Genomic DNA, 72,089 nt, shown 5'->3' with positions numbered 1-72,089 from the left:
ACCTATACAAGGGTTGGGTGTGTTCACATTAGCACATTTTTCCATTGCTTTGTACCTTATTTGAAATCTTACAAGAGTGAAATCCTTGGGAAATATCCATGAGGATCCTCTGGTCCTTCATTCTGGGGACAACAATTTTACTAAGAATACTGTCAAGTATCAGAGGGGTAGCCGTGTTAGTCTGGATCTGTAAAAAGGTGCCACAAGACTCTTTACTAAGAATACTATGCATTTATTTCCTATGGTGTCTTGTCAGGGAATTTCAAAGTGCTTTGTAAACATTAACCCCAACCCACAAAACTGGCATGAGGTCGTATACAACGGGGGGGGGGGGGGGGGGGACACACGGACACACATGGAGGATAGGGCCCAAGTTTTCCAAAGCAGCCACTAATTTTGGTTGCCTCAGTTTTTGAATACCCAACTTTACAGACCTAGCTGGATGCTTTGGAAAATTCAGGCCTAAGTGAGTTGGCCATAGTGTCAGAGCAATGAAAAGAAGGAAGGACTTCTGAATTGCAGTTGCCTGCTGTTTACTGGACCACACTATCTTTCACATTAATCTTGTCATCACAAATAGGTGTGGGTGTGGTGATCTTTCAGAGCTGGATGAGACAATAGAGTGAAATCCCTGCAAGCGGTGTGGAAACTTTTTAAAGACACCATAATAGAGGCTCAACTTAAATGTATACTCCAAATTAAAAAACATAGTAAGAGAACCAAAAAAGAGCCACTGTGGTTAAACAACAAAGTAAAAGAAACAGTGATAGGCAAAAAGGCATCCTTAAAAAGTGGAAGTTAAATCCTAGTGAGGAAAATAGAAAGGAGCATAAATACTCACAAATGGAGTGTAAAAATACAATTAGGAAGACCAAAAAGAATCTGAGGAACAATTAGCCAAAGCCTCAAAAAGTAATAGCAATTTTTTTTCAAGTACATCAGAAGCAGGAAGCCTGCTAAACAACCAGTGGGGCCACTGGACGATCAAGGTGCTAAAGGAGCACTCAAGGACGATAAGGCCATTGCAGAGAAACTAAATGAATTCTCTGCATCGGCCTTCACGACTGAGGATGTGAGGGAAATTCCCAAACCTGAGCCATTCTTTTTTAGGTGGCAGATCTGAGGAACTGTCCCAGGTTGAGGTATCATTCGAGGAGGTTTTGGAACAAATTGATAAATTAAACAGCAGTAAGTCACCAGGACCAGATGGTATTCACCCAAGAGTTCTGAAGGAACTCAAATGTGAAATTGCAGAACTACTGACTGTAGTCTGTAACTTATCATTTAAATCAGCTTCTGTACCAGATGACTGGAGGATAGCTAATGTGATGCCATTTTTTAATAAGGGCTCCAGAGATGATCCCAGCAATTAAAAGCCTGTAAGCCTGACTTCAGTACCGGGCAAACTGGTTGAAACTGTAATAAAGAATATTGTCAGACACATAGATGAACATAATTTGTTGAGGAAGAATCAACATGGTTTTAGTAAAGGGAAATCACGCCTCGCCAATCTACTAGAATTCTTTGAGGGGGTCAACGAGCAAGGGGATCCAGTAGATATAGTGTACTTAGATTTGAAGAAAGCCTTTGACAAGGTCCCTCACCAAAGGCTCTTATGCAAAGTAAGCTGCCATGGGATAAGAGGGAAGGTGCTCTCATTGACTGGTAACCGGTTAAAAGATAGGAAACAAAGGATAGGTATAAATGGTCAGTTTTCAGAATGGAGAGATGTAAATAGGTGTCCCCCAGGGGTCTGTACTGGGACCAGTCCTATTCAACATATTCATAAATGATCTGGAAAAAGGAGTAAACAGTGAGGTGGCAAAATTTGCAGATGATACAAATTTACTAAAGATAGTTAAGACCCAGGCAGACTGCGAAGAGCTACAAAAGGATCTCTCAAAACTGGGTGACTGGGCAACAAAATGGCCGATGAAATTTAACGTTGATAGATGCAAAGTAATGCACACTGGAAAGCATAATCCCAATTATATATATAAAAAGATGGGGTCTAAATTAGCTGTTACCACTCAAGAAAGATCCTGGAATCATTGTGGATAGTTCTCTGAAAACATCCACTCAATGTGCAGCGGCAGTCCAAAAAGCAAACAGAATGCTGGGAATAATTAAGAAAGGGCTAGATAATAGGACAGAAAATATCATGTTGCCTCTATATAAATCGCTGGTATGCCCACATCTTGAATACTGTGTGCAGATGTGGTCGCCCCCATCTCAAAAGAGATATATTGGAATTGGAAAAGTTTCAGAAAAGGGCAACAAAAATGATTAGGGGTATGGAACGGCTTCCATATGAGGAGAGATTAATAAGGCTGGGACTTTTCAGCTTGGAAAAGAGACGGCTAAGGGGAGATATGACTGAGGTCTATAAAATCATGACTGGTATAGAGAAAGTAGATAAGGAAGTGTTGTTTCCTACTTCTCATAACACAAGAACTAGGGGACACCAAATGAAATTAATAGGCAGCAGGTTTAAAACAAATAAAAGGAAGTATTTCTTCACACAACGCACCGTCAACCTGTGGAACTCCTTGCCAGAGGATGTTGTGCCGGCCAAGACCATAACAGGGTTCAAAAAAGAATTAGATACATATATGGAGGATAGATGTCCATCAATGGCTATTAGCCAGGATGGGCAGGAATGGTGTCCCTAGCCTCTGTTTGCCAGAAGCTGGGTATGAGAGACAGGGGACGGATCACTTGATGATCACCTGTTCTGTTCATTACCTCTGGGGCACCTGGCATTGGCCACTGTTGGAAGACAAGATACTGTGCTAGATGGACTCTTGGCTTGACCTAGTAGGGCCGTTCTTATGAGAAGCAGAACTTTTCTCTCATTCCTGGTCAGCCAGGTTGCCTCCTTTTAACTCCCCTCTCCATGCCTGACATCTGCTGCAGGGGTGGCAGGACAGAGCCAATTGGGTTCACAGGTTCTTCTTAACCCTCTCCTCACCAGTGTGGGGGTTTGTCTGTCCCATCACAGGCATTCTCTGATTATTAGCACTAATTCTGCTTTTTAGATCCGGAGTTCTGAGGGTTGTGTATTGCAAGTGCTCACTCCTCTCTCGGCCTAAGTGTAAGCAGGGGAATGGTCCCGCTATTGTGGGGAACTTTCCTGGCTTCTGCATTACCCCGGTGAAATGGGCTAGCGGGAGGATCTGAGCCCTCACTCCCACTTGAGGATGCCCCTTCCACTCTCCTGTCTGGCAGAGTCCTCGTAACCCCAACAAGGCTGGGCTCAGGATTCCGGGGGGCTCGACCCCCAACCCTGCTGTGGTCACCTAGGACAGGGGCTAGGGTGTCCCCACTCTGGGGTACTCTCTCTGCACTGGACACTTCCCTGACCCACTGATCATTACATACAATTTGCCTGGGTCAGACAGAGTGGGGCCGAGTTAAGGAGAGAGCAGGGGCCCAAGCTGAGCTGGGGAACCGAGCTGTGCCAGCCAGAGGGGCCAGAAAAGCAGCCCAGAGCTGGGAGCAGAGTCACAGAAGCAGCCTAGAGAGTAGACCCTGTGCTGGGAGCAGAGCTGCAGCCACAGAGCTAGAGACACAGCCCTAACTACAAAGTGTTATTTTAAAAACGAAATGCATGTTTTGACATCACAGAGCTGCATGACAGCTTTGACCCATCCACAAGGGCACCAAGGTCTTAAATCACACATTCTCTCTCTCTCTCTCTGTCTCTGCCTCTGTCTCTCAGAATTTAAAACTTCCTCTGCTCTTATATTATTTGTTGACATAATAGCCAGCTGCAAGGTCTTATGTGACTGAGTGCTAGCTGCAGACATGAGAACTGGAACCTCTTCGTGCTCGAGCAGAGTGGATTCCAGAGGCTATCATCCCTGTCTATTGGCTATTGGATCCTGCTCACCAATAGGTTCTACCTATCCCACAGTTCCATGCAAACTTTCAAAGGTTGAAAGGAACTAAAAGAACAAAAGAAATATGATCTGGAATGGCTATGAGAATATTAATAGTGATAGATAGGAATTTAGCTGAAACACTGAAATCTTCATGCATCATTCCTCTTAAAAATATTCTCTTTTAAGAAGCAGATTTCATCTTCACTGTGGAGCTGGTTCCTTTGCTCTTAAGCAAAATAAGCAGTCATGGATAAGTGGGAAGGTCGTGTCATGGATCAATAACTAATTAAACTGGTAACTGGTTCAAAGAAACAAAGGGTAGGAATAAATGGTCAGTTTTCACAGTGGAGAGAAGTAAATAGTGGGGTCCCCCAAAGATCTGTACTGGTTCGTGTGCTGTTCAACATATTCATAATGATCTGAAAAAAAGGGGTAAGCAGTGAGGTGGCAAAGATTGTGGATGATAACGATCTTGAGTAATTTTGTAAGTCCAAATCTGACCACAAAGAGATGTCACAAAACTGGGTGACTGGGCAACAAAATAGCAGATGAAATTCAATATGATAAATGCAAAGTAATGCATGTTGGCAAATATAATCCCAACTACACATATCAAATGATGGGGTCTAAATTAGCTGTTACCACTCAAGAAAGAGATCTTGGCGTCATCATGGATAGTTCTCTGAAAATATCTGCTCATGTGCAGCAGCAGTCAAAAAAGCCAACAGAATGTTAGGAATCATTAGGAAAGGAATAAATACTGAAAATATCAGAAAGCCACTATATAAATCTATGGGACACCCACACTTTGAAAACTGTGTGCAGTTTTGGTCACCCGGTCTCAAAAAAGATATTAGAATTGAAAAAAGTAAAGAGAAGGACCAGAAAAATGATTAAGGGTACAGAACAACTTCTGTATGAGGAGAGATTAAAAACACTGTTCATTTTAGAAAAGAGATGACTAAAGGTGAATATGATAGAGGTCTGTAAAATCATGAATGGCATGGAGAAAGGGAATAAGGAAATGTTATTTACCCCTTCACATAACACACAACCAGGGCTCACCCAATGAAATTAATAGACATCAGGTTTAAAACAAACACGAGGAAGTATTTCTTTACACAATACACAGACAACTTGTGAAACTCATTGCCATGAGATGTTGTGAAGGCCAAAAATAAAATTTGATTTAATAAAAGAACTAGATAAGTTCATGGAGGACAAAGTCTATCGAAGTTTGCGAATGATACCAAGCTGTTAGGGGTTGCAAGTGTTTTGGAGGAGAGGATTGAATTTCAAAATGATCTGGACAAATTGGAGAAATGGTCTGAAGTAAATAGGGTGAAATTCAATCAGGACAAATGCAAAGCACTCCACTTAGGAAGGAACAATCAGTTGCACACATACAAAATGGGAAATGACTGCCTAGGAAGGAGTACTGCGGAACGGTATCTGGGGTCATAGTGGATCACAAGGTAAATATGAGTCAACAGTGTAACGCTGTTGCAAAAAAACCCAAACATCATTCTGGGATGTATTAGCAGGAGTATTGTAAGCAACACATGAGAAGTAATTCTTCCGCTCTACTCTGCACTGATTAGGCCTCAACTGGAGTGTTGTGTCCAGTTCTGGGCGCTACGTTTCAGGAAGGATGTGGACAAATTGGAGAAAGTCCAGAGAAGAGCAACAAAAATGATTAAAGGTCTAGAAAACATGACCTATGAGGGAATATTGAAAAAATTGGGTTTGTTTAGTCTGGAGAAGAGAAGACTGAGAAGGGACACAACAGTTTTCAAATACATAAAATGTTGTTACAAGGAGGAGGGAGAAAAATTGTTCTTCTTAACCTCTGAGGATAGGACAAGAAGCAATGGGCTTAAATTGCAGCAAGGGAGGTTTCTGTTGGAGATTAGGAAAAACTTCCTAACTGTCAGGGTGATTAAGCACTGGAATAAATTGCCTAGAGAGGTTGTGTAATCTCCATCATTGGGGATTTTTAAGAGCAGGTTGGACAAAACCTGTCAGGGATGGTCTAGATAATACTTAGTCCTGCCTTGAGTGCAGGGGACTGGACTAGATGACCTCTCGAGGTCCCTTCCAGTTCTATGATTCTATGATATTAGCCAAAATGGTCGGGGATGCAACCCCGTGCTCTGGGTGTCTCTGAACCTCTGATTGCTAGAAGCTGGGACTGGACAATAGGGGATGAATTACTCAATAACTGCCCTGTTTTGTTCATTCCTTCTGAAGTATCTGGCATCAGCCACTGTCAGAAACAGAATACTGGGCTAGATGTACCATTGTCTGACCCAGTAGGACTATTATGTTCTTATCTCACAAGGAGAACAAAGTGAAGTGTCCTTCAAAATCACCCTACAGTGCCCCAGTAACCTTTGTATTTACATTGCCAGGGCTTAGGGACAGCCCCATCCTTCTCTGCATATGCAGAAGGCCCTCTCACAGTGGATTTGGTGCTATTTCATTTGCACGAGTTTGAGGCAGAAATTGGGGAGCCCGTCCTGTGGTCAATGGCAAAACTCCTATTGACCTCAGTAGGGCCAGGACTTCAACCTTTGTGCCCCTGGAGTGAAATTCTCCCCTGTGCCAACACAAGGCTCATGCAGCACTCAAGTCTCTCTCAAGATCAGTTTTAAATTTCACCCCGATTAGGATGCTGTTGTTCCTCCTGTCTGACACACAGGAGCAGCACAGAGGTCATTCAGGCCTAGCGGCTCCTGCCATCCCTGTGGAATGGTGTTGAACACGCACAGAGTAAGAGACATGCCCTGTCCTTCAGAGCTTGTTCTGTCCAGTCTAATTTGAGAAGAGAAAGAACAAGTGAACTGGGCAACAAGAAAGGAAGTGGGTGAAAAGGAAGATCAAATCATGTGGTTACTGATACAGGGTCGGCTACTCACTGCTCAGGGTCAACTCCTTGTGGTTCATCTGGGGAATTAACTTGCCACTGTCCACAACCCATCCTGCATTTGCTCAGCCCATTGCCTCAGTGACCCCTCCCTCACTAGTCAGGAGCTGCAGCATCTCTCCTTCGCGGCTTAGACCTTCAGCCAAGTCACAAGCATTCTCCCCTTCTGGGAGATCAGAATCTCTTTCCACGAAGTCTAGGCAGACTGCCTATCCATATGCCACTCCTGTAGCAGCTGGTAGGGGAATGAGGCCTGCCCTCTATTATGGGTTCCAGCCAAGGGACCCTCAAACCAGCAGCTTAGGTCTATGCTCTCTCAGACTTTACTGCTCCTTCCCTGGACTGCTTCCTGCACTGCCCTTTTCAGTCTCCTACTCCCCATCCTGTATCAGGGAGTGCGTCTGCAGGCTCACCTCACTGGCACCCCCTCTAGCCTCAGCTCCTAGGCTCTGTAGAAGTGCCTCCCGTTTCTGCCTTCATTCTCAATGAGTGTCATCGCCCCTTAGCTCCCCAGCAGGTGCAGCCTATGGCTAACTGGCCTCTCTTTCCACCTTAACCCATTCAGTGCTGGTGTGGGGAAAACACCCCATCACAATGACATACACAGTTATTCACAACCAGGAGGCCCCTGATGGTTCCAAATCACCATAGACTTTAACTAACTAACTAAATAAAATTGGCTATCCCTGATTGACACAAACTGCAACCCTCACTGGCTGTCTGATTTCATATCAGCAGAGGCAGGTCTTGAGGAGAGGGCACTGGATTCATGAATGACTTCAGGGAGGGTGTCCCACAGCAAGGACACGATGTACAGAGGCAGCTGTGGGAGAAGCTGACAACACAGGCAGCTAAGCACGAATCAGGTACTCACTGACAGAGTGGAGGAGTCGGGGATGAAACCATAGAAGACAAGATTGGAGAAATAGGGAGAGGCAGCGTTTTGCAGCTTAATATTGATGCACAAAGGGCCTCCAAATTAAAGCACCCAGCTATCTGCTTTACTGCCTGTGAGAAAAATGTGACTGATGTAAAAATACCCACCTGGTGAAATGCCCTGATACATACTGTACACTGTGAAATAGCTTCACTTCGAAGGGGAGAGGGAAAGGAAGTTTCAGAAATGATTGCTTTTTGCAGCAAAAATTACAGTTACTACTTACTGGAAAAGTGATCACCAAATATTCCTTCAGTTCAATGGCAATGGGATAACCTTGTGATGTGGGAAATAACCTGCCAGAAAAGTGACAAAAATATGGACTATTCTGCTGTCCTGACAAGCCTTTAGCAACTGCACTAACCAAAACCATGAAGGCAACCAAACCAGCATGGTTTAGCATCATGTGCCTAGAATGATCAAGAATGGGATGGATAACAATAACCAGACAACAGTAATACTGTACCATGAAAGTTATTCAGTAGCTGTTACATTTGACTATTGAGTACTAGAAATGGGCCTGGGGTATGACACACTGGAGCTGGAAGGTGTTATTTCAAGCTCGAGGGGACATACAGGTGCAAGTTCTGATCAAACTAGTGCATTGAAAATAGAAGTGTAGCCACAGCAGTGTGACTCCAGCAGGACAGACTAGCAGTCAGAGTAAGATCTCCTCAGAAACCCTGCGTATGTACTTGGGCAGATATGAGCAGCGACACAGCCTGCTACACTACCACTGCTCATGTTACACTTCTATTTTTAGTGCACTAGCTCAATCAGAGCTAGCATGGGTACATCCACCCAAGCTGGAAATTACACCTCCAGCTCCACTATAGAGATATTCTAAGGCTACAAGAATGGGCGGTGAGGGTAATCTGAGCCTCACATAGGGGTAGGAATTATTTGCAACATTTTTGTACCCCAAACACATGCTTTTCAGTGTGTGTTTCTCCTGCTTTGCTGCAGAATAAAAACAGTTTCCCAGATGGGGATCAGGACCATCTGATTCTGCTGTGTTATAGGTTTTGCGAAGGGTTTGGGAGAACTAAGAGTGGAATTATCTGCATTTGAATAATCGATTCCAATTTACAGACTCAAGTCATCTTTCTGTGTGTCTTCCTCCGACATTCTTGTTGTGCACTTTGTAAACTGCAGCGTTTATCTGAACAAAGTGTAGCTTGGGCTGCATTTGCTGGCTTGCTCAAGGGTTGATCATCAGTCATGAATTGCTTTACTGCCTCCTAGGAAGACCACTGCTGCTCGTTGGGTGAGAGTCTGCCACCCTTGTGCTCTTTGTGGTGGTACCTTATTCCCTGACTAGCTGCACTAATTTCAAGTAGACTACTTATGAAGTAAGGTAATTCACAGGAAAGGGTGGCAGAATCTGGCCCTAAAAAACTCCATCTTTTTCCCCTTAAGCCAGTTAGGTTCTTGGCAGTGCCAGCTTCTAATACTTCTCCCATCGCTACATTGATTCAATGCATTCCAGAGTGCCTGCTATTGTGCCTGGGGGGAGATTTTTTAATTGTTCATCATTGTAGTAAAACACAAAGGCCTCCCCCTAACCCACATGAGTACAGTACGCAGCAAAAATTTGGAAGTGGAACTACTGTAGGGAGGATGGGAAATGCCTTCTGCAGGTGCTCCTGTGCTGAAGAATAAATGCTGTGAAATGTTTCAGTGCAGTTACTGAGCAGTCGTTATTCTGAGCAAAGAGCAGACAGAGATTTAGAACTTGGCTCTCCTCTCACGTATGTTGGTGTAAATTAGGAAGAGTTTCATTGGTTTCCAGGGAGCTACACTGGCATAAAGTGACACGCGACTCAGGCTCAGGTGTAGTTTAAAAATGGAGGGCCTGATTCTAATTTACATTCAGACCCTCAAAGGTTTTTAAGCATCCAGCTTCATGCAGCTTTGAGGTGGGTGTCAATATAAGTCACTCCCACTTTAAGGCCTTTTTGCACTGCCAGGGATCTTAGTGAAAATGAACAACAGGCCCCAAAAGGAAAAGGCCCCTTAGAAATGGATATTAATGAGCTCCATGCACTGAGGATGTCTGCAAACAAAATAATCCAACGGAAAGGATTTGGGAACATCCTAGGCTGTGTAAGATGGATGCAGGGTTTTAAAGCGGTTACAACTTTCTACTTGCTTTCAAACCCATCACAGGCATCAGTAGGACTGATCCTGCTCTTAGGTCCACCTGTGAAAGCCCACTGAATGTATTGCAGTGCTTAGATAATACAGTGCTGGGTACCAAGATAGACACATAACCTGACAGATGGATAATTGGAAGCAGAATTTGGGCCATACATCACTGGAGTCATAGTTCTTGCTCACTTCTGGGTGCACCCATTTTCTTGAAATGCTATCACCTGGTGAGCATGCTGACTGTTGGAGTAAGAAAAATGACAACACTGGAAACCAGAGGGATGAAATCCTGGCCCCACTGGAGTAAATGGGAGTTTTGCCATCCCAGTTGTTCTCCCCACAATCTCCTCCCCTTCTGGACTAACTGTACAGTGAGAGATGAGAAGAACTTGCAATGGTACTGTGTGAAATGGAAAGATGGCTTCGCCGCCATCTGAGTGAGTCTTCCAAGGAATGACAGACTCCCTCCCCCATCACCTACACAGGCTAGGATGGAACAGAACAGTCCAATCTGCTGCTGGAGCTCCACCCCCATTGGAGCTATGCCACTAATCCAACAGGCCCTTGCGTGATGCTCTAGCAGATGTTTTCATAAGATTTGCACTGTTTAATGTTTGGGTGCCAGATGCTAAATCAGATCTTGGTTATGGCAGTATCTTGTTCTGGACAGTATCTATGGCTCAAACCAAAATCCTACATCAAAATATGCAGTGTTTGAAATTAGAATTTGGGGGCTTAGGTCTGTCTCTAGTAGCTTATTTATTAAGTGACAGTGGTCATATAAAATACAGACATAGCATCAATCTGAGTTGTTTTCCCAGTTGCCATACTGGAAATCTTTAACAATCAATCACTGTTTTACTTGGAAACAATGATGACCAGAACTGTTAGCAGCTCACTAACCGAGAGGCATACTGCACTGAGAGCCTGACCACTGGACAGCAAGTAAAATCTTTGGGCACTTTGACATTTTGTCAAAACCAGAAAAATTTTAAATTGACCACAGCATGAAAACAAATTTACAGAAGCACCAGGTTAAGCAGTTGCATCCAAGTGGTTGGAGAGTATTATAGGCTTGACGGACTTCCAGAACAAAAAGCTGTACACAACAGCATTGGAAAGCACAAGAAAAGCAGATGTTCTCAACTCCTACTTTCTTGTTCTCATGTGTTGACCAAGTGCATCTCATGAAACAGACTATGTCGTAAACCAGGGTTAGGCAAAGTTCACTCCATGTGTCAAATATGGGCATGGAGTTCTACATGCAGCTGCTCTCATTTTTAACAAGGAGACTACAGCTTCAGACATCCAGTAACCCATGGAAAAGACCACTCGGATGAAGATGGAACACTGCAGGCTGGCAGGGACCTGTGCTCTATCTGGGATGAACCTCCTTATTAAACTGGGGAAGGCTGCTAGCTGATCCATTTTATATATATTAATTGCAGTCCTTAGACTCCTGGTAAGTTATCGTAACCGTTCTCAGCTGGGTTGAGTGTGAGAAGCCCTGTCATTCAGACTATACTAGAATGCAGAAGAGGCTGATGGAAATGCTAGTAGTCACAACAGTGAAGGACATGCCACAAAAAATATTAGTGGCCTGTTCTTGAGGGCAGATGATGATTTTTTTTCAGCATAAAATTGCTATCAGGTCAGAGATAAGGCTACCTCATCCAGGCATTCTCTCCTGTATCTGGTCAGTCAAATATCAGTGAAAAATACTGAAGAACAAAGAGGGCAAATAGGAGAGGCCACGCGGCCAAAGAGATGCAGGATGGGCTAATGATAGGATATGAGACTAGAGACCTGGGGTCTGTCTATTCTTGGCTCTGCCACTGACCAGCTGTGTGACCTTGGGCAAGTCACTTCACCTCTCTGTGCCTATGTTTGCCCTCCCACCTTTGTCTGTCCTGTCTGTTTGGATTGTCAGGTTCTCAGAGCACACACTGTGTCTCATTTTGTTTGTACAGGGCCTAGCACAATTGGCCCCCAACTTCAATTGGGACCTCTCTGCACTACTGTAATACAAACAAATAAACAAACAACAACAAATTCTGCTCATAGAAACCCTGACCACTGGATAGAAGTGCCTTCATGAAGGATACCCTTGAAAGGACCTACTCCTTCTAACCCATTAGGATTTAGAATCTTCTAATGAATTCACAATTTACAGCTACAAGATAAATTATACAATCAATAGGATGTAATATATTTCTTGTAACCTACAAGCTTTTAGTTATATATAGATTTTATTTCTTGTGACTGTTTTATTCCTTATACATCTTTTATATATTTTAATTAAAGATAAAAATTTCTTTAATTAAAAATATCTATAGATACAAAGCAAAATATTTTATTGGAAACTATCAGGTCAAATTTGCCCCCAGAATTAGGTTTGATAAAATTCAGTTTTTTACAAAATGAAGACCAATTTGAAAAGCTTCTATGATTATATAAAAATTTCTAATAGAAACAGGTTTTTTAAACCAATAAACCTCCTTCTGCAGTGAACATCACAACACTGTGCTAATGCATGAGAAAGGGAGTGGAAAGTTCTCTAATAAACTGACTATGAACAATAGTCAAACAATCTATTTGCATTGTCTAGGCTGAAATGCAAAAGTAAACGAACAACATCAATTATGAAAGTAAATTAGATTTTTAAAGTTTGTCCAGGTCTAATAATGACAAACCTTGTAGCTTTCTGTTTAAGACATAAGTGCCTGATCCTGCACCCTGGCATTCAAAGGGAGCTCCGCCACTGACTTCAGTGGGTACAGACTCAATCCCTTAATGAATGAAGACTCACAATACCCTGTTGCCAGATGGGAAGTCTGAAGTGCAGAAGAGCTGTGACTTACCCAAGGAAGTCTGTGGCAGAGACCAGATTTCCTGACTCCCATTCCTTTGCTTGAGCCCCCATGTCACATTAGATCAGGCAAAGAGTGGGAGAATATGGGCAGGTAAGGAGATCATGGACCAGGTTATGCCAGGATGTTACTGACGTGCACAGAGGAGGCCATGGCAGGGCACAAACAGCCGTTACGTCAGCCCTGCATGATAAGGGACAGGCATAATTGCAGCCCCAGTATTGAGCTGGTTAGAGGGATTGTTGCACAGCTCCCCAGGGTTACAGAGCACCTCAGAGGGGGTAGGGAAAGGCAATGGGGCTATGACCCTGCTGTGAGCACATCAGCCTGCAGCATGGGACTGGTGCAGTCAGGGAATTTAGTACGTGTAACCCACACCCATTCAGGTAGGGCACTGTCTCTTTCTATTGGTGGTTGGGCCATATATCAAGATTGATGAGGCTGCTTCAGCCTTGGCTAACAGAGCTGGGTATTTTAGCTTAAGCAGTAGATGCTTTAAGATCCAAGAAGAGTGATGCAGGGCATATTTCCTTCCACGTGCTAGGCAGCTTGCGAGGAATTTAGGCCTACTTGGGGCAGGATTCCTCCCCAAGCTCCCTCAGGGTTGGTGCAGCTCTGCTCTGTCCCTATATGCCGCCCTGACAGTGGGAGACTCTGGGAGAAGCTGTCCTCTCTGGTAATGATCTTGTTCTCTTCCTGACTCAGAGGAAGTCTCCAGCACAGATGGTGGTCCTGTGATAGAGTGAAGGAATATTGCTTAATGAGAACCTGCTGGGTTATTAGTCAGCTGCATGATATGGTTAGTCAATAGGCTAAAAACACTAGGAAGTTTAAAAAGGCATAATCATGACTGATCTTAACCTGGCTTAATAGGCAGTTAGATGTGTTTGAGCAATAGGGGATGTGAATGAGAGAGAAGTGAGGCTTCTAACTCCTTGCATAATATGAACTGTAAGATCCACATAAATGACTGTTTGTGATATTTTTAGCATCATTACGGATGCCAACAGTGTTTCCAGCTCAGTAGCCAACACCTTCCTTATGTGTTACTGTACACAATCTGTGTACACAAACAAGATGTGCATTCGCCATCTCAAAAGTTAAACAGGGATCTTGTGACAAGGTTGGGCATCTAGTGGTTACAGCACTGGGTCCTATCTCTTCCCCCATCTCTGGCATCCCTTGCCAGCAGTTGCTCTGACACTGTGGTGCTCCCTGTTTCGGTAGGTAGCAACTTGGCCCTGTGGCCAGGTCACCAACCAAGTCCATTCCTTACAGTGTAACAGAGTGCAATGCTATATATATAGTCCTACATCCCCACAAAAGAAAGGCTCTTCAGGCAATCTCCAGGCCCCTGTGGGTTGCCCACTCTTGCCTCGGGGCTTAGACTGTCTCTTACCCCCACACCCTTGTCTCAGGGAGGAGGAAACAGGAAAAAAGGATTTGTGCCTCCTTCATGAGAGGGTAGTTGGTAGGAGAACTCACGCCCTCCATCTCTAAGGGGCTCTGGCCCAGGGCTCCATCACAAGAGACAGAGATATCAAAGAGCCAGTGTTTTGGGTCTGCCTCCCTCGGCCACTTCCTACCACTTACCCCCCCGCCCCCACCCCAGGCTAGAGCATGGCTAAAAGCCTCACAAATAATCCACCAGAAGTTAGAGCCAAGAGTTCCCTCACACTAGGGCCTGGGGCAACTGGCACTTGCTGACCTTTCCCCTGCATCCAGGATTCCGGCTGTACCCTTATTTTGGCACTCCCAAGATAAATCTTCCCTCCTCGCCTATCTGCCCCCTTCTGAGCTGCCTGGCTGTCTTCTAAGTTGCTCCTCCAGCTCAAGGAGGCTTTGCAGGTCCAGCAGGGTGGATCCTCCTGAGCCCAGAACTGCTCCTTAACCTCTTCTGTCCCAGTGTGAGGTTTACACACCCCATAACAGATCTGTAAAGGAAAAAATAAAAAGTGGGCATCTGACCTTTAATGTTTCTTCATGGTGGTCCAAGAAGAACAGGGTTTCACACTTTGGAAATTCAGGTCATACGTACCCTTTTTTTTTTTTGAAAGATGCTGTGGAAGACTGGAGAGCTAAGAAATGTGTGATGCTGGATATGCTATGCAAAGCAGACTCTGTTATATGTTAACAGCTACTTAATTCCAATGCCTGTAAAATGTGTAGGAGAGAGAGAGATGCCTTTGTTAAAAATTCAACAACCTGGCCTCAGAAAGCTTCTATCTGAGGACTTATCTATATTGGGGAGATATGTACCATGTTACCTATATCAGTGCAACCTTCAGTGAAAGTGTGCTGCTCCATGTAATATGGAACTTGTGTATCCCACATGCCTCCTGGATGTGATGCTCTGTCCCATGTATTGGCACCGAGAACACTTATTGATTAATGAGTCTGTTACAGCCTTAGCTAATAGCCATGTGGCTTTTAGCTCATGCAGTGGAGGCTCCTACACTAAGCTCCAGAGGTCCCAGCTTCAATCATACCCACCGACTACTGGGGTCTGTTGGCATTACACTTGCACCAGTGTGGCTTATCTTGGTTTCAAACTAGAGTAAGCTGCACCAGTGCAGTACATCCACACTGGTGGTTTGCACTGGTGATACAACACTGGTGCAGCTATGCTGGTATAAATAACCTCCTATTATTCAAGGATTTTCAAGGAGTCTCCCAGCAATACCAGGGAAGACTAGATTTGAAATTCATGATACTTCTAAAGTAATAAATAAAAATACACCAAATGTCCTGCTTTTCCTCTTTCCTCTGCTACCACCACCATCACCACCACCTTTTAGGGTTTGTCTATGCAAGAATAAAAAAAGGGCACAAATGCCAATCCCCTATCACACACATGCCAACTGAGCATGGCTCCATGAGGAATGTTGGATGCCAAACAGACTCCCCTTTTTAGTGGAACCATGGAGCGTCAGCTCTGTCCAGGGCTTTTTAACTATGGTGATGAAGGCACTTGTCTCTTTAAATCTAATTTTCTAATTTCAGCAGATCAAGCTATTTACTTTAATTTATTCAGTGCATGCTGGGTAGTAACATGAGTGTACTCCATGCTTGTAAAACTAAATTGGCTCTTTATAAGAGAGCTATGTACAGATATGTTGCAACAGCAGCTAGCATTCTATTCATGTGCACACAGATAGCCTGCCTGATGGCTCCTCCAAATTCTTCCCTCCTGCAATCTGTGCTGCTTCTCAAGTTCCATGCAGGTTGCCATGCATGGGGGAAAGTGGTTTTGGAGAAATAAATTTTTGGGCATGTTAGTAGATAGCAAATTCAAACAAATATTCTGGTAACCAGTTATTTTGCATTCATTAATGTTCTAGTTACAGATGTCATAGTTTGCAGATGAGTGTGAAAGAACATTTCCTAGTTGCAACATATGGAAAGCAATAGGATATATATATATATATATATATATTAGGGCTATCAAGCGATTAAAAAAATTAATTGTGATTAATCGCACTGTTAAACAATAATAGAATACCATTTATTCAAATATTGTTGGCTGTTTTCTACATGTTCAAATATATTGATTTCAGTTACAACACAGAATACACAGTGTACAATGCTCAGTTTATATTTATTTTTGATTGCAAGTATTTGCACTGTAAAAAAACCAAAAGAAATAGTATTTTTCAATTCACCTAATACAAGTACTATAGTGCAATCTTTTTATCATGAAAGTTCACCTTACAAATGTAGACTTATGTACAAAAAACTGCATTCAAAAATAAAACAATGTATAATTTTAGAGCCTGCAAGTCCACTCAGTCCTATTTCTTGGTCAGCCAATCGCTCAGACAAACAAGTTTGTTTACATTTGCAGGAGATAATGCTGCCTGCTTCTTGTTTACAATGTCACCTGAAAGGGAGAACAGGCATTCACATGGCACTTTTGTAGCCAGCATTGCAAGGTATTTCCGTGCCAGATATGCTAAACATTCGTATGCCCCTTCATGCTTCAGCCACCATTCCAGAGGGCATGCGTCCATGCTGATGACAGGTTCTGTTTGATAACCAGCAGAAGGATGATTTTCTTTTTTGGTGGTTCAGATTCTGTAGCTTCCGCATCTGAGTGTTGCTCTTTTAAGACTTCTGATGGCATGTTTCACATGTTGTCCCTCTCAGATTTTGGAAGGTACTTGTGATTCTTAAACCGTGGGTCGAGTGCTGTAGCTATTTTTAGAAATCTCACATTGGTACCTTCTTTGCGTTTTGTCAAATCTGCAGTGAAAGTGTTCTTAAGATGAACAACATGTGCTGGGTCATTATACAAGACTGCTATAACATGAAATATGTGGCAGAATGTGAGTAAAACAGAGTAGGAGAATTCTCCCCCAAGGAGTTCAGTCACAAATTTAATTAATGCATTTTTTTTTAATGAGCATCATCAGCATAGAAGCCTGTCCTCTGGAATGGTGGCCGAAGCATGAAGGGTCATATGAATGTTTAGCATATCTGGCACATAAATACCTTGCAATGCTGACTACAAAAGTGCCATGTGAAAGTCTGTTCTCACTTTCTGGTGACACTGTAAATAAGAAGAGGGCAGCATTATCCCCTGTAAATGTAAACAAACTAGTTTGTCTGAGCAATTGGCCGAACAAGAAGTAGGACCGAGTGGACTTGTAGGCTCTAAAGTTTTACATTGTTTTGTTTTTGAGGCCAGTTATGTAACAAAAAAAAAAATCCACATTTAAAGTTGCACTTGTACAACAAAGAGATTGCACTACAGTACTTGTATGAAGTGAATTGAAAAATACTATTTCTTTTGTTTATCATTTTACAGTGCAAATATTAGTAATAAAAATAATATACACTTTGATTTCAATTACAACACAGAATACAATATATCTGAAAATATAGATAAACATCCAAAATATTTAATAAATTTGAATTGGTATTCTATTGTTTAACAATGCAATTAAAACTGCGATTAATCGTGATTAATTTTTTTAATCGCGATTAATTTTTTTGAGTTAATCGCGATTAATTGACAGCCCTATATATATATATATATATATATATATATATATATATATATAATCAATATACACAGAGAGAGAGAGAGAAAGAGAATGTAAATATGGTATTGAATAATAGGAATATTTGATCTGATTTTGAACAGTTAAAATAGGCATGACATTTTATGAAATATGACCCTGATAGGCAAAAGGAACACAGTAACTTCAGAAACACTTCTATATAAATCTTGCCACTAGCTTCAGTCTCTGACTTACATTTCTATAAAGAGCAGTACAAACACATACAGAACTGGAGGACAGAAACCCTTATAGATAGCTTTTACTACCTCTCATTTTATGAAGTCTTTTCAAAAATCTGTAGTTAGCAGTTAGAATCAACCTCACCCGCACCCTGTTCTCCAGTAGGTGTAAATGTGACTCACAAAAGGGGGCTGAAAGACGTCAGGTAGATGTAAGAAAAAGCCCACTCACATATGTTAAATTAAAGAGAATAAACATTCATAAGAAACAGCCATCCAGCCAAAAATGTCAAGAGCATGTGCTTTCATTATTGTCCAAAAGAGAATAATACATTCCCATTTAATGCAGTTCTGTATGTAATGATAAATCAGTGATCATGTTTCCTAAAATTAAGCTAAATGTGAGTGTGTGTATGTGTGTGTGTATATGTTTGTGTGTGTGTGTATTGGTAATGTCTTGATGCCAACCACGGCAGGACCCCATTGTGTGAGGTGCTGTACACATACAATTATTATGATTATTTGTATTACCATAGTGCCTAGAAAATTTATTCTAGGTACTGTACAAACACAGAACAAAAAGATGATCCCTGCCCCAAAGTGTTGACTCAAACTACTTGCTCCAGAGAGACAAGTGCTTAAAATGCAAGACATAACAGGCAAATGAGAGAAAACTAGTGGGTTGAGAGAGGGGAGATGGGTAACAAAAATATGTGCACAATTCTTAGCCAATCAGGAACAGCAATTATAACATAACATTTGTCAAGTATTATAATCCCCATTTCAAGGTCAGGGTAACTGAGACATGGAGAAGTTAAGTGACTCACCTAAGGTCACATCAAGAGTCTGTGTCAGACTTGAATCTAGAGTAGAATCCAGGTCCCCTAACTCTCCTCTACTTTAACGCCTAGACCACATTGTCTTCATGTTAGTTAAGGAACATTAACATCTGTAACTGGGTTGAACAGGAGGAGGAAAATGAATTTCTGAACAAAGCGAACCATTGGGCTTGTTAAATAGAGCCTACCACAGCAATGGACTGAAAGAGATGTCAAGAAATGTAGAGGAAATTCATCACTGGCAAATTACAACTTCTGCAATATTACTAGTGTGGTTAGATGTTTGGCTGCATGTATGTGTTTTGTTGTCTGCTGCCTCAGCTCTGCACAGACAGCCGGAACAGAAGACCTCAAGCAAACCACCCAATGACCACAAGATCCGTTAAGGTACAAAGGCACCTGGCCAGGTTTATTGTTGACAAAGCATGGTAATAGCACCTGGCAGACTCTACAAGGATATTAAGAGATGTATGCCCAGGGGCGGCTCTAGTAATTTCGCCGCCCCAAGCACGGCGGCACGCCGCGGGGGGCGCTCTGGCAGTCGCCGGTCCCGCAGCTCCAGTGGACCTCCTGCAGACGTGCCTGCGGAGGGTCCACTGCTCCCGCGGCTCCGGTGGAGCATCCGCAGGCATGCCTGCGGGAGGTCCACCAGAGCCACGGGACCAGTGGACCCTCCGCAGGCATGCCTGCGGGACGTCCACCGGAGCCGTGGACCAGCGGACCCTCTGCAGGCACGCCTGCGGGAGGTCCACCGGAGCCGCCTGTTGCCCTCCCGGTGACAGGCAGAGCACCCCCCGCGGCATGCCACCCCAAGCGCGTGCTTGGCGCGCTGGGGTCTGGAGCCAGCCCTGTGTATGCCTGTGACAAACCCAAGAAAGCCTCCTACTGCAAGACAAACCCAAGAAAGAAATCAACAGGACTCCACTGGCCATCACATACAGTCCCCAGCAAAAACCCCTCCAACGCATCATCAGGGATCTACAACCCATCCTGGACAATGATCCCACACTTTCACAGGCCTTGGGTGGCAGGCCAGTCCTCGCCCACAGACAACATGCCAATCTGAAGCATATTCTCACCAGTAACTGCACACCGCACCATAGTAACTCTAGCTCAGGAACCAATCCATGCAACAAACCTCGATGCCAATTCTGCCCACATATCTACACCAGCGACACCATCACACGACCTAACCAGATCAACCACACCATCACCGGTTCATTCACCTGCACGTCCACCAATGTAATATACGCCATCATATGCCAGCAATGCCCCTCTGCTATGTACATCGGCCAAACTGGACAGTCTCTAAGGAAAAGGATAAATGGACAGAAATCAGATATTAGGAATGGCAATATACAAAAACCTGTAGGAGAGCACTTCAACCTCCCTGGCCACACAATAGCAGATCTTAAGGTGGCCATCCTGCAGCAAAAAAACTTCAGGACCAGACTTCAAAGAGAAACTGCTGAGCTTCAGTTCATCTGCAAATTTGACACCATCAGCTCAGGATTAAACAAAGACTGTGAATGGCTTGCCAACTACAGAACCAGTTTCTCCTCCCTTGGTTTTCACACCTCAACTGCTAGAACAGGGCCTCATCCTCCCTGATTGAACTAACCTCGTTATCTCTAGCTTGCTTCTTGCTTGCTTATATATACCTGCCCCTGGAAATTTCCACTACTTGCATCCGACCAAGTGGGTATTCACCCACGAAAGCTCATGCTGCAAAATGTCTGTTAGTCTATAAGGTGCCACAGGATTGTTTGCTGCTGTGACAATGGATGCAGCTCAGTGAATGGCGGGACTTTCCGTTCCCCTTTCATCTGGACAAGATACTTTTGATATCAGAATGTGTTTGCATGAGTGCTCTGTGCTTAGCACTTCTTAGGAATATGTATTTCTGCAATAACAGCCCTGTTCTTGCCAGATTCTGTGAGCAGGTCCTGCCTCATACCAGGCCTCTGATACTAAGGCTTATGTCTCAGGCTCTCTTCATACTACTATTAGAAAAGTGGGGTCTGATTAGCCCGTTGTTTCATAAGTCAGATTAAAAAGTTTGAGTTCTAAAGAGGATATTGAGCATTATGACTGAATCCCACTTGCCTTCCTAGTAGGAGTAGCTCTGGCACAGCCCTGAGGCAGGAGGTGCATGGAACCACGCTGCCCCATCAGGAGACATTGTTCCTCAGGGAGGTATAGTGTCTTCTGGACCTCACTACTGTACAGTGGCACCTTCAGGGTGGTGTTATGCTCTCTCCTGTATTTCCGAGCAGCTCTGGTATAGGGCGACCAGACAGCAAATGTGAAAAATCGGGATGGGGTGGGGGGTAATAGGAGCCTATATAAGAAAAAGACCCAAAAATCGGGACTGTCCCTATGAAATCAGGACATCTGGTCACCCTACTCTGGTAGCTGGTAGAGACCACTTCCTCCAGGGCTGGTGGAACCAGGGGGCAGTAGGACTAGCACCCCACAATGGCAATATTATGGGCGTTGATCTATGTTTTTGTTGCTGTGCCTCATTCCCTGTAAACGGTCCGCACGTGCAGGGAAGCAGACGCGAGAGCCGGACTGAGACGGGCTGGAGCAGCCACCATGGTGCCCAGGAACGGGCCAGGGAACAGATAAGACACCCTCGTGGCTGCTGAATCTCAGTAGTGCTCCATGCAGAGCATCCACGCGAACCTTCCCTCCCTACCCTGCTGCTGCTGACTCCCCACTGCTCCCCATAGGGAGCACTCTGCTCCGCTCCCTCATTCAAAGTAAGCTTCCATCATCTCTGATATCCTACCCACATCTGACTAGTACCTACAAGAAGCACTAGATGGGAACTGTTCCTTGGCTTGGGGGAACGTAGGGGCTGTGGCTGCGAGTGGACACAGCTCGGAGGCACAAGAAGGTGGCTTGCTGTTTCTGCCATCCCAGGGGGCCACAATCAGGCCCACTGACTTTAATGAGATTATTCGCATGAGTGAGGGGAGCAGAAATTGGCCCTATGTCAAAAATTAGTCAGCTGTGATCTTCTTGAATGTCTCTGCGCTGTTCTCAGATGAAATGGAATATGTGAAAGGATGATTATTCTCTGATTGCTTGGTGCATGACTGAGTGCTTCTTGGAAATGATCCAGCGTGATTTACACCAGAATCTCTGCCTGTATCAAAAGAAAAAGAAGAGGAGGGAAAAGGTCGAGTTAAGTTTCCTGCAAAATGTACACAATGTATTGTATATTTGTCATTTGTAATTATTCCTTACTAGCTATGGGGAAAAAATGATTTGTATGGCTCCCCGATGTCTGAAGATTTGCATGTACTGTAATTGCACTCCATATGCTTCTTCTACTGTAGAATCCAGGACTACCCTTATAAATTCTATTTTCTGAACTGGGGAGAAGATTGACTGGTTCTTCTTGATCAACAGACCCAGAACACTGAGGAGGAATTGGATGCTGTATAGATTGACATATACTTGGAGTTTGGATCAATCTTATACCAACCAGTCACCCAGGTAAAGAAAGACTTGCACACCTGCTTTCCTTAGGAATGCAGCTTCCACCGCCCTGCATTTTGTAAATATTTGCAAGGCAGCAGACAAGCTGATAATGGATGTTGTTAACCAGACATCTTAGGACTTTCCCGTGGCTTTGACAGATAGCCACATGGAAATATGCATCCTTCAAATCAAAGGCAGCATATGAGTTACCGGGATCCAGGTAGGCTAGGGTGATCATGTGAAACATTATTTTCTTTTAATATTTGTTCAAATTTGGAAGTCCAAGATGGGTCTGAAACTCTTTTGCCTTTGGAATCAGGAATTAGTGTGAATAGAAACCCTTCCCTCAGTATAAAAGGGGAACCTCTTCCATAGCTCTCAAATGAAGAAGATATTACACTTCTTGGAGAACATCTTTGTGAGAGAGGTCTCTGAAGAGGGACAGGGAAGGGGATTTGAGAGGGGAGAATGGAAATAAATTGCATGGTATATCCCTGTTCCACATATTGATTTGAGGTAAAATGGGACCAGTAGGAAGTGGGATAACATATTGATGTTTTCTATCTTATTATCTATCCCTTTCTTGATGATTCCCAAAAGCTACTTGCTTTTTTGACTGCCGCTGCACATTGAGCGGATGTTCTCAGAGAACTATCCACAATGATTCCAAGATCTCTTTCTTCAGTGGTAACAGCTAATTTAGACCCATCATTTTATGTATATAGTTGGGGATTATGTTTTCCAATGTGCATTACTTTGAGTTTATCAACATTGAACTTCATCTGCCATTTTGTTGCCCAGTCACCCAGTTTTGTGAGATCCCTTTGTAACTCTTCGCAGTCTGCTTTGGACTTAACTATCCTGAGTAGTTTTGTATCATCTGCAGATTTTGCCACCTCACTGTTTACTCCCTTTTCCAGATCATTTATGAATATGTTGAATAGGACTGGTCCCAGTACAGTCCCTTGGGGGAAACCACTATTTACCTCTCTCCATTCTGAAAACTGACCATTTATTCCTACCCTGTTTTCTATCTTTTAACCAGTTACTGATCCATGAGAGGACCTTCCCTCTTGTCCTATGACAGCTTACTTTGCTTAACAGCCTTTGATGAAGGACCTTGTCAAAGGCTTTCTGAAAATCTAAGTATACTATGTCCACTAGATCACCCATACACTAATACAAAACATACACTAATCTAATCCTAATGAATAACACTAACTTAGCTATTTACAGAAAGGAAGATAATGTCCCTGTAAAGGGAGAAACTTGCAATAGCAAGCTGATGAACTCTGACTACCGATCCTGGGTGGTAAGAAGGAACTGAGGGGAGGTCTGGGGTGGCTCCACCTTTTATACCATTATGCAGCAGCATGAGGGGGCTGTGGGTGCATCCACCACCCCAATGGGTACCACTAAGGAAAAAATCTCCAACTCTGGTGCATTCGGGGCACACACAAGTGGAACGGACTTGTGCAATCACTCAAATAAGAACAGTCAATGCTCCTTAACCAGTCACTTTCCATCCCTCACCCCCATGTCCCTCCAAAACCAGAAATGCCTCCCAACACACAATCCTTCTCCATCCCAGTTCTTTTTCCCTCCCTTCAGGACCAACGGTACCATTAGTAAGCCCCCCTCATATTTCTCCAGGTACATGGTAGGGATAGTAGGCGAAATTGTCAGTGTTCAGGAAATTGAAGCCTAAAATGTGTGCAGAAAAAGAGTGGAGGAATGCAACAGCTCAACCACCTATTGTATAAAGGATATATGAGCCATGGGGTTATCACTAGGGCTGCGAGTTTGTCATGGAGGTCACGGAAGTCACGGAACTCCTCCCGTCCAGCAGCAGCAGGAATTCAGGTGGGGGGATCAGGGCTGGGGGTTGAGGCACGGGCGGGGTGAGGGCTCTGGGCAGTGTGTACCTTGGGGGGGGGCGGCTCCTAGGAAGCGGCGATATCCCTCAGCTCATAGGGGGAGGCACGGCCAGGGGGCTCTGCATGCTGCCTCTGCCTACAGGCACCACCCCTACAGCTCCCATTGGCCACAGTTCCTGGCCAATGGGAGCTGCAGAGCCAGAGCTTGGGGAAGAGGCAGCACGCAGAGCTGTGTGGCCATGCCTCTGCCAAGGAGCTGAGGGATGTTGCCACTTCTGGGGAGGTGTGGAGCTAGTTAGGGACCCTGCCTGCCCTGCCACCCCCAACACCAGTGCGGGACCTGGGCCGTGCATGGCTGCCTGCCTCCCCTAGCACCTGCACACCCCCATGGACCGCCCCCTGAGCATGCACCGCACCCCTGGGCCTCCCCCCTCCCCAAGATTTAGTCAGGGGTATATAGTTAGGGTGACCAGATATCCCAATTTTATAGGGAGATTCCCGATTTTGGGGGTCTTTTTCTTATATAGACTCCTATTATCCCCCTACCCCCGTCCTGATTTTTCACATTTGCTGTCTTGTCACCCTATATATAGTACAAGTCATAGACACGTCACAAGCCATTAATTTTTGTTTACTGCCTGTGACCTGTCCATGACTTTTACTAAAAATACCGGTGACTAAAATGTAGCCTTAGTTATCACTGATAGGCAAAAATCGTTGTTAAGGTAGAGTTAGGCTGTCACATATAAATATCAGAACAGCACGAAAAGTATCTTTGACTTCAGGCGTGATTCTATGCTGAAGAGCGACTCTGCGGGAATATCACTGTGGTGTTTTGTGCTCATTGTTTCTCGGTGACTTAAGATCAAATGTGCTCCTTTGACAAATAAAGAGATTTTTCCTCCCTAGGTGCCAGACCTGGAAACTCAACATGAGATCTAATAGTCAAGTTGGGTTCTTTCCTTCTCACACATCCCCACCGCTGACACCGGGCTCTACAGGCAATATCAGACCAGGTGCAACCCTTTGGGTGTTATTCTCATGACCCTGCTTTGCTCAGTCACTTATGCCAAGTCGGTGTCCTGTGCTAGCAGATCAGAATGATAGTGATTTACGCTCACCTTGAACTGGTTTAAATGACAACACAAGGTGGAAAGCAGCAGAGAATCAGACCCATTTCTTCAAATGATGTCCTAAGTGACGCCTGTGCTTTCCACTGCCTTAAACACACAGGAAACAGATCTGTTGCATAAGAAGGTGGCATTTTTACACACTCACTTTTCAGAGCAGTCTCACATTTTAGATTTACTTCAAATTTTACCCCAAAAGGTCTCCTCTGGTCTGAGACTAAAACACCTGAAATGTCAGTCTGAACATAGTTATTTCTCTCTTGCTTTTTGATCGAAGCTGGGACAGAGAAGTGGAAAGGAAGTTCAAAATCAGGTTTAGATGACGTATGTTTACACTTATTATGGAAATTGCGTCCATAATCAAGCTCCTTCTTTTGCTCTTCTACCTTTTTTTTTTTTTGGATGGGCCTCAAGCCATGCCAAAAAATACCATGCCAGCTCTGGTTTCTATGCTTTATTAGGTCTCAGTTGACATGACTAGACTGAGGTATATATGCAAAACTCTCATCTGCTCCTCTGGAGTGCCTCCTTAATCCCCTCCTCTCCTTTATAGACTCAAAACCATAAAGGAATAAGGGAGAATTATTTCTACTTTATATCTAGCCAAACAGAGACTGGGGTAAGAAAGCCAATACATGGGAGTGTCTGTATTAGAACAGTGGTTTTCATCCTGTGTTCCACGGACCCCTGGGGGGGGGTTGCAGACTATGTCTAAGATTTCCAAAGGGATCCACATCTCCGTTCAACATTTTTTAGGGGTCCAAAATTGAAAAAAGGTTGAAAACCACTGTATTAGAAAATTTGCGGTGGTGTAAATAAATCGATTCTTGGTGAAACAAAGGGTAACTAACTAAACTGATGTGTAGCCTCTGTGATGCATATAATTGTTCAAACTGATTAGAATTTTTAGAAAAAGATGTTAAATTATTGCACACAGGGCCAATATCTTACAGATAACTTTTCCAGTGGTTAATTACACTCACTGTTAAAAATCTGAATTTTATTTCCAGGTTGAATTTGCATAATAAAATTAATACCCAGCGCTCTTCATCAGTAGATCTCAAAGTGCTTTACAAAGGAGGTCATCATCACCCCCATTTTACAGACGGGGAAACTGAGGCACAGAGTAGTGAAGCAACTTGCTCAAGGTCCCCCAGCAAACAGGTGACCCAAATTAGCATAGACCCCAGGTCTACTGAGTCCCAGTCCAGCAGTCTGGTCACTAGGCTCCACCAGCACCAGTTTGTGTTAGTTCCCGTCGTTTCTATTCAAATGATTAAAGCATGAGACAGCGGCATGTGTCCCACCTTGCCATTCCCCACACCCCGTCTGCTTCTACGGCTAGCATATTCTTGGATAAGGAAAATCTAATAAATTAAAAAAAATATGGGCCTGCCTTTCTTCTTATTTACACCAGTGTCAATCAGGAGTAACTCCACTGAAGTTAAATCGACCAAAGCCTCAGTTGTTGTAGATCAGCAAAAGCTCTATTGACTTCAATTGAGTTATACTGCGGTAAAGTTGGTGTAAATGACAGAAGAGTCAGGCCCATGTACTTATTGCATTGTTGCAGGTTGATTTCCGGTAGACAACCACCTGAAGCCAGCCAGTCATTAAGTAGCTTACTGCCCGCTCAGAATCTGATGGAAATAAGAAATGTGTATTTTCTGTCTTTAATGAATGGAAGCCCTTTAATACAGGGCCACCCAGCTCTAGCTGAAAGCTTTAGGATGTGTCTGGCATATATCCTGAGACAATAGGAATTACTCAACTCCAGGTAGAATGGTTTTCTGTCACTTTATCAGTCTGAGTTGGTTTTTGAAGTCAGGCCCACAGGGGAAGAGATGAAATCCAAAATTCTGCATTGAGAGATGAAATCCAAAATCAAAGGGAAGACAAACATCTGTGTACGTTCTGCGGGGATGGGACTTGTGTGTGTACGTGCCATATGTGTGTCAGTGGGTGGGTAAGGTGGAGGTTTGAGATATGGCAAAGGGAGATGAATGCAGACTAAACTGTTCTTATTAGAACAACATAGTCAAGTGCTTTTCTTGGAATATTTAAAGTGTATTTTTGTTCTGAAAAATGAATGTAAAAATGGCATTTCTTTATTTCAGTGTTCTGCTCCCAGGGCATATTAGGAGATATACTAATCTCCTAGAACTGGAAGGGACCTTGAAAGGTCATCCAGTCCAGCCCCCTGCCTTCACCTAGCAGGACCAATTTTTGCCCAGATCCTTAAGTGGCCCCCTCAAACATTGAACTCACAGCCCTGGGTTTAGCAGGCCAATGCTCAAACCACTGAGCTATTTCCTCTCCCCAATATTCAGTTGGAGTTGCTGACTTTAGTAACACACATAAGTTTTAACTGATTTTTATTCCTACTAGTCCAGAAGCACAAAAGAGAGAGAGAGAGAGAGAGCTGGGTTCTATCCTATCTTTTGCATCATCAACAGAATTGTTTACTAAGTTGCAGTCATGGATACCGGTGTAAACTCATGAAGGAAAGGAAGTTGCAGAGGTGCAACTGAGGGCATGATCTGAAGACACTAGGATTGCATGGGTGTAACTAGATACCCAATTTGACAGGTATTTTGACAGGTGTTTTTGTTGCTCCTGGGGGTAGGATTGCCAACTTTCTAATTTCTGAAAACTGGATCCTGCCTTCCCTGCCTTTTCCCTCAAGACCTTGTCCCCTGCTCCTTCTCTTCCCCCAGGCTGTCCCTGCTCTGCCTCTTCCCTTGAGGCCTTGCCCCCTGCTCGCTCCTCTCCCCCTCCTCCCCCCAAACCTCTTCCTCCTCACTGGATCATCTCCATCTCCCTCCCCCCACCAAAGCTGGGCTCCCTCTGCTCCAAGGTTGTGATGGGCACTATACCTTCATGCAGAGCCTGCTGCCTGCCTGCCCACAAGATGCAGGTAAGAGGCGGCCCTGGCTGAGCAGAAGCTGGCAGGGGTTGATGACCTAGCACTGCCCACCCCCGGCCCATGGTAACCAGACTTTTGGTGTCCAGTCAGTACATCCGAGCGCACACTGCCAGGTATCCTTTTCGACTGGTTAAAAACCAGGCACCTGGCGACCGTACTCGCGGGTGGTGACTAGAAACCAGCTTGAATCTCCAATCCTGGTTAAGTTTGTAGGGTTGGTGAAAACAGAAATCCTTGAAAAACATTAACTGTGGAACCCCACAGTGTCACTTTTGCAGAGTCACTTTCAGGATAGAAGTGCAGGTGAAGATCCTTCTCTCCGAGTCTGCAATACAACTTTGACAGTTTACAAATTTAAAAGAAAAATCCTCTTCCCCACCCACTGTTGTCCTTCATTGGCATCCACATTATTTCACTATTTTCTTGGGTCTCAGCAGTGACCAGAGCTGCTTTGTTTTTTCTCCTCTGGTGCACTGTTGCTATGGTTCCACCATTTGATGATTAGCTGAATATGTGGACATCTGTGTGACCAGTCATGCTTAAGTAAGCTGTGGTGCATGGCATTCATTTCTTCTCTTCTGCATACATGGAGAGCTTTTGGTAGCTCAGAGCTGCTACAGAGAACTTCAGGTTGCTAAGTGCAAATAGAGGTTGTTTAAAATCTCATGGCTGTAGATTTGTGTTTTTAAATAAAAGATATTGAGGATGATATCCTGGCCCTGATGAAGTGTGTGGGAGTTTTGCCATTAACTCTGATATAGCACCTTTCATCAGTAGGCCTGAGAGTGCTTTTCAAAAGTGGTTGGTATCATTGTCCCCATTTTACAGAGAGTGGAACTGAGGCACAGAGCATGGCAATGGCTTGCCCAAGGTCACTTAGAATGGCAATGGCAGAGCCGGGAATCATACCCAGCTATCATGAATCCCAGTGCATATTCTGTCCACTGGGATTGCACCACCTTTCCATTGAAATCCTGACCCGCACTGAAGTCATCCTGAGGGTTCAATAAATCAGCCCCACTGGAATTTAATACAGGTAAAATGGGAGGTCTTGGTAGCTTGACATTATCTGTTTACATCTCTTCAGCAACGAAAAGAAGGAAATCACCAGCTTGAAAAGCTTGTTTCTTTAAATACTGCCCTCAGGAAAGGGAGACATTAATAACAGCAAATAGAGAGACATAGGGTTGGCAGGCACCTCACAGAATGCCCCTCATTACTGCCTTGTGGCACCCACACTATTGATGTCTTGTGTCTCTTGTGAGCCCAAGCCGAATACTTGTTTAGTGGGGATGATTCACCTAAACCTTAAGAAAAATAAAGCTCACCCGCAAAGACTTCTTTAAAATGCTTGTTGATTTGGAGGGTATACCCTACACAGAGCAGAGCATACAGTAATGCAGCGGAGCAGTCAGAAAGGTTTGTGCTCCAGGGGCAAATTTATCAGTGGTACAATCTCATGGAAGTTAAGGGAATTACAAGAGAGAGGAATTTGGCCTAAGGAACAGTCTATTTCCTCATTGGGGAGAACCGTGTTGCTTGTATCCTAATTTAATTTAGTTGCTGCAGATCCACTCTGAACAGAGGTAGTAGAAGGCAAAAGCACAGCAGATAACTCAGATGTCTAATACTGTTTCCAGAATTCTGGAAAGCAACTGAGTACAAACCACGCCTCAAACTATTTCTCAGTGATTGCTTTAGTGTGCTCTGTTGTAACTCCTGTCCAAACACATTAAACCCCTTTGCTGTAAGAGTGCACCTAGGCTGTTACTCAGAATCATGGCTCTCCGGTTTGGCAGGTCAGGTGTCAATCAATCAGGAGTCTCAGCTCAATGCCATTATGTCTGTTTTTCTCCCCTCTAGATAAGAGCGTGAGTGTGAGTTTATTTGCAACTCAAAAGGATGCTCATTCTAATGCCTTACATTTCAAAGAAGCATCTGCCTCTGAAACAATATGTGCTGTATACTTCCTAGTAGAGGAGAAAATCTGGCATCAGTTGTCTTAACCTTAGTTGCTGGCTGTTAACCCAATTTGTAAGGACATTGAGCTAGTCTGCAGTGGTTTATAAGCCCAAATGCTGCTTTCCAGGTCAGGTATTAATTTGAGCAAGTCACCACTTCCCTATCTTTACCACTGTTTGCCTCATTATTTAATTTCCATAAAGTCCATGGTCCTGGTTCACTTCTCATTTATCCCAGCATAAATCAGGAGTCCACTGAAATGGGCCGGATCCTCAGCTGCTGTAAATCAGGGTAACTCCATTGTCCTTAATCTGAGTATTTTGCCCAGCAGAGTTACACCAGTGTACGTGAGACAAGAACTAAGCCCTTGTTTTTTTTCTGTTCTCTGTCATCTGGCACAAGGGTCCTAGCCCCAAAGTCTCTGCTCTTCTGGCCAGGTGACTTTCATCCTAGCACAAGCAGTGCTTGCTGCTGTCCACACTTCTCTCACTGTGATTCTTCCCAACTCATTATCTTAGTGGGAGTGATGTGGCCAGTCAAACAGGCCCCAATGCAGGTCCCAGTTTTAAACAGAGCAGATGGAAACTGTGGGCCTTTGTGAAATGAAATTATAGGAGAACTGTGTGTGTTGAGAACAGGTGACGAAAAGGAAAAACATCACTTCTCTTACCGATTGTCTATGAGACCTAAAGCATGTCATTTCACTTTTCTTTGCTTCAGGAATAAGGACACACCTTATGGCACATTGTGATGCTTAATAAATTTTTCCGAAAGTGCTTTGAGACCCTCTGCTGAAACACACTATGGACCACATTCTGCCATCCTGATTTACGCTCCTTGTGGAGTGAGGTACCATTCGGCATGAGTCAGAACAGCAGAATACAGCCCTAGGGAAGTGCAGTTATAATGCGGACTTTGCTGCCTTTAAATAAACACATGACAATCTCCCAAAGTAGCTTAAAGACAGACTGTGGCATTTTCAAACAGAATGCTGATAGCACAGCCATAAATCCCCTGGAATAATGGGATTTGTATGGGGGAGGTGTCTAATTCCTTGCATAATAAACAGATTTATGAATGACAGATGTGGATAAATAATGAATGCTTCTAATTCAAGATAAAGGGCTGCATAAGCACAAGAAAGAATGGAAGCTCTTACAGCAGCTGGATGAATTTTAAACACCATTTAGAAACACAGAGGTTAGAGATGAAAAAAGATGCATTCCATCATCCAGTCCTGCCCATGCACTTTAATTTGTTAGTATTAAAGACTTACCATTCTGCAGCCACAACTGAAAACAGAGGTGGGCTGAAAACAAGAAGAAGTCAAATCACTAATAAAATTCATGCTTCATTCAAAGTGTTCTTTACTGCTGTTTTACCATGAACCTTCCTACGCAGACATTGCATCCTCATTGAATTAACTGATGCACAAATCAAACTCATCCGCATGGGTAAGACTGAAGAGTACATAATGAAGAACATTACACAGTAAAAACAATGGTTACAAGAACACCGCGTTTTTGACAAATTCTCCGAAGCATATAAATTTTGACTTAGGGCAACCTCAGTCCGTATCATTAATGGGCTACAGCACATCTGGTAAAATCATAGGATTATAGAAATTAGAGATGGAAATAACCTGCAGTTATTAGGTCACCTCTTTAATCTCCATGTCAATGCAAGATCCTTCTCTATGGTATATTTTAGTGCTTTCCCTAGTCTACTTTTAAGATCTATTCTGCATCGACACAATCTATAATTAACTTGAGGAACTCACTACTGAAGCGTACTGTTGACACAAATAGCTGAGTATATTTTTAAAGAGGTTTAGACATACAGTAGGATAAAGGTACAGGGGCTATTAAGTATATTGGCTCACTGGATTGAGTCAGAAAGACAATTTCCCTAATGGTGTAGGATAGCCCAATTAGATGTATTATGGGGAATTATATCAACATTGGAATCATCCGGCTTTGTGCACTGTCAGAGACAGGAAATCAAACTTATCTATCTGATTGAGCTAATGTATGGGCTTTTCCATAGTATCCACCAGCATAGTATTGAAACTACTAGATGGATCATGGGTCTGTTCCAGTATAGTGGTAAACCTAAATGCACTGATGTTAGAGAGTGCAGAGTCTGATTAAACAGGCTGTGTGCTCATCCCGATGCTTGTGGGGCTGAGGAGAGGATGCCTCAGACCAAGCCAGCAGTATGGGGGTCTGCTGCTACTATTGCAGACTATGGACAGGAGTAGCAGCTTCATGCAAACTCCTATCATGTGCAGGTCTGTGAGCATATGGATCAAGGCAACTCACTGGCCATTCCCCCATATCAGTTCTTTGGACCAAATGCAATGTGAATGGAACAATTATGGTTCTTCTGTTTCATCCCTGCAAGGTAGAGACCACCAAGCCTAGACCCAGCTCTTGCACTGATCAGCAGGGATGCATGGGATTCATGTTATAGAAGCAGAGCATTCAGGTTTACATGAGGCTCTGTGTAAAGCTTCTAGACTTGAGTGTGATTGTGACAATGTTGCTATCCTAGCCTTCATGTCCTGTGCAACATTGCTCCTGCCTCTCTCACTTCACCCCACCCTGTCCAAGCAGAAAAACTTGCTGCTTTCTGTTTCCTTCTCCAACTCTTGTCTTCAGGCCTTCATCTGCACAGCTCCCTATACCTGTACACCCCTCACTAGCCCAATCTGCCATGCCTCCCATCCACTCCTCCAAGACCTTCCTTAAAATGCATCTCTTCCAAGAGGCCTATAAATCCTAGTCTCTGCACAGCTAATCTGACAGCCAGTCATTGAAACACTACACACAACTAATTTAAAGAATATAGGCCAAAAGCGTGGAACTAACAAGATATTTTAAGTGCATGCGTGGCCTCCATTCTTATAGTATCTGAGTGCCCGACAGTCTTTAATGTATTTATCCTCACAATGTCCCTGTGAGGTAAGGTGAGAAAACAGAGGCAGGAAGTGACTTGCCCAAGGACACAAAATAGGTCATGGGTAGAGCTGGGAACAGAACCAAGGTTTCCCAAGGCCCAGGCTAGTACCGCTTCTGGAGAACATGGGCTCAACTTCACTGCTTGGTCATGTCACTTTTCATCACATCCCAGCTCCTGTCTTTCATTGTATGTTGTCTGTTTCGATTGCAGGTTTATCAGGGAAGGCACCGTGTCTTCCTGCCTGTATTCAAAGTGCCCATTGCTGTTTGCGCTAGAAAATAATCAATAACAAAAACATTTGCTCTGAAACATATTTAACATTTCAATTAAGATTTTCATATTTTAATCTGGTACTTTGCAATTACTCATTTTCACAATGCAATTAAACTGGAGTTGATCATCTAATGTTAATTTCAGACATTTCTACAGTGATGCCCACAACAAACCAACCAACTAAGATTCCTATACATTTGTATATTAAACCCCCTCTCCACCCACACCTTTCTCATGTAGTCATGTCGTGTGCTAGTATCTATCGAGTTCCTGTGTCACTGTACTGAGATTGCCTCTGTTCTCCTTCCCCCAAGCTTCCTCCTGTTTTGTTAGCCCTCCCCCGCCTCCTTATTTTTCTTGTGTCACGTTTGAAATTAGGCCACTGTCCATGAGACAGACCCCGGTACCCACACCAACCCTGTTGTAGGCAGTGGTGGTCTCCAATGATAGAGCAACTTGTATGATGGGAGCCTTAATTTGCAAATTCTTCAGGCTAGCGTATTATGGCAACACCTAAAGGCCTCAATCAAGGGTGATGCCCTTGAGATGATCCCTACCCCAAAGAGTTTACAGTCTAAATAGGCAAACTAGACAAAAGTTGGTAAAGTGATAGCACAGTGGTTTGAGCCTTGGCCTGCTAAACCCAGGATTGTGAGTTTAATCCTTGAGAAGGCCATTTAGGAAACTGGGGTAAAAATCTGCCTGGGGATTGGCCCTGCTTTGAGCAGGGGGTTGGACTAGATGACCTCCTAAGGTCCCTTCCAACCCTAATATTCTATGATTCTAAGCAAAACAGAGGCATGAAGACTAGTGAAGTGCCTTGCTCAAGCTCACAGAGACCAAGTCTCTTGATTACATATACTGTACTTGGGCACTGAAAAATGATAAGAAAAATCATGCATTTTACAGTTCCTTTAAGTCAGGGATTGTCAACCTTTGGCCCGCAACCCACCAGGGAAATCCACTGGCGGGCCGAGATGGTTTGTTTACCTGCCGCGTCCACAGGTTCTGCTGACCGCAGCTCTCACTGGCTGTGATTCACAGTTCCAGGCTAATGGGAACTGCAGGAAGCGGTGTGGGCCGAGGGATGTGCTGGCCGCTGCTTCCCACAGCTCCCATTGGCTTGGAACAGTGAAATGTGGCCAGTTGGAGCTGCGATCGGCTGAACCTGAGGACGCTGCAGGTAAACAAACCATCCCAGCCAGCCAGTGGATTTCCCTGATGAGCCACATGCCAAAGGTTGCTGATCCCTGCTTTAAGTGGATTATATATGAGGGTTTCATTAAACATCAACAACAACAAACCCTCTAATAAACCAACAACATATAGGCTGATGTGTGCTTATAACTTATGATCAGGAAAAATAGTTATCACTGAAGTGATTTAGGGTTAGTAACATAGACCACCTACACATTATTGGACTGAAAACTGCTATGCTCCAGTTTTAAAAATACTCCTCTGAGCGTAGCCTGCCTGCCATATGTCTGCAAATGTTCCTTTCTACAGTACATCCTAGGAAATCCAACTGCCTTGGAAAGCTCATATTTCATTTGATGTTGCTGCTGTGTTTATAAGAAACAGAAGAAAAATAATGAGCTGATGGCAGAAGATGATTTATTGTTTTGTGCTTCGGAGTGGGATTAAAAACCCTGCCTCCTGGCAGCCTCTTGCCCTGCATCTTTCCAGTTGTTTTCAGCACAGTAACAAACACTCTGAGGGAACAAGGATAGAGCTGCATGAGTTCTCCATTTAGGAAGGGTTGGGTGCTGGCCAGACATTGTAAAGTGATCTTTGACTGTATAATCTATGAGCAGACAGAATCATTTCCATTAGCCCTTTAAGCTGAATTTTACTTGTAAATACATTTTGCTTTTTGGTTTAGAATATTTTTGCTGACTTCATGCATAGTTGATGGAGATGTACCAACATGCTGAAGCGGTTATTTTACATGTGGCCAAAGCCTGCATTACTGGTTAGTAAGAGTAGCAAATAGTAGGCCTTGGTATGTGAGTTTCCTGGAGGATTTGGTAGGAGATCCATACATGAGGCCAGATCCTGGAGTTAAGATGATTTACACCTGCTGAGGCTCAGACCTATGGCGAGCCTACAGAATCAAGCCAAGTATTTTCACTAGAGATGGAGAAAACCCTGGTTTTAGGTTGTGTTGCCCATAGAGAGAAGGTTCAGAGTTTGTTCCCCTTTTAGCCAAACCCCAAATTTGGTGGGGATGAGGAGGATGTTGGATAAACAGTTCCAGTTTTGGGATGAAATTTTCCAAAGTGTCTAAGTCCAAATGACTTTCAATTAAACGTAGGCTCTTAGATGCCCAAGTGACTTGAGAAAATGGGACGTGGGCTATTAAGTCATTTAGGCACTTTTGAAAATTTGACTATTCATCTCTTTCTTTTTCAGACTGAGTTGTGTGTGGATTTGGTTTGACAAAATGAAATCAGTTGGAGGTAACTCAGCTCTTGGTCTCATTTTGTCCAGTCCCCTAGAATTTGGGTAGTTTCGATAATTGGTTTTTGTCTTGTTTCTTCTATAATCTGTGCTACGGCTGAAGGTGTTTGTGAACTATGTGTGGAGAGCATAAAAGAAATTAGCTTCACAAACTTTTGCCATATGTCTATAAGCAGCAGAGAGCACTGAAGAATCTTTCCCAAGATCTTTGCCATCATTGGAATAGGAAGAAATATTTTCATGAGTCCCAGGACTGAGAATCCTAGCTGACTTTTAGGTGCATGCCTTCATGACACTTCTCATTCTTGTCCTAAATTAATGACTTGTTGGCTGTTTTGCCCATGAACAGGCACTAAGGGATGAAGAGGACAATTCTTGTGCCTCGTCCGAAATGCTATAAGCCCATCTTTGTCTGAAAAGCCATAGAATGCAGTATATCCACTGCTTTCTCAAAGGAATTTGGCTGATCACGGCAGGTTTCATTTTGCTAGGAATTCTCTGAAAAAGACACAGATTTTTTTTTCAGTCACAGCATTGGCAAAACAGGTAAAACTACTGATGGCTTGAGTGTTCATGCAATGCTCGTCTTTGCCACTTGATTCCACAGTTCCTCAACCACACTGAAGATGGTGTTGACTGCATGACTGAAATGCAGTTGTATTATAAAGGACCTGCTTTGCTGCTATGGACACTTGAAAAATAAACATTTCAAGACTGGGAACGAGAATGAACATAGGAATAGCCAGACTGAAACATGCTCAAGGTTCATATGGTCCAGTATTCTGTCTCTGAATGTAGGCAGCACCAGATGCTTCAGAGGATGGCACAGGAATCCTACAGTAGGCAGAGGTGCGACAATCTTCCCCCAGGCTGGGGGGAAGTTAGAGACTAGCTTAAACCCTGAACCATAAGCTTTAATATCCCTTCCAAATGGCCTTTCATCTCTAGGCCATTGGTCCAACCCCAGACCAGACTGATAGTGTTATCTAATGCCTGTTCAGTGGCCTTCATTAAATAAGTATGTAAATCACAAACTCTGCCACCATAATTGGCACTTCCTGCCCCAGTCTCAGCAGAAGGGCCCAGGACTGAAAAGGCATAGAGACTGAATTGCCCTCTTACTCCTTAGTGGTGTTCCCAACAGGTCAGAGCTGAGACATATGAGCTGGGGGCAGTGTGGGGAAACTTGAGGAGTATTGAGCAGCAGTGTGGTCTATTATACTGGGTACTGGACAGTCAGTCAGAAGACCTGGTTTTAGCCTTTACTTTGCCACTAGTCTGCTATGTAACTGTGGGCAAGTCACTTCTCACCTCTCTGTGGCTCTATTTCCCCTCCTTCCCTTTTTGTATTTAGATTGTAGACTCCTTTGGGCAGGACTTTCCTCTTTAATGTGTAGCACCTAGCACAATGGGATCCCAATCTCAATTGTGCCCTCTCGGAGATACTGTTACACAAAAAATAATTGCTGCTGTCTCTGCTACTGGCTTGATGGATACACCGAGGATTCAGGCTCCGGGGCTTTCAGTCTAGTAGCTTGCATAAACATGGAGAATTGATTTAAATAATTTTTTTAATAGAAGCATGTTGTGCCCAGCTAATGAGCTTAACAATTAATGCTCAGTTACTTTGGCCTTCCTGAGATGGTGTTTCTGGTCGATAATCAGCACCTAGAATAAAACACTGTCCAAAATAGGGTGACCAGACAGCAAGTGTGAAAAATCGGGACAGGGAGTGGGGGGTAATCGGAGCCTATATAAGAAAAAGACCCAAAAATCGGGACTGTCCCTATAAAATTGGGACATCTGGTCACCCCAGTCCAAAAAATAGTTCAAAAAGCATTGTCACCAGTAAAGGGGAGAGTATGTTATTACCTGAGTCAGTGATTCAGCTGACAGCTATTTTAATGAACTCAGATAAATGACCAAGAACTGACCAAAATGGAAAAGACAAAGGAAAAAAAAGACTTCAAGCAAATTTCTTGTTACTCACTAAAGGTCTCCCATTATTGTCATTTAATGAAAGACCTTCCTACCCCTGGAATATTCCATCACCAGCCCCTAGCATTGCTGCAACTAAGGTTGTGGCTGCATTTCCTTTATAAAGCCTCTCTTTTCCCAGGGGTTTATAACTCAGCTGTAAAAAATTGCTTCTGGATGAAACTTGGCAGAAAAGGTCTCGTTCCAGGCCAGGATTGAATTTTTTCCCTCCAGATTTTCAGAAAGGTTTTTTTGGGGGTCAGATTTAAGCCAGAGGAGTGAAAGGAGCAGTGGGGGCAATATTCCATACATACAGCATAGAAGATTACTGCCCCTGGGTGCTTTTATTGTGCTCCAGTAGTGCTCTGTTGTTTCTTTAACAAAATGTACGTGATAACTGCATAATGTGGCATAGACATTTTTGTACACATATTTATTGCTGCATGGAAAATGGCTGAGTCACTTCTGCTTGAAAATTGCTTTGCTGAGCTGTTTTCTTTTCTTCTGGTTTTGCTTAGCTCTTTTTAGTGCTAACATTTAAAAAGAAAGTGCAAAATAATGCAATACTCTTTGGGCCAGGGAATGGGACTGTGCATTTATAAATGACTGTATGCTGCCTTTTGATTACTGCTATAATACAGAATATATATATGAGAATGTTGCTAATGTAATAATACACAAGCAAAGAAATAATACTTTGGATGACTTATAATTTGTATTCGAGTAGAGCCTGCGGACCCATACTGAAATCAGGATCCACTTGTGCTACGCATTGTACAAACACGTAGGAAGAGACATGCCTGCCTTTGAGCACTTACAGTCTAAACAGATAAGAGAGATGAAAGGAGAAACAGAGGAACAAAGAGGGGAAGTGACTTCTTCAAGGTCACTCAGCAGAGCCAAGAATAGAACCCAGCACCCTTGGCTTCTACTAGAGCAAGGGTGGCCAACCTGTGGCTCCGGAGCTGCATGTGGCTTTTCAAAGGTTAATATGCAGCTCCTTAGAATATCAGGGTTGGATGGGACCTCATCTAGTCCAATCCCCTGCTCAAAGCAGGACCACTCCCCAGACAGATTTTTATCCCAGTTCCCTAACTGGCCCCCTCAAAGATTGAATTCACAATCCTGGGTTTAGCAGGCCAATGCTCAACCCCCTGAGTGACTGGAGCTACAGATGCTAACTTTCCAGTGTGCTAGGGGGGTGCTTACTGCTTAACTCCCTGCTCTGCCCCAGGCCCTGCCCCCACTCTACCCCTTTCCCCCAAGGCCCCTGCCCCTTCCCCTGAGCCTGCCATGCCCTCGCTCCTCCCCCCCCCACAGCCTCCAGCACATGCGAAACAGCTGATTGCGGCAGGCAGGAGGCACTGACTAGCAGGGCTACTGGCTGGTGGGAGGTGCTGGGGGCTGGAGGGTGGGAGCTGATGGGTGGGCTGCTGACGTATTACTGTGGCTCTTTGGCAATGTACATTGGTAAATTCTGGCTTCTTTTCAGGCTGAGGTTGGCCACCCCTGCAATAGAGTACTCTTAACCAGTGGATCACTATGACAGAATGCACCCCTATAATCATACCCTAAGCACTATTTTAAAAATCCTTGTACAAAATGTGCCTTTTAAGGTATCATTCAAAATGTAATAACTTACTGCTCAGTAATATCATGGTGAAATGAAATGTATGTAGCAACAAGTCTGGGAAGTTGGTAAATCTATTTCTCAAAGACAAAGAAAAAGTTGACGCCTCTAGCCAGGTGTCTTCAAAGCTGATGGGCCATCACCTATCAGGTAGCCATTCTTTGGCAGGGAAAGTGGGCAGGAACAAACAGATCTGTTTCTTGACAAACAACAGCATAACACCTCTTCTCTACCAGACTCCATGTCACCTTGCTCTCAGTTAGAAATAACTTTATCACCAACCTCAGGAAAATGCAGTTTAAAGGGTGACTGAACTATAAAAATGAGGGGCAAAACGTGCCAAGTTATCTCCCATATGACCCATCTCTCTCTTTTCACCTAAGAAGACCTTGGACCTTGGAAGCAGATCCTGGGCTGAGAATTTGGTCAGCAATGTTACTGGAACACATGGTAAGGGACTTCAACTTGAACCAAAATTTGTTAGGCTCTAAGGTGCCACAAGTACTCCTGTTCTTTTTGCATTCTATCTTTATTTTTCTTGTAACCATTTCTGACTTTAATGCATCATTACTTGTAGTCATTTAAAATCTACCTCTTTGTAGTTAAATAAACTTGTGTTGTTCTTTAATCAAACTAATACAGGGTTGTGATCTGTGTGGGTAATTCCAAGTAAAGTGGAAAAATGTTGAATATTGACCCGTTAGAGGGGCAACTGATCTCATATATCGGGACTGTCCTGGAGATGCCTGGATGGTGTAGAGTACAACTTTTGGGGGAAAATCCAGGACTGGGAGTGTGTTGGGATCACCCTGCATGTGATAGCCAAAGCTGGTGGAAGCCAGAGTATGATTGATACGTACTGACAGGCTGCTGGGGTCAGAGCTGCTTGACCAGGACTGTAGATATGCACAGACACTCAGGGTGTGAACTGTGTGCTAGCAGGCTGTTTGTGAGCAACCCAGGTTGGGAGTTACAACACCAAACCAAACTAGGTTGCAAGGCAAGGGAGTCACAGCCCTTCACTGGTCTGGCTTGCACCCTGGAATGTCATAATAACACTGCCACTCACTATATATTATACTAATATTGCATATATAGAAACCCCCTTTGTTAACAGACGGTTAAGGTAGTCAAGCACTCAGAAGTTAGGAAATGCCAGAATTAAAGTTGACAGTGACACCTTCATTCGATTCCCTTGTGCATATGCTTTGTGCTGAAGTCCTCGCATTTCCAAACTTTGAAGTGTTTGATTTTGCAACCTTAATATTGTTCTTTTAATAAGTATTTTTTGGATGTCATTTCCTAACTTTTTTTAAAAAGGAGAAAAAACAGAAATTCCATCACGTGGAACCATACTTGGGTCATAAGCATGATTCAGCTCTTCAGATCCACAGCACAGACCTCTGTCACGAGTAAAAGGTAGCTGTTATCCTTTACAGCGTTACCAACCTCAAGAGATCAAAAATCATGAGGCAGACCCTCAAACAACATGAGATTTTCTTTAAAAAAAAGATTTTGAGTCTGTGAATTTCATTTTTTACTCATCTGCCAATGTGTGTGTGGTAATTTCTGGTTACAACATCTTTAATATACACAAAAATGCAGGATTCTTCTGGGCTGCTCAGATGAGGACTTCACTTATCCCTTCTTCACCCCTTAGATAGCGGAACTGCCATCCATTTCTTATTATTGCCTTGATCCAGCAGCAACACTTCTCTGCCTCCCACTGCCTCAGGGCTTCTCTGCCTGGGACCCAACAGTACCACTTCCCCACCTCCCGCGCCCCCCCATTCTGCTATAGAGCTATACATGAAGGCAGGACTCAGGGGCAATGTAGTTTTGTAGTCTCAGTCCCAAGGCTCTCACGCCAAGGTCTGCCTGCATGTCCAGCCCCTATCATTGGGTTACTTAGGGAGGTGGTGGAATCTCCTTCCTTAGAGGTTTTTAAGGTCAGGCTTGACAAAGCCCTGGCTGGGATCATTTAGTTGGGCATTGGTCCTGCTTTGAGCACGGGGTTGGACTAGACGACCTCCTGAGGTCTTTTCCAACCCTTATATTCTATGATTCTATGCTCACACTATCATAATAGTTCCTTTTGCAGGCGACAAAATCTTGTGATTTGCAATCAGTTTGTGAGAGTTGGCAACAGGGTGACACTGCCTGCCCCTGGCTTCTAAGAGGGGACTTCTGTTCTGAACCACTCCCTCAAGGCTGAGGGAGCTGCCATCTGATCCCTCCATCTCCCACTCCATCACCACCTTCTGCCCTCCTTTAGCCTCCCTCATATCCTCACATCCCCTGCACACCATTTCCCTATAAACCCTAAATCTGCCTCCTGCTCCAGCATCCCACCAGTGCCCTGCTCCCCCTCATTCCTCCCATCCACATTTCTATGTCTCTTCACAGTCCCCATGTCCTGCCCAGCCTCCTGAACCATAGCCTGGCAGCCATTTTGCCTGGGGGCATGGCTTAAATCTCACTGAAAACATGGAAGATGGCCACCAGCTTTATTAAGGGCATCCTCACTCCCACTTTCAGATAGACTGATGGGAAATGGTGGCCATCTTGCTGGCTTCAGTCCAATTGACAGTAGTGGGATATAGTGGCCATCTTGCTGGCTTCAGTCCAATTGACAGTAGTGGGATATGGTGGCCATCTTGACTAATGGAAAATTCCTGAGTTGGTGCCTCTCATTGTCTTTTTATGAGAGAGTTAAAAAAATCACCAAATCACTAGAGTTGTGATAAAGTCATGAGAATTGGCAATACTTCCTCTACTTGATTCAATCATTAGAGGTGGAGGATGAGGCACACACTAATGCGGTTCACACCTATTTACTCATAGCAGAGGAGAGTAGCAAGTCAGGACTCCTGGGTTCAATTCCAGGTTCTGGAGGTGAGTGTTTTCTAGTGGTTATAGACTATTCTGTTCCTGTGACTCCAGCCTGTCTCTGCTCTTATCTGCTCCATCCTGGCTTCTTTCCTCCATACCTATCCCATCAAGCACACACAGTCTATTGAGGAAGGTTGTGCCAGCCAGAGTGACCACAGCTGACGATGTACACCAGGCATCACATAATGAGGTTCCCAGTTCTGGCTCAATCCTGAGAATCCATGACTCTCTGGTAGGGTCAAGGCATGCACCCCTTTGCATGTTGATGAAGAGTTTGAAAGGACGATGTGCTGGAGTGTTTTTGTCCATGCTGGTGATGTGGGCAAAGAGCATGCAATGCTGCTTTTGTATATCTAATGAGTGATTGAAGGAAGGCTGGATTTCTGCTAGATTGTGACATTTTGTACAAAGTCAAAACACTTTATGCTCAGGAATTTGCGAGTGTGGCATGATAGTGGTAGACTGAAAGGGCTCAGTCTATTTAGCTTAACAAAGGAAAGGTTAAGGGGTGACTTGATTACCGTCTACAAGTATTTACATGAGGAATACATATTTAATAATGGGCTCTTCAAACTAGCAAAAAAAGTATAACACAATGCAATGGCTGTAAACTGAAGCTAGACAAACTCAGAATAGAAATAAGGTGTACATTTTTGACAGTGAGGGTAATTAACCATTGGAGCAATTTACCAAGGTTGTGGTGGATTCTCCATCCCTGACAACTTTTAAATCGAGATTGGATGTTTTTCCTAAAAGATCTGCTCTTGGGCTTATTTTGGAGAAGCTCTCTGGCCTGTGTTACACAGGAGATCAGACTGGATGATCACAGTGGTACCTTCTGGCCTTGGGATCTGTCAAACCATGAAGGCTGAGAACTTAATTTTATTTTAAGTGGAAGCTGAGAGTCTCTTGCAGTTAATGTCTACAGGAGCTAGGTCTTTAAGTTAAACATGAAATAAGGTTAGACCTGCAATACAATCATGAAGGTTGGGAAGACTGTGGAAGAGATGGTAGGATTTGGGCCAAAGGGTACAGCAACAGCAAGTTAGAGATGGAGTATCAGCCTGAACTTGAACTTTCTTGCTTATGCTGAGTTGTGCTTTGTAACAAACATACTGACTGTATTGGAGGGAAGGTAGTGCTTCCTTCTTTTGTTTGTATGTAGCACCATGACATTATTTCTTCTTGTCCCATAAAGTCATTCTCAATGTTTGGATTTCATAAAAATTGCCATTAAAGAATGTGGCTAGATGTCAATGCCTGTTTCAAAACTATTCAATCTCCTTAATTAACTGACATGACATCACATTTATTGTGCGTTTAAAATATATTTCCCTCCTTTCCTTTTTCCAGTGTGAGAGCTCAAATCCACCATCCTCAACTCATATGCCATTTGTGGGTGGAAATGTACATGCAAACAGAAGAGAGAGCCTGAAGTAGAAAACAGCATTGGAGGTGGGGAAGGAGGGCGTGGAGGGAGGAGGGGTGGGGAGAGAGGGAGGCGGTGCTGTAGCCAAGAAGAGAGATCATATCATAGTAGTAACTGGAATAAGTGAGAATTACTCCCTGCTAGTGCATCTGGAAACTTTGGCAGCCATACTTGAGTGGCTTTATAAAGTGTCAGGCTACGTGACTAGGAGCTGCTTTGCTATTGCTATTTACCACAGCAGCCCGATTACTGATCTTAAAGAAAAGTCTTGACATTGTTGATTATCCTGATTTTGAGTTTCGGATGAATTTTTCCCAGCACGTATTCTCACCTCATTGACCACGGTGTTACATTATAGACTGCAAGCCCGTTGGGAAAGGAACTGTCATTTTTGAATGTTGTATGAAGTCCAGCACCAGGAGGCTCTGATTTGTTAGTCTCTAAGCACTGCTACTGTATTAGTGATGAATAATAACAGCCTCCCATTTCCCAGACTGTGCCAGTCATCACATGAGACTGGGTGGGTCCTCTGACACTGCCAGTAGCGACCCAAGAGCTTGAATGCCAACCTCAGAGCAGACTGTTAAGAACCAGTGCAGAAAACCCAAATTGGTTGTGAATCTTATCCTTAGATTTCACCAATCAATTATCAGGTGTAAGCTCCTCAGGCACTATAACAGCCTAAACATGGAGTCACAGACAATCCATTTGGGTACTCCACTATATCTTGCCACCCAAGTGAGCATCCCTTTGTGACCGGTGGTACTTTACACCAAGAATCACAGCAATATTCAGGTTACTTCCAGTCCCAAGGACAAGTCACTTACCCTAGATCAATTGCACCATAGATCTCACACTAAAGACACTTGTAGCCAATCCTATAATACACTATATCAGTGGTTCTCAAACTTCTGTACTGGCGACCCCTTTCACATAGCAAGCCTCTGAGTGTGACTCTCCTAATAAATTAAAAATACTTTTAAATATATTTAACGCCATTATAAATGCTGGAGGCAAAGCGGGGTTTGGGGTGGAGGCTGACAGCTCACAACCCCCCAATAACCTCAAGACCCCCTGAGAGGTCCCGACCCTCAGTTTGAGAACCCCTGCACTATATAGAGATTTATTAAATAGAAAAAGCAAACAAGACAATTATTTACAAGGTTAAAGCAGGTAAACATATATACAAAAACGAGTTACAATCTTAAGTTTCAAAAGATAACAGAAGCTTCTATAGTAAGCAAGCTCTATATGTATTTTAGGGTTAACCTAGGCTAAGCAACTGGTGATCTCTTGCTTATGCCTAGAAAACCTTGCTTCCCAGAGTCCAAGCAGCACAGAGCTCATTGGTTCCTTTTGTTTGGGTTATTTTTTCCCTCCTTCCATGTGCTCTGAGCTGCAAACCCAGCTGACAGGAGGAATCCACTTGAAGAAGGGGAGGGCAGAACAACAAACATTTTTTGTCCTGTTTAACATCCTACAATAGTTTGTGGTGTTGATGGACATTTCCTGTTGGGCAGGACATAACATCTTTTGTTGGAAACCAGCACTTCACACTAATTAATGTCTCTCTCCTGTCTGATGATTTACACCATCACAGAGGCTCACAATACAACCACTCAGATATTACCTTACAATAGGGAATACAGAGCTTATAACTTAGGGTACGTCTTCACTACCCGCCGTATCGGCGGGTAGCAATCGATTTCTCGGGGATCGATATAACGCGTCTCATCTAGACGCGATATAGCGATCCCCGAACGCGCTCCTGTCGACTCCGTAACTCCACCAACCCGAACGGCGGTAGCGGAGTCGACATGGAGAGCCGCGGACATCGATCCCGCGCTGTGAGGACGGTAGGTAATTTGATATAAGATACTTCGACTTCAGCTACGTTATTCACGTAGCTGAAGTTGCGTATCTTATATCGATTTTCCCCCGTAGTGTAGACCTGCCCTTAGATTAATCCATGCAGCAATGCACAAGCATTTAATAAAGTCTAAAAACTAAAACACATTCTTATAATGCTAACACCTGTTTTAATAGTACTAAGACACAGGTGAGCTAGGCTGATCTCAGCTCTGTAGTTGTCAGTGTTCAATTGAGACATGGGGACTTTGGCAAGAGTTGGCACCTGGTCTGCCAGCATCACAGATGCCCATTACACTTTCTCCTGCACTCTTCGCACGTGATGCCTTAGTAATCAATCTAACTCAAATGGCCTCATCTGTCACTCTGGCAACAGAAGGCTGTATCAGTGCTAATATCAAGGTTAAAAATAAAGAAAGGACCATTAGTTCAATTATCATTCTAGGCACGCGGAGCAATTGCTCTGTTGGCTGCCAGCCACGCAGCTCTTGTGGCAACAAACAGTACTCCCCCCTAAGCAATCCCAACAGCATTGCTTTCATGTGGGCTGAGAAAGTAAGAAAAATCAATTAGCAATATCATGGGATATTACTCGAAGCCAAGTCTAAATGTGACTTTATATACACCTTTATTAAAGACTAACATAGCTTGAAAAAAATAGCTGGATCATTTTTATAACTGCTAATTTTTGGTGCTGTTCAATCAAAGGGTACAATAGTACCCTTTTATGCAACATTGTTATTATTTATTTCTATTGTAGAAGCTCCATTGGACCCTGAGCAGGATCCAGGGATTAAGTCTTATTGGCTAAGCACTGCACAAACAAAATATACGTAGACCGTCCCTGCCCCCAAGAGCTCACAGACTAGGATTTGGACTACACACAGCAGGTGAACAAGCAGGCTAATGGAATGACGTGGAAGGACCATGGAAGAGCAGAGATATATGCGATTGCATGAGTTAGTAATCTTATATAGCACGATGTGATGACTGTTAGCATCACTGTCAGCTGCCCTGGTGAAGGGTCTGGTTAACACCCCGGGACATTCTTTTTATTTATTTATTTTGTTTTATTTTTCAGGACTTTTGAGTAACTTCATTGTATCCATTTTATACACACAGTGGGTGAGGGAAGAGGGTGTTGGGTCCTGCCCCTTGTGGGGAGGAGGCCCTGGATGTATGTGCAGAGTGAGCCTGTGCCATACTCACTGCGCAGCAGAGGCTTCTGTCCCATGGGGTTGGGCCCGGCTACTCGCTCTAGAAGTTTCAACCTGATGCACAAGGTTGTAGCACTGCCCAGTGCCAGGTCACAACATCTGGAGCAGGGAGCCAGGCCCAGCTTGGCAGGAAAGGAGCCACCACTAGGGGCTGAGTTTTTTTGTTTTATGGCATTTTATATGTTGTTTTTCTCTTTTATTTCATATTTGTGAAAAACATGGACCTCTACATGTAGGATAAGAACCTGACTAGATAGGTGTATCTAGTGCTTAGTTCAGGAGGACAGGACAGTTTCTAGGTTCGATTTCCAACTCTTGTTGTGTGACCTTGGGCAAGTCACATTCCTGTTACCAATGGCTAATAGCAATACCTGCAGGTGTGTTGTCAGGTTTATTATAAGTGGTGCTATGTAAGTGTAAAACATTAAATCCATTGGGAGCTGGAACAGCATGCTTCATTTTTTTGTTTATCTACAATGTGACTCAATTGCATTTTAAAATAAATATTTCATTTCCCTCATGCCATAAAGTAGAATGTAAGGGATAATATTGCTGTCCATTTGGGGCTGTTTAAATTCATATATAATATATCTGTTGGATGGTTACACTGTTTTTAACACCGTTTGCATTTGGCATTGTAAGGGGACTCATTTAGAACGATGAAAGACACTCAGCTACTCCCCTGGGTCTATCTTTGAATTTTCATACCTAGTAGTTTTCATTTGGTCAGAATTACATTCTTTGGTATGTGTTTGATATTTTAATGCAATCCACTTTAACAAAATCACAGCTGGTGAAATGATCTGGACTGACAGAGTCTCCAAAAGGATGACGTGACACTTCATAGACTATTAGGATAGTATGTATGATAACCATATTGGCTCCAATGACATTTGCTAAGATTGCACATGGTTTTGTAAATAAGATCAGAAGTATTTTAATCGTGTTGGTGGACTTCTGAATTTCATTTCAAGTGTATAATACATATTTCCACCATTGATTGTACAATCTGCTTTAGGAACCCTACTAAAACAAGGGAACACATATTGGGGGAGGGGAAATCAAACCTTTAAGTGTCTATATGGTAATGGACCTATGCAGTGATGAGCTCCCAAAATCCTAATAAGTGGTTCCCTACTGGGTCCTTGGTGGCACTTTGGTGGCGGGGGTGTGTGTGTGTGTGCCTTCACTCGCGCCGGGTTTTTGGCATCATTTCAGCGGTGGGTCCTTCACCTGGAGCAAGTGAAGACACACACACACCCCCGCCGCCGAAGTGCCGCCGAAGACCCGGTAGGGAACTGCACGGTGAGTACAAGCCCCACGTGCCTGTCTCCCCCGCCCTCCATCCAACCCCAACCCACTTCCTGCCCCCGACTACCCCCTCAGAAGTGCTCCTTGTCCCCTGACCACCCCCTCCTGAGACCCCCCCACCCTAATTGCCCCCCCAGAACCCCACCCCCTACCCAACTCACCCTGCTCCCTGTCCCCTAACTTCCCCAACCCCATCCACCCCCCCCCCAGACCCCTGGAACTCCCACGCCTACCTAACTCCCCTGTCCCCTGACAACCACCCCCAGAACCTCCACCCCCTCCAACCGCTCCCTGGCCCTTATCCAACCCCTCCTCCTAGCCTCAGCCTGGCCGCCTTACCATGCTGCTCAAAGCAGCAGGAGCTCCAGAGCTGCCCAGAGCGCTGGCGCCAGCAGTGCGGAGCGCTGGGGTTCTGCTGGAGGGGGAAGGGCCGGGGGCTGGGAGCTCAGGCAGGCCAGACAGGACAGTCCCGTGGGCCAGATGTGGCCCGCGGACCGGAGTTTGCTCACCCGCTGGCCCCTTTACAACTGGTTCTACACCAGCTTCTAAATTTAACAACCGGTTCTTGCGAACCGGCTCCAGCTCACCACAGGACCTATGAGTTCTTATCAGCAAAGATTTGTAAAGAACAAAATGATGCCAAGCAATGACATGGCACATGCTTACACAGAAGCATGCCTCTGATTGAGCTTGCTACTGCTGCACTTGTGAGCAGAAGTGTTTGAATTAGGGTCCACTTGGCTTGAAAAAGCAGGGCATTATTGATGAAGGGGGCTCGGGTTTGGGAGTTGCTTTCACTTTCGATCCTCCAGAGCCTGGAACTGTTAACCTTCTGGGTTTGGAGTGTGGCAGGAAGTAGTGTTGGGCAAGGCAAGAAGTGCCACCTCTGGGCAGATCCTCCAATCTTCCCCCAGGCCATGCCTTGGGGCTACAGACGGACACTTAAATCATTAGGCTGAGCCAGTCTTTGCAGCATGGCTTTGTAGCTGAGCTAGAGGAGGTGATTTCTTTCCCTGTGCTCAGAACCCCACCAGCTACTCAGATATGGGCGCTGGGTCCCTTGATGTGAATGTAACTAGATTTAGGATGCTACAGGATCTTTAACGAACCTGGTTTTGGTGATTCATTGGCTGTTCACTGTAAAATTGGATATTTATCTCGGGGGGGAGGGGGGGGGAAGGCCTGTAGTCTGATTCATTTGGTTGCTGTTGTTCAAACAGACCCAGTGTTTCAATATGCTCAACAAATATAAACCTTCTCTCTGTTCCAGAGGCAGGAAAACAAGCAGCAGGAGGCCAGTCCATCTCTATGCTGCAGGGTCGATGTAACTACATTTGTCACTGGGGGCAAGCTCCTTGCCAAAGAGCAAGCACAACCCACACATGATCTTAACACTGTCTGGAGGTAAAAGCTCCACCACTTCTCCTTACCCATGTTGTATGTTCAAGTGGGGAGGAGCAGGCTATGGAAAGCCTTGCTTAGGGCTGAACATGAATAAATAAAACTAATAAACAATGGAATCCAATCCTCTGCTTATAATGAGATGCACATCTTCCCCGCTCTTAACTATTCCTGCTGCAGTTTGGTTTCTGCTGACCCAGTAAAACAATCCTTTAACTGTACCAGGGAGACATTGACTGGTAATCTGTTTCCTAAACAGATTGCAAAACACACATACTACTGTGTATCCTGTTCCATTTCCTGCAAGAAAGTTGCATGTGATTAGAAACAGGCAGTGGGAATGTAACGTAAAATGGGTATTGTGTGCAGAATTGCGGCATCAAGCCCATGCTCTTCCACATCTCCTTGAGCAAAGTTGAAGTGCCGAACTGAAAGGTGTGTTTAATGGCAAAGGTAATTCGACTTCAAGCCAAAAATAATCCCCGAGAATGGATATCTGGATTCCTGTATTACTCAGGAATTTTCCTGATGGTTAAAAATGACAATTGGCGTCTGGGGCTAGGGATGTCAGCGGTGAAGCCCCTTGCAAGCTATTGAAATGTCAGTCTTTATTAGGTACAAAATCCTCATTATCACTGTGTAATTCAGAAGAGGAAGCCAACCATGCAGCTAAATTTGCGGTATACTTCAGGGTTCCCACAATGGGTTATTTTCTCTTTAAAATCAAAACCCAAGGTGAAGGTTTTGTTCCCATAACATTTTGCCCTGCTTTCAGCAAACCTAATGCACACAGTAAGGTATGCTTATCAATTAGTATTGACTTGTTTGTCATTGCTCTTGAAAGGAAAGATTAACAGTATGGCCTAAGTACACAGGTAAACTCGTCAGGGAATTCTGAGCCACTGCGCAATGGAAAATTTTGCATAAATTAACATTGTGCGCACACAATTTCCTTTCCCCTCCCCAAAATGGGCTGCTGTGCTACTAGCTGCCACATGCATCTGACGAAGTGGGTATTCACCCACGAAAGCTCATTCTCCAATACGTCTGTTAGTCTATAAGGTGTCACAGGACTCTTTGCCACTTTTACAGATCCAGACTAACACGGCTACCCCTCTGATATTTAGCCGCCACTAGGGGCCACTGGACTTGGCAGAGCCCATCTTGGACATAGAAGACACTGCTGGGGGGGAGAGAGGGGAGAGATAGAGGGTGCCTGGCAGCTGCAATTTTCCAGCACACCCTGGGCTGAGGGAGGGGGATGGGGACAGGTGTCTGGGGAAGGGGGGCCCTGTGGCTGGGCTCTGGGGGGGATGGGGTTTGGATGTATTTGCTGGGGAGGTCCTGCAGGTGGGTTCTGGGGGCTAGGGAGGGTTGTGGGTGCCTGTCTGCCAGCTGGGCTCTGGGGAGTAGGAGGCAGAAAAACAGGAACTGGGTTGTCATAGGGGTTTCTTTAACTCTTTATTCCTGGGGAGAATTTTTGTTTGTTTGTTACAGATATACTTGCTGACAGGTATTTTGAAATAAATCGCCAAAATAATTGAAACTGGCGTGATTACGTAGTGTTATTTTGACAAAATTTGCAGAATTTTGCAGAATTTTAAAATATTGTACACAGAATTTTTGGGTATAGAATTTTTATTTTTTTAGCGCAGAATGCCCCCAGGTGTACCAGGTAGGATGTAACAGAGTGGTCTGCCCTTTAAGGGCCAGAGGGCCTGGGGCCAACCAGCCCTCTTCTGAGGTGCAGCCCCTTTAAGAACAGGTTATCTTCTGTGGGAGGGGGGACTCCCTGGCAGATAGACTCCCAGTAGGAGGACTGGGAAGAGCTGTCCGGAGCGTGGAGTCTCTGGCAAGGAACCCCTGGGGAAGATGGAAGGCAGCTATTGAATTTATGCAGAACTGTACTTGGAGTTTGCTGAGGATTGTTGGTGCAACCAATAAAATGATGCCCTGAAGAAAAGTACTGAACAGGTTCAGCAGTTTACTTAGAAAAATATCAGTTAAATGTTGAAGGTACAGGTACAAGGTACAGGATGTTATACACAGAATAATTTGTCTAGGTTTCTACAGAGAATCCCTCACTGCCGTATTCTGAGGAATAGCAAACATTCCTTAGCATATGGGCAGATTGAAACACTGTAGGACTTGAGATCTATTACCCTGCATCTAGTGTGATCATTTACATTAATGCAAAGTGGATCTAAAATGCTACCTAGTGTAAATGCCTTCCTTTGGCTAATTCTTGGAAAGGTTTCTCCTGCCTTTATTTCTCTTCGTTTTCCCCCATTTTCTGTTGTTTTTGAATGGCTATTGGGGGAAAGCAATGTCCTACACCTTACTCTGATATGGTGACCATCCTAACATCTGATAGAAATGAGTTCCATAGCCAGGAGCCCTGCTCCTATAAGGTCCTCCTTCTTTCTGTTTTTAGCTCAGTCACTCCAGATAATCACATGGTTATAATCAGACATGGTCATTGGAGAGAGCTAGGTTGGTCCTGGCCCACCAAGGGCCTTGAAAACTGGATGAAATTCTTAAATTGGATCAGCTTCCAATTTTCCTTGAAAGAACTCAAGGAATTTGCGTGAAAGAGGGAGTTTGATCATCACACCTCCTCCCCAGCATACCCCAAGAGTAATGATAAAGTAGAATAAACTGTGAAAACATGGTTTGTTCCTCCAGTGTGGTGTGCAGAGGCCTGGGCTGATGTGATCTTACTGCTCTGTGCTGTCCAAAAGACGGGCCAATCTGGAGTTTATTCATGACATTTACTGTCAAACTTGAGTACAGCCCATTGCAGTAGTTGAGCCTGGAGGTGACAAATTCATGGATTACTTGGCAGTTTCTTGTTTGATAGGGATGGGTGTAGGCTCTTGTCTGCATATAGCAAAAGGCCTTTCTGGCTACTCATTCTGATTGGGTCTGAAGCAGAAGGAACCCAGAGCCTTTATACCATCTTGACTGCACTGAAATACTCAGGCAAAAAGGTCTCAGTGCCAAACAGAAAACTCCAAGCATGGAACCAAGGTTCTTCCAAGGACTCTGAAGACTGACATCCTAACAGCACTCCTCACTAAGCAGAAACCAAAGAGACACTCCTGGGTAATCAGAAACCAAAGAGACACTGGGCCACGAAAATAAAACAGTAAATAAAAAGAACTGGATTGGAATGGAAGGCTGGGGGGACACACAGAATGTACTCCTGGAGAAGTCAGCGTTGGCAGAATCAGAAGGGCTGGTGCAGTGGCTGGAGAGGCATTGATCTTGCCGAGAGCAGCTTTTACTCCATCTGTTACAAAAGAACTGACTGGATGGACCTAAAAGCAGTGCAGGGTGACACAGAAACCAGTGGAAACCCATAGAGATTGGGGAGTTCTGCCTTTTTGTGTGAGACAACCTGAGAGCCAGGAAAAAGATATCATAAGAGAGGTCAGATTACAAGGTAAATCATTTCCCCTCATTCTCTACTCTCACTGTTAAGGCAGTATCCTGTGTGCCTCAGCAGGCAGGAGAGTGAGGATGCTTTATAAATAATAATAATAAATGAAAGAAAGACAGAAATCTATTCACAAAATGGAATACCCAGCATGAAACAAAAATTCATTAAAAATGTATGACCAGAGTAATAAGACCAGCTCTCTTTTGGCACTGGCAGCCTGAAGAAAAAGGGAGCATGAGAATTGTATATTACAGAGATGAAAAGCAAGGAAGGCAGAAAAACTATTGCTAAAAAACATTAGTTTTAAGGCTTATTATCAAGAGCTGTATAAATCTGAGAATATTAAAGATCTGGGATGACAAAATGGGTGGTTGGATGATAGAGATTTAATTGAGAAGAAAGAAAAGACTAGATGCAAAAATTACACATCACAGAAAATGAAGAAAGCAATGCAAAGCTTGGAGTGTGAAATCTGCTGTCTTCTGAGAAATCGGCAGATGGAATTCCTTGCCAAGAGGACAGAGCCCAGAGAAGAGATATGTACAGCTATTTGGTGACAATACACAGATTACAGCGCATGGTTAGACTCAAAGGGCTCTTGCATGATAGTTTAGGGTAATGTTTCCCAATCTTGTGAAAGCTGAGGTCCCTTTCAGAAAAATGAAACCAATTATACCCCACATTGTAGCATTGCCATGTGTTATTAAAGCTTTCACGTGCCTATTACCTTTGACAAGTTCTTCCCCCATTTGGGAAACAGCAGTATAGCTCTCCATAATATGATACTTCTTTAACTCATCTCAAAGCATCTGTACAGAAATGGGAAGCAGTAAGGTGTTGCCATTCATTCCTGTCCAGAACTTGTTCCTCCATTAAGATGAGCCTGGTCGTGCCCCTGCATACAATGTCATCCCATCTAGTTGGTGGTTGACCTCTAGGTCTGACTGCCCTTGGTTGTGTTTGCATTATTTCCTTTGACATCCTATCATCTGTTTGTCTTCTACAGTGTCCCCAACATCATAATCTTTTTGATTGCAGCCAATCCTGTTCCCTGACTTTACATCATACTCTGCTTCCAGCTTCTTCATTTGCCATAAAATCATTCCACTGTACACCTGCCATCTTCCAAAGAACTCTCATCTCTACTGCATCCAGCCTCCTGATGTCTCTTTTATTTAATGCAGCTGCTTCCAGACAATAGAGTAATACTGTTAGTACATTGGTTTGGTATATTTTTACTTTGTTACTCTAACAAACAGGGTTCCCACTCGCTGCTTGTGCACCTCCTTGCGTTTAGGTCTGGGAATGTTGCTCTCACTGTGGCAGGTGCCTCCTTGCTGTTCATTGATTGCGCTGCGATAGTTTTTCTCCTGGTAACTTGGCCTTCTGGCCAGGAGACCACTTAACCCAGGATTACCAAATCCAACAGGACCACTGTTGGATTTGGTATCCATCTCCAGACAGTGTTCAGCCCCAACAAGGGGCTCTGGCAAGGATACCTGGGCCTGTCTGCTACACCGGGTTCCAGCCCAGGGACCAACAACCAGCAATCCAGGTCAGCCAAGTCCCTGTTGCTGTTTCCCTGGGGTTCTTCCTACCTTCTTCCAGTCTTTCTATCTTCTTGCCTATTTCTAAGTTTACCACAGTAGCTTATTGTGGCTACTGCACCCCTCCTAGCCTTTTGCCAGACTCCTTGCTCTAGGGAAGGATCTCACGGCTAACTCCCTGCTGGGCTCCCTCTTTGCTCCTGATGACTTCCATCCTCCCAGGGAGTTGCTGCAGCCTCCTTTCCCTGCAGCCCCCTTCTACTCTCAGCTTTCTGGCCTTATAGTGCTGTCCCAGCCCTTCCACCACTGGGCTTCACTCTCAGTGAACCCCGGCCCTTCCTCTCTCAGGTGATGCCAGCTAAACTAATTGGCCTCTTAGGCCTTTGTTAACCCTATCAGGACTGGTGGTGGGTGCACTCCCCATCACATACCAAACATAATGGTTTTATCAGACCACAGTTTCATCAACTTCTGTGCAGCGCTTGTAGCTAAAGCACATCTCTTTTTGACCTAATCTTTGATGGTTCCATTAGCACTGATCAACCATCCTAGGTACACATAAGATTTTACTTGTTCTACGACTTCACCACTGTGGCATTTCAATACTTTATCTATTGTCCCTTTTCTAAGATGCCACCACTTCATCTTCTTAGCATCTACTGTTAGTCCAAGTCAACTACCTCAATTTTCCAAGAGAGCGAGGAGTATCATTATTAATTCAAATGTTTGCTAGTTGTATGATATCATCTGCATAAACTGGAGTTTAACTATAGATCATCCAATGTCACACCTCCAACTCACCTACTGTTCTTAACATCCAATTTAAGAACATGATGATTCCGTGCTCCTTTGTCTTAAATCAAACTTTGACTTGAACCAGCTGTTTAATTTTTAACCAATTCTTATGGCATGACAGGAGTCTTCATACATAACTTCTATAATTATCCTATCTGGAACCCCATATGATTTTACTACTTTCCATATTGCTTCCCCCCAAACCAAATCTAATGCCTTTGTGAAGTCAAAGTGAAAAAGGCAAGTCTTTTTAATCCCCATTCTTTCTTTTTTGCCATCAACTGTCAGAGCATGAATATCTGGTCAGTGCATCTTCGGCCTAGTCTGCAGCAGTACTGTTTGTTGCCTACTACTTCCTTTAAAACTGGCCTTACTCTGTACACAATTACTTTCAGCTTGATTTTCCCTTGTATTGACAATACATTTATGCATCTATAATTATTCAGATTGGCAGGATCTCCTTTCTTCAGGATTAGTACAACTATTGCCTTTAGCCAGTCATCTGGTACCTCCTCTTGTTCCCATACCATCTTATATATTTTCCTTATGCTTTGATAGCACCTATCCTGCTGGCTTTTAGCAGCTCAGCTGTTATATTATCTATTCCTGCTTTCCCATTTTTTAACTGCTTCATTGCTCTTTCTATTTCTTCTTCAGATGGTGGTTCTGTGCTGACATCCTTTCTGCCTTGCAAGCTGCCCTGGTCACCTAGTGTTTCTAGAATGATTTCATATGGATGAATTACAGGGTTCAGCACTTTTCAATATGCTTCTTCCATACTTCCAGCACCTCATCTGCACGTGTTGTCAGTTCACCTGTACCCTTTATTATCTCTTGTGTCATTGGCCTGATTGTGTTTCCATACAATTTAACCTTTTTGTATCTCATTTTCTTATATTGTTTTCTTGATGCCTCCTCTAGTTGTTGAGCCTCTTCTTTCCAGAGATTTTGCTTGTCCAATCTTTGTAATTTTTAACCTCATTGTGCCACACTTTTATTTCTGCTTTTCCAGGAGTCTCGGCTTGTTTACACTTTTCCTGTAATGTTCTTGTTTTGTTGCTTATCTGTTTTTTTCTTGTTTGCTTACAACTTCTAATAACATTCTCTGCTCTGTCTTGTATTGTTTCTCTGAATATTTCCCATCCAGTCTGTAGTGAGATTTCTTCTCATTGCAAATTGATGGCCTGAAAAGCCTTCCAAGCATCACCTTATATGCCTCCCCAACAGAGACAACGTTTATCTTATCAAGATAAAATTTGACTCCAGCTGCATTTTTTTTCTTACACTTTAGCTTAATCTTAATCTTTCCCATTAGTAGTTCATGATCACTGCCACACTTGGCATGTATATACAGTGTAACACCCAACAGTGACTTTCTATACCAGGGATCAGCAACCTGCGGCCCGCCAGGGTAAGCACCCTGGTGGGCTGGGCTGGTTTGTTTACCTGCCACATCCCCAGGTTCGGCCAATCGCAGCTCTCACTACCCGCGGTTCACCATTCCAGGCCACTAGGGGCTGCGAGAAGCCATGGCCAGCACATCCCTCGGCCTGCACCACTTCCCGCAGCCCCCATTGGCCTGGAACGGCAAACCATGGCCAATGGGAGCCGTGATCGGCCAAATCTGTGGACGTGGCAGGTAAAGAAACTGGCCCAGCCTGCCAGGGGGCTTACCCTGGTGAGCCGCGTGCCAAAGGTTGCCAATCCCTGTTTTATACCTTCCACTGATAAAAATGTGGTGAATCTGGTTTTCGGTTTGACCATATGGTGAGTTCCACATAACCTTGTGTATGTCTTTGTGAGGAAATAATCTGATTCTGTATCTCACACAAAGTTATACTACTTTAAGAAAAACCAAAATCCAGGTTTTTTTTTAAACAAAAAATAATAATAAAATAAAATGTAAAGGTTCATAGATTCAGAGATTATAAGGCCAGAAGGGACTATTAAAATCATCTATCTTACCTCCTGCATAATACAGGCCAAATAACCCAATAATTTCTGCATTAAGCTCATAACATTTCCATGATAAATAATTACCATTTTCCACAAGTTCTATCCACTACTCTCACTGGCTTCCCTGCTGTTTGTTTCTGCACACAGGGAACACTTGCAGTAGTGTCCCTGACAGACTGGGTTTACATGCTACCTGAGTTGGTTTAGATGGACTTACCCAATAGCATAGGTTATAGCTATCACTCAAAGCTGAAAAATGCCAGCTGTTGATTTCTGGGGGGGTCTTCTGCAACAATAATTTATTTCTTTTTCATGTTTTCTGATGCTTTAAATAAAATACTTATTTTAAAATTATGGGTTGTGTGCCAAATTCAGAGATCCCAATGATGTGTAGATTGCAGGCCACTGAACCTCACCTACCCACTCCTATAATAGGCCCATAACCTCTGGCTGACTTTCTGAAGTCCTCCAAATCCTGATTTAAACACTTCAAGTTTCAGGGAGTCCACCATTTACTCTAGTTCAAACCAGCATGCCTCATGCCTCAGGCTGCTGAAGAAGGTGAAACGCCCCCAAGATCTCTGACAATCTGACCCGAAGAAAAATTCCTTCCTGACCCCAAATATGGTGATCGGTTAGACCCTGGGAAATAATTCTCTATAGCAACTCAGAGCCCTCCCCATCTAGTGTCCCATTTCCAGGTGTTGGAGATATTTTCTAATAGCAGATGTGGATGAGCCATAAGCCATTGTAAGGCAACCTCATCCTATCACCTATCTGTACTGGAAATATCTCTCCTAATGCATCCTAGTATTGCATTAACCTTTTCCACGGCCACATCACTTTGGTGACTCATAATCACCCTGTTATGGACCAGTACACACCTGTTTTTCTCATCCTCTGTTGCTTCCAACTGGTAAATATCCAGTTTATAGCAAAAACTCTTGTTAGTCCTTAAGTGCATGACTTTGCACTATTAAATTTCATCCAATTTCTATTACTCCAATTTTCAAGGTCAAGCAAATTTTCTTCTTTGATAGTCCGGTCCTCCTTCATATTGGTAATACCCTCCAACTATGTGTATTTTGCAAATTTCATTAGCATACTCACACTTTTTATGCCAAGGTCATTAATGAAAATGTTAAATAAGATTGATCCCAAGACCGATCCCTGAGGGAACTCCACTAGTAATCTCCCTCCAGCTTGATAAGTCACCCTTCAGGGTGACCTCTTTTGGTGTCCCCTTAACCAGTTCCTTGCCCACTTTTCTGTTCCTGTATTAATCCCCATCTTCTCCAAATCAACTAATAATTTCTCATGTGGAACTATATCAAATGTTTCACTGAAATACAGATAGATTAGACTGACTGCATGTCCTTTGTCCAGAAAATTGGTTATCTTCTTAAAGAAAGAGATCAGGTTGGTCTGGCATGATCTATCTTTTGTAAAACCATGTTGTATTTTACCTCATTTCGCCTCCTCCCTCTTTTGTTACTTTTTTTAAAGAAGCGCACAGAACCACATACTGCAGTTGCTCCACCTGATCTATGGCAATGGTTCCCAACTTTTTTGGGTATCAGTACCAGTTTACCACAATAAAACCAGAGGCTGTACCAGCCAGTACCAAATGCCCTCTCTTCAGCTGCACATGCTATTAACGCATGATGGAGCTTTGCAAATCACAAGAGCACATCGTGGAGAAGCCTAAACACTTTTAGAGTTTGTAACTGAGTGAGAGCTTCTATCAACCAGCTTTTAATCACACAAGTAAGCCCTGAGCTCAGGAGCTTAGAACACTAGTCACTAGCATCTGTAACATTAGCTCTGGTACATAGCTAAATGGTCAGGTGTAGATGGCTTTTAAAGTACAAGTAATCCATTCATCCCTCGTTTGCTCTCAAAAAACATCACGGCCGAGTCCCCTGCTGGGTCCCCCTTCATATGTCACTGCTCATTTCTGAGTTTTCTCAGGATGATAGATAAATATTTTCTTAATAAAGTCAAAGCCAGGACCCAATCTGCCCACATGCACACAATGGATTAAACCAAAAGGAATCAAGACTAGTAATGCATTACTTCATTGTGAACTTGAGAGACAAGTCCTCTGGTTTCCAAAATGCTGCTGTAATTCTTTATGTGGATTAAAACTTATTTTTTTATGTGATAAAACTAAACCTAGCATCTGCTTGGCCTGTGCTTGGATCTCTTCTCATTGACACTTGATCTGCTGAGTGTCTGGCAGAGGCTTTGGGCGCTGCCTGCCAAAGAGTTCTCGTGGCAGATTTTTGGGCGGTATGTGGATTGTGGTTGGAGGTGAGCACAGAAACATAATATCAGATTTTACTTCAGATTTTACTTCAGGTCTCTGCTACAATATTTATTTTTGTGAGTCTGATAGAAATAATCTAACACTGCATGACCAGGAATATGTATCCAGCCACTTCAGAAGTATCCCCTTCAGTCCTACAGCCTGTGTGTAGTCAAAGGAAGTCAGTTCATGTGAATAATACAAGGAGAGCTAAAAAATAATGGTGGACAGACTGGTGTTGTAAGTGAAGAACTGGAAATACCTAGACTTCTGGGAACTACAAATTTGAATTTCAACATGGGTATCACTGATAGAACATTTCACATGCGCCAAGTACCTTACAAAGAGATTAATTAGTGTTGTCTCAACTCTTCATCTTTCTAAAGCAGGTAAATGGAATTCCGTGGAGTTTACTCTGTGTTATTCGCTCAGATGAGACTGTGAGGCTGAGACCCTGCCTATTCTGCATGGATGGTGAACCTTCTAGTATCACAATTCCCTCAGAGTACACAATAGTTCTCCACAGAGCTACTACAACATATCAGTTTATTCTGACTAAACCACTGCAGCTAACACTTCCTGCAGAATACAGTTCCAGATCCAGATGGTTGAAGCTGGCCATAATCAAGAATGCGGGCATTAGTGAGTGTTTTTATAGGTATGCCTAGAGGCCTCAGTCAACACCTTGGCCCCATTGTGCTAGGAAGACAGGAAGACACAATCCCTGACCTTAGGGGTTTACAACAAAACAGGTAAGACAGACAAAGGGTGGGAGGGGAAACAGAGGCACAGGAGGTCAGTGAGAAAACTGGAGCTGGAACATGGGTCTCTTGTCTCCTAGCCTAGTGCCTTATCCAGTTGATCTGGCTGCCTGCTCCTACTCTTATACTGAGTGTGTGTGTGTAAGATACCATAAAATGCCAAAAATATTGGGACAGAGGAAAGTGATGAGAGGAACACAATAAAAAATATTTCAATATCAAATGTTTGAGGGGAAGTAAAAAAAATTTTTATTTCATTTCCCAAGTGATTTGTTTTATTGCCTTTTCTCTTATCTTGCATATTTATTTATTCATTTATTTGCAAATTATTTGTCATATCTACTTGTCCTAGAAAGGAGCCAGTGATCTCTGTATAAAGTACATCTCACCTACACTGGTTTTAGCCCAGCATCACTCCATTGAATACAATAGAGTTAATTCCTGATTATCCTAGTGCAAGTGAAATCCTTATAGGCCTTTCTTGTGTAATCTTTCCAGTGATTAATTATTTCAAAAGCTCATGCTATCAAGTCTATTTTGGGAGAAGGGGAGAGAAAGGGTTGTGCTGTATTTTCAGCTTGTGCTATGCTCACTAACATAACGATTAGTGGAAATGGGAAATCATGAATAAATAAAAATTTACTGATGGTCTCTCATTTTTGCATCTTTAATATCACTTTCTGATCTAGAGGATACATTTGATCTAGAGCCAAATGAGAGTATGCATTCTGATCACCTCTGAAATGTTTGGAAGGAGCTTCCAGCCCTCATCGCTTATGCCTAGGGCATTATGTTGCCTTCTCTGCAGCACTTGGCTGTGTCTCAATAATTTAGTTAAAATAATTGCATCTTCTTTCTTAGTACTGTGATTTTTAATGACAAGTAAATGGGAACCCAACTGGAAAAATGCCCAGGATGAAATTTGCTGAATACAGAGAAAGATCCACTGTACTGAAGAAAAATAATACATATTGATTAATATACTGTACAGCTAATAACCAATGACCAACTCCCATTTGATTCAGCAGTCCAGTCTTATTCAGCAGAGAATTTAAGCACGTGCTTAACGCTAAATCAGTGGGACTTAAGCATGTCCATTCCTGAACTGGAATGGATTTAAGCACATGCTTAAATGTTTTGCTGAATTGGGGCCTAAGAGAATTTAATTGTCAGAAATAAGACATTGACTTACTGGCCAGGTGCTATAGGTCCCAATCCTGTGAGGTGCTGAGCATGCTTATCTCCCAACTCAGCTAATGGGAGTTATGAACACCCAGCCCTTTGCAGGATTGGGCTTCTGAATTTTCACACTGGGCACCTGCCAGGTGGATGCAAATTGGCAAAAACATTGTGGAAGAACACAGGAATCTGTCGTCATGATAAAATATTTAAGACTCACGCACTGTAAGAGTCATCCTTCACAACAGCAGAATAACACACTCCGGTTTTAATTCGGCACAGACTGTCTAGATACCAGGGACTTGTACACAGTAAATGTTAATCTTACATTCTAGAGACTGCCCAAAACTTATTCCTTAAAGTGAGTTGTTTGATAGATAAGTCTTTATCTCCAGGTTGTTTTGGAGCTGTCACTCTTTTCAGCTTCAAAGCTCTGTTTGTTTGCCCTCTGTTAAGCTTACCTGAAGAAAAATCAATGATCTATTCAACTCGGGTTAACCCTTCATTATAATACATGGGGTTATATGCAAATACATGTAAATATATATATATATATCACACACACACACACACACACACACACACACACACACACACACACACACACACACATGTCCCTAGCCCCTAACTGCCAGCAGTAGGGAGTGGATTACAGGGGATGGATCAGCTGATAATTGTCGTGGATACCAGTGACTTGTACAGATAGAGACTGTAAGATTAACATTTACTCTGTACAAGTCACTGGTAGCTAGACAGTCTGTGCTGAATTAAAAATGGAGTGTCTTATTCCAAAGCTGGAATATATATACGATGTCACTAGCAACACCAACAACACCACGAGAGAGTCTGTCAGTTGCTTGCAGTAAGGCTTTGAACAGATGCTTGTATACTTATGGCACTGTATAAATAAAAATAAATAAATAAATAGTAATCAATACCCTGGTTTTGCCTATTGCATTCATGAAAGAGTGACTATTAACAACTTTTCCAGGGGTGGAGGGGCTTTTGCAATACTGGAAAATACAGATGAGTATAGGTTTTTAGTCTTTGTATAGGTGGGTTTGTAGCTAGGAAACGAAGTAGATTGGAAGCACAGCTTCCCCACTGCTGTTAAAGTAAAGAACATAAGAACGGCCATACTGGGTCAGACCATTGGTCCATCTAGCCCAGTATCGTGTCTTCTGACAGTGGCCAACGCCAAGTGCTTCTGAGGGAACGAAGAGAACACGACAATTATCGATTGATCCATCCCCTCTCATACACTCCAAGCTTCTGGCAGTCAGAGACTACGGATACCCAAAGCATTGGGTTGTATTCTTGACTATCTTAGTTAATAACCTTTGATGGACCTATCTTTCATGAACGTATCTCGTTATTTTTTGAACCTAGTTATAGTTTTGGCCTTCACAACACCCACTGGCAACAAATTCCATGGTTCGATTGTGCATTGTGTGAAGAAGTACTTTGTTTTGTTTATTTTAAACCTGAGTCCTATTAATTTCATTAGATGACTCCTGGTTCTTGTGTTATGTGAAGGGATAAATAACACTTCCCTATTCACTTTCTCACTATTTTATAGACCTCTATCATCCCTCCCTTAGTCATTTCTTTTCCAAGCTGAAAAGTCCCAGTCTTTTTAATCTCCCCTCATATGGAAGCTGTTCCATACCCTTAATCAGGGGTAGGCAACCTATGGCACGCGTGCCAAAGGCAGCACACGAGCTGATTTTCAGTGGCACTTGCACTGCCTGGGTCCTGGCTACTGGTCCAGGGGGCTTGGCATTTTAATTTAATTTTAAATGAAGCTTCTTAAACATTTTAAAAACCTTATTTACTTTACATACAGCAATAGTTTAGTTATATATTATAGACTTATAGAAAGAGACCCTCTAAAAACATGAAAATGTATTACTGACACGCAAAACCTTAAATTAGAGTGAATAAATGAAGACTCAGCACACCACTTCGGAAAGGTTGATGATCCCTGCCCTTAATCATTTTTGTTGCCCATCTTTTCTCCTTTTCTAATTCTATTATTTCTTTTTTGAGACGGGACAACAAAAAACGTGCACAATATTCAAGATGTGGGCATACCATGGATTTATAAAGTGGTATTATAATATTTACAGTCTTATTATCTATGCCTTTCCTAATAGTTCCTACCCTTTTGTTAGCTTGTTTGATTGATGCTGCACGTTGAGCAGATATTTTCAGAGAACTATCCACAATGATTCCAAGATCTCTTTCTTGAGTGGTAACAGCTAATTTAAATCCCATCATTTTGTATGTATAGTTGGGATTATGTTTTCCAATGTGCATTACTTTGCATTTATCAACATTGAATTACATCTGCCATTTTGTTGCCCAGTCCCTCAGTTTTGTGAGATCCCTTTGTAACTCTTTGCAGTCTATTTTGGACTTGACTATCCTGAGTAATATTGGATCATTTGCAAATTTTGCCACCTCACTTTTTACCTCTTTTTCTAGATCATTTATGAATAAGTTGAACAGAACTGGTCCCAGTACGTATCCATGGGGAACACTGCTATTTACTTCTCTCGGTTCTGAAAACTGATGGTTTATTCCTATCCTTTGTTTCCTGTCCTTTAACCAGTTAGTGATCCAGTTCTTATCCCATTACTGCTTACTTTGCTTAATAGCCTTTGAGGGAGCTTGTCAAAGGCTTTCTGAAAGGCCAAGTATACTATATTCACTGGATCACCCTTGTCCACATGTTTGTTAATCCCCTTGAAGAATTCTAATAGATTGGTGAGGCATGATTTCCCTTTGCAAAAGCTGGGCTGACTCTTCCCCAACAAATTGTGTTCATCTCTGTGTCTGATAATTCTGTTCTTTACTATAGTTTCAACCAATTTGCCTGGTACTGAAGTTTGGGTTACCAGCCTGTAATTGCCAGAATTGCATCTGGAGCCTTTTTTAAAAATTGGCATCACATTAGTTATCCTCCAGTCACCTGGTTCAGAAGACGATTTAAGTGATAGGTTGTATACCACAGTTAGTAGTTCTGCAGTTTTGTATTTGAGTTCAGAACTCAATTATCTCCCCCTGTTCTCCCTGGCTTAGGTAAGCAGTGCTCCCCCTCCTTCCTGTATGGGGTGAAAGTTCTTTCTCCTGTTTCCATCTAGTGTGAGCATTTCCTGTTACATTCCAGCTTAGTATTGTACCTGCACTTTGAATACCATGTCTGCACAAGCACTTGAGCTCCCAATGCTGCCACTCTGCAAGGACATATTGTCTTTAACTTTAGCAGATGCTAGTAAGTATGTGTGAAGGCTGCTCTGAGCCCAGACCTTTCCCCTCAGTTGCTGTATGTCCCCCGCATTCACCACCACCGTTCTGTTTCCCCTGACTTCTATTTCAGGTAGGCAGACCAAAGCCCAAAGGCCTATTCACTTTTCAGGGCTCCGTTCGGGGATAGAGTGCTTGAACTGCTCTCATTTCTACATGCTTCGGAAAGGAGAATGGTCCCAGCGTTGGAATGTACAGTTTGCTTTCTGCTGCCACACATAGACATTTATGAAGCAAAGCCAGTTCAGGTGCTGTAAATTGTCTGTTTTGTGCCAAGTCCTATACATGCAGAAGCCTGTGAGAAGCTTGATACAGGCTATTTCTTTGTATGAGTCTTATTAGCATCATAGACTTATAGAATTGCAAATAATTACTTATTGGGAAAGTAATGCCAAACATTACCTACATGAACATTACCCACAGCAAATTACTCAACTATCCCTAGGTACAATGCGGTGGTGGCAGGTACTGAAGAAGACCTGCTTAGCTGCCAAACAGGCCAGTTGCCACTACAGGCATGGAAGAGTGGAAATACAGCTACCAAAAATGTCTTTGCCTTGAAAAGGCCTGAGGTTCACTCACTAGTGCTAGATATTAGAGATAGGCCAAAACCTCAGATCCAACACGAATCTCTGAATTTGGGAGCATTAGAAGAATCCTTGTGCCTGTAACTAATTCATTAAATTCACCATTAGGGTTCCAAAAAACAAATGCTCATTATGGGTATAACCTTGAAAAGTATTTGATGGCCTCAACGCTGATGGAAGTCAACAAGAATTGATCCGGTACTCAACAACTCGAGGGGATGCTGAGCACCCTCAATAAGTTCATATTACTGCAGAATATCACGGTGTTTTACATTATAATATCTTTTAAATAAAGTAGCCATAGAGGATCGGTATTTTGTTGGGACCCTCCTCCCTTAGCACTGATGAGCACTGTGAGAAGGAAGAAGGCTCAGAGATGGCTATCTCCTTATTTGAGAAGGAATGGCACCATCAAAGTTCTGTCTTTGTCTGCTGGTTGGGAGGAGCTCTGATTCAAGTGTCATGACTGGCAGAGAAGATCAACAAGTGAGGGGAGATTTGCTACCAACCCTGGAGATGAGTGTTTGTTGTATTACTCCTTTTTGGCTCTGTTCATAGATCTGATCCAAAGCGGCCCATTGATATCAACGGAAGTTCTTACGCTGACTTCAATAGGTGTTGCATCAGGTCCATACAGCTGTGCTATCTTTTGGCCTGACAATAAAGAGAGAATTAAAATAGGATTTTCCTTTGTCAACTGCAGAGGCAGCTAACCTATATGATTTCCTTTAGGGCTTTTCAGAGATGCGATGTTTATCACTCAAATGTATATTATAATGTCTCTTTACAGTCAGATTAATCTGCATTAAAGAACTTCTTTAAAAGGTAGATTCTTGATTGCATGAATGGCGGTGGCTTCTTGCTTAATTTGCAATAATTAAATTGTACATATTCATAGATATGCTGGTCATTTTGAATACATGCGTTTTTAATACTTCTAGTGATGCTTCCATAATGCATGTACTTTAAGGACCTGAGTCTCTGTCACCCTTCACTTTGTGTAGTCATTTACACCAGTGCAAAGTGGGTGGGAAATGCTGATCTGGCTGTGGTTTACACCTGCTTTAGACAGGTGCTACTGCTAACCCGACGTGCAGGGCAACAGGGAATGGGGCTCGCAGAGTTTGATTCTTTTTTATGTTCAGTAATTTTGTTTCTTCATTACACATGTGCAAGAAGACCTCTTGAAAAATCAGTCAAACCCTACATTTAACCTACTGAAATTCCACTAAGAACAAATTCTCATTTACAGTTAATGCATGACTAATAGCATGCGTGCCAGCTCATAAGCAATATTAAGAATCATGCAGGAGGCACTAGATGAATATCGATACCCTTTTCTCCCCCTCTCTTCTGTTTAAACACCTTCAAATTAAATTTATCTAACCTGATTTATTGTTTTTTTTTCTTTAAAAATTGTGTGTGACATTTATTGCCTGTAAGGTGGTTACTAAATTGATAGGCCCTGGAGACGGAAGCTTTCTATTTATTACTCTACAGAACAGATGGAGCAGCACTCAAGACTTCTTGCTAATGTAACTCTCCCCTGGTGGAGGGACCACCCTCCTGGTTTCAATGGGAAGCCCCGTGTTAATGCAAATTCATTGTCCTCTCTGCCATGACTGCCGGTTATAGTGATTCTTTTTGCTGTGTGGACTCACTAATTGGAAAGTGGATTAGTCTATTTAGGTTGTTATATTACACCCATCGCTGTAGTGTTAGGACATCCTACAGAACAGAAAATAAATCAGGGTGAGTCATCCTTGGTCTTTTTTCCCTCCCCACTTGTGAGGAGTAGATTTGGATTATGTTTGTTAATTGCTACAATTATTTTAAGTTATCTGTTGCTGTGTGGGGAAAATAAGGTGGAAGAGGGGAGATATACACTGGGACCAGAAGGCAGCAAGATTTGCGGTCAGTCTCATCACAGCTCCTGTGCCTGTAAGTTTCAGAGCTATGGTCCAGCCAATGAGAAAGCCCTGACTCTGGTGCATGTGGACAGTTCCATTGTTCTTGTGGAGTGGAGCTGTCCAGCAACATGGAGATCCTAGGGGTGGAGCTGGTCTTGTAGGAATCCTGGGCACATTCCATTGAGGCTGTAAGGATAAATGCTGTGAACTTAAACTTGGCTTGATGTTCAATAGGAAGCCAAATAAGTGAGCACAGCTTGATGTGTTCTCAGTGATCTGCACTGCTGAGGAGGCAGGCTGCTGTGCTCTGCATCAAATGAAGATTTTTTAAGAGTTTGTGCTTTCCCATTAAGTTACAGAGCATTGCAGTAGGCTAGGCTACAGGTCACAAAAGATGTCTTTGGCTGGAGTTTGGGTGATGCATAAAACACAAGAAAGGTTGGGGTGTATGGGGATTCCCCAGGTGCGGGCTATGGAGGAGCAGTCTTCTATGTCCACTTTCTGCATAAAATCCCAACCACATGAGTGTGGACTAAGAACACCCCCTCATCTGAGGCCAGTAACTGGTAACAACATCGAGTCACTATGACCCAGAGTGAACTTGAACCTGCAATGTAGGTCTCTGTTTCTCCTATTTTTTAGCTGGGAAGAGTGTTGGGAGTCCTTTGGTTACCTGTTCAGGCCCCAAGTAGCCTAACTCAATAGCTATTTTTTCTCCAAGGCACCGTGTCATTTAGGTTGAGGAGGGATGGATGGGGTTTCCTTGGAAGCCAACCTTAGCTAGAAGGGTGAAAATGTGTTAGTGTAAAATTAAAGGCTTTTCAGCTCAAGGCCTAGTTCCAAGCAACTGTGAGAGAAGTACACCCTATGTATATAAATATCAACGAGACTTCTATATTGTGCCTTGATACTCAGTTAAGCACCATCTAGCAAAGGTGTTAAAGAGGCAAAGAGAGCGAGAGGAAAAAATCCTTCAATCGAATAAAACAAAAAGTCACTGATCAAACCTGAATAATTCCTGTCACTTACGACACCCACATCAGAGGAAGAAATTAACACCATCTGACAGAAATCCCACATGTACAAAAAGCGAGTAATGCAGGAGAAGAGGCACAAAAAAGGATGAATATTAAAGTAATCAGTCAGAGCTATCAGTCATCTCCCGCTTCTAACTATGCATAGAATGAAAAATAAAATGCTACAGAGAATTTTTTATAGGCTGAAAAACAGCTGGGATACTCTAGGGAGATGAGTCAAAGCTTGGGAAACTGTGAGCAGCACATGAAGAAGAGCTCAGCTTTATCAAACATGGATGGATAAATATCAGTGAACGAAGAAATAATGCATGAATAGATGAGTAATGGGGATAAATGGTGATTTAAAAGAAAAAGCCTGTGTAGTAAGAAAATCAGTGCTTGCTAGGGAGCAACAGAAAGAGGCTGAAGCCAGAATACTGACAAACATTTCTGCTGACCAAAAGTCTGACAGAAATTGTATTTGTCATTTTCTAAATGACTTGAGACCAGGGCCAGCTCTAGGCACCAGTGTTCCAAGCATGTGCTTGTCGCAGCACTTTTCAAGGGGCAGCATTTTGGCTCTTTGGAGGCAGCACTTTTCAAGGGGCAGCATTTTGGCCCTTTGGGGGCAGCACTTTTCAAGGGGCAGCACTCCGTTTTTTTTTTTCCGCTTGGGGCGGCAAAAAACCTGGAGCCGGCCCTGCTTGAAACAATTAACAACTACGTGCAAGAAGTGTATAGATTTCCTCAGCTCCTGGGTCCAGCCAAAAGTGGGGGAATTAGAGAAGGCCACTTATCTTGAAGAAAAATGAGAAGTCCAGAGAAGAGCAGAAGAAAAGAGAAGAGGTCCGTTACCAAATTATGGAGAAGTGAGAAAGCACAGCAGTTGTGGACTGCAAAGTAATATTTCAGATTATTGAATACCCCTGTAACTGTACGCTGGATGTTTCTGTGTCTCTCCTCCCTTGATGGTCTGGGTGTAGAAAATGTATCACTTCCCTCTACAGGTTAGAATGAGGCCAACATGCTCAAGTGTGTGTGAGATCATATTGCCCTCTAAGGGCTCTATACTACTTGCAAATGGCTAACTACTAGGGACAGGGAGCAAGTGTGTCCTTACTAATAAATACTACATAGGCTACAATACTGTCATCTCCACAGTGGGAATGGTCATGTTGTCCTCTATGTGCTGCAGCCTACAGAGGCTAGAAGCCCTAATACTTTTACATAAAAGTAAATATTTCGCTAGTTACTACTAGTATCAAAGTCTGCCCTAAATCACAGACAACTCACAAAGCAGATGAGGTTTAAGGCACATCAGTTTCTATAGCTCACAGTATTCAAGCAAGTGATGCAGCTAGTATCATGTCCAACCATCTTCGGATCATGTACCCATTTTACAATTAAGTGAACTGGAAGCAGCCTGTGTGAGGTCAAGTGAGACCCAGGCCCACCTTGACCACTCAGCCACTGCTCTTCTGTGCACTAGCAATGTAATATGTTTTATGCATATATCACATATAAAAACTCTGCTCAAAGAGTGTTATTTAGATTACAAAGTCAATCACCTGAAAGTTAGCAAGTGCTAGATTTATGGTTGCTCTTGTGCATCCAACCTGTGCACTGAATGAGGCAGGCGCTGACAAAATAGTATGTGATCATGTAATAATTACAGACCATATCATAATAATGCATATGTGCAAGCAAGGGAATTATGGTTGCACAGACAATCTTAATTCTGGCATTTCCTAACTTTGGAGTGCCTGACTTTGCAACCTAAATGCGCTTTGTTTTTGTTTTGTGTTTGTTTGTTTGTTTTAAGGACAAAGATGAAAGCCATTATGTGTAACTGTAACAGTCTCCCTCCTATGCATCATCAACAGGGTTTCTACACTGAGCCTTCAGCATTGTAGCATAGACTACTAGTATTGAGCTACAGGACTAACTACAACAGGTGGCACCAGGAGAAGGTTTTATCCCAGAAGGAATGGGTCACGGGTGCCATTTGGATCCAGAGACTGGCCTGGGGGACCCTGACCTGACTTTTTTACCTATTTTGGGAAGTGAGAGCACCTGCTCCATGGGTGCCCCCAGGGGGTGGGGAAATGCGTTGCTGAGGCCATGTGCTGGGTGTTTACTAGCGGAGCTTGGCTCCGTTGTCTCTCCTTTACCCCGGGAGGCTGGGTAGCTCCTGCCCCATGTGTTGCCCCCTGGGTATGTGTATTTGTGGTGTGTGTCACGGAACCTGGGACCATACTCTGGGTTAAGGGGACAGCCTCACTTGGAGGGCTTTCTTACCCCAGCGGGAGTTGGAGTAGCTCCTGGAACTGCTCTAACCTATGCCAGCTAGCAGCAGTACCAAAGGGATGGCCAGCTGAGAACTGCTGGGACATAGCAACACAACAACCATGTCTTGTTATACCCTCAGCACAGCCCCTAAACCAGGACAAGGTGGGACGAGAGGAGCCTTTTCACAACATCTGAGAACTCCCCACATGGGGAGAATTCTCAACTGGCCAGATATAGCTTGTATGTGAGCAACACAAAGAGGCTGGATTCAGGGAGAGAATTGGGCACAGAGCTTTCAAACTAAGAATAGCTTCTACAGAACCTATAAACAATGTGAAGCATTAATATTAAAAATTAAAACAAACAAGTAAACAGAAAAGCAATATAGTCTGCCCCTGCCCTACTATTAAAAACACTTTATGACCTGAAAATCATACACTGGTTAATTTTGGCTACACTCCCTCTACTAATTTCCTCTGCACATACTGGCATCTGTCTTGTTTCTCACTGCATTAGTTGTCACCAGGGGACTCTTGTCTTTATTTTCTTCAACAGCTTTTGAGTGGGTTCTTCAGCCGAAGTAATATACAAACTTCCCTGCAATACTTGTCTCTTAAACCCCCAGGTGCTGATAGGGTGAACTTTAATATCTATATTTGGCATTATCTGAGTGAAAGCCCATTAAATTACCATGAAGATAAAGAGAACCTGCAGCTTATTTCAACATAGCCAACAGAAAATGTAGGGCCCAATCCTGTAAATACTTTCACATGTGATGTTTAGGCTGCGAGTTCTTTGGGAAAAGGACTGTCTTTTCATTTGATGTGTGGACAGTGCCAAGCACAATGGGACACCAGTGCCTGACTGGGCCTCTAGGCACTGTCGTAATACAAATAAATAATAACTAATAGAATTGAGCTCTTTGAGTCTATCACTACAAGGCATATTTTCTAATCCTTTAATCATTCTCGTGGCTCTTCTCTGAACCCTCTCCAACTTATCAACATCCTTCTTGAATTGTAGGCACCAGAACTGGGCACGGTATTCCAACAGTGGTTGCACCAGTGCCAAATACAGAGGTAAAATAACTTCTCTACTCCTACTTGAGATGCCCCTGTTTAGGCATCCCAGGGTTGTATTAGCTCTTTTGGCCACAGCGTCACATTGGGAGCTCATGTTCAGCTGATTATCCATCATGCCCCTCAGAACTTTTTCAGAGTCACTGATTCCCAGGATAGAGTCCCCCATCTGGTAAGTATGACCTAGCTAGTCTTTGTTCCTAGAAGCATAATAAAATAAATAATTATTATTAACATAATTTGAGTGACTTTACT

At 43.4% G+C, this 72,089-nt stretch overlaps 2 long non-coding RNA genes across 2 annotated transcripts; one reads left to right on the top strand and one right to left on the bottom strand.

Annotated features, from left to right (window-relative positions):
* Positions 1 to 20,652: 20,652 nt before the first annotated feature.
* On the bottom strand, positions 20,653 to 33,461 carry LOC123365176. The gene is made up of 3 exons (XR_006577465.1): positions 33,306 to 33,461; positions 31,513 to 31,545; positions 20,653 to 22,003 (listed from the first exon to the last, which is right to left on the bottom strand). It is a non-coding gene; the product is annotated as an uncharacterized LOC123365176 (long non-coding RNA).
* LOC123365175 lies at positions 27,829 to 46,766 on the top strand. The gene is made up of 4 exons (XR_006577464.1): positions 27,829 to 27,937; positions 39,921 to 39,987; positions 43,783 to 43,884; positions 46,488 to 46,766. It is a non-coding gene; the product is annotated as an uncharacterized LOC123365175 (long non-coding RNA).
* The last annotated feature ends 25,323 nt before the right edge of the window (positions 46,767 to 72,089 follow it).

This window comes from Mauremys mutica, chromosome 2 (assembly GCF_020497125.1).
Source record: "Mauremys mutica isolate MM-2020 ecotype Southern chromosome 2, ASM2049712v1, whole genome shotgun sequence".
Classification (NCBI taxonomy): domain Eukaryota; kingdom Metazoa; phylum Chordata; order Testudines; family Geoemydidae; genus Mauremys; species Mauremys mutica.
Note: the sequence above shows the minus strand (reverse complement) of the source record. Positions and strands in the feature narration are given on the sequence as shown.